Source organism: Xenopus tropicalis, chromosome 3 (assembly GCF_000004195.4).
Source record: "Xenopus tropicalis strain Nigerian chromosome 3, UCB_Xtro_10.0, whole genome shotgun sequence".
NCBI lineage: Eukaryota > Metazoa > Chordata > Amphibia > Anura > Pipidae > Xenopus > Xenopus tropicalis.
This window is the reverse complement of record NC_030679.2, coordinates 7,846,229-7,907,176: the sequence shown is the minus strand read 5'-3', so window position 1 is coordinate 7,907,176 and position 60,948 is coordinate 7,846,229. Positions and strand designations below refer to the sequence as shown.

At 45.9% G+C, this 60,948-nt stretch overlaps 4 protein-coding genes across 4 annotated transcripts in view; 3 read left to right on the top strand and 1 right to left on the bottom strand.

Moving 5' to 3' along the window:
- The first annotated feature begins 292 nt into the window (after positions 1–292).
- On the top strand, positions 293–21,298 carry LOC116409448 (cell wall protein RBR3-like). Its single transcript, XM_031898106.1, has 2 exons — positions 293–634; positions 18,948–21,298. Exons 1-2 carry the CDS (start codon positions 547–549, stop codon positions 21,296–21,298), a joined length of 2,439 nt encoding a protein of 812 aa, XP_031753966.1. The 5' UTR covers positions 293–546.
- Positions 21,299–30,722: 9,424 nt separating this feature from the next.
- Positions 30,723–45,968, top strand: LOC116409447 (UPF0606 protein KIAA1549-like). The gene is given in 13 exon segments (XM_031898105.1): positions 30,723–30,849; positions 32,524–32,582; positions 34,612–34,790; positions 36,310–36,444; positions 37,028–37,261; positions 39,336–39,450; positions 39,452–39,639; positions 40,268–40,357; positions 41,715–41,754; positions 42,386–42,427; positions 44,211–44,385; positions 44,493–44,665; positions 44,765–45,968. Coding segments are annotated over 13 exon segments (1,782 nt in total). The 3' UTR covers positions 44,990–45,968.
- A 4,209-nt stretch (positions 45,969–50,177) lies between these two features.
- Positions 50,178–52,902, bottom strand: tmem213 (transmembrane protein 213). The gene is made up of 3 exons (XM_002940323.4): positions 52,796–52,902; positions 51,670–51,717; positions 50,178–50,485 (listed from the first exon to the last, which is right to left on the bottom strand). The coding sequence occupies exons 1-3, from the start codon at positions 52,854–52,856 to the stop codon at positions 50,316–50,318; spliced, it is 279 nt and encodes a 92-aa protein (XP_002940369.2). The 5' UTR covers positions 52,857–52,902; the 3' UTR covers positions 50,178–50,315.
- A 1,933-nt stretch (positions 52,903–54,835) lies between these two features.
- atp6v0a4 (ATPase H+ transporting V0 subunit a4) overlaps positions 54,836–60,948 on the top strand; it is a gene marked incomplete in the record, with an annotated part of 21,578 nt that continues 15,465 nt past the window's right edge. Inside the window, 6 exon segments of the mRNA NM_001113690.1 lie at positions 54,836–54,917; positions 56,225–56,387; positions 56,513–56,591; positions 57,595–57,692; positions 57,973–58,098; positions 59,590–59,687. Coding sequence (NP_001107162.1) covers positions 56,271–56,387; positions 56,513–56,591; positions 57,595–57,692; positions 57,973–58,098; positions 59,590–59,687 — 518 coding nt within the window.

The window sequence follows — 60,948 nt, the reverse complement described above, 5'->3', positions numbered from 1 at the left end:
AGGTACAAGGGAGGCAATAGAAGGACTTTAGAGGTACAAGGGAGGCAATAGAAGGACTTTAGAGGTACAGGGGGGAAATAGAAGGACTTTAGAGGTACAGGGGGGCAATAGAAGGACTTTAGAGGTACAGGGGAGGCGGAGGGAGACGTGGATCCTGGAGAGAAATATTATTACCAGACCGTAAAAACACTAATCCATTTAACCCGTTCAGTGCCAGAGCGACTGTGTGACAAGCTGCACAGGGATATAAATGGCAGAATCCCGGGCTGAGTTGCTACAGCGCAGCCCCCATTGCTGGGTTTGGCCCATGTGTCAGGGCCAGAATACCAATTCAGCCGTCTCACCCCCTTTCCCCCTCACACTCCGCTTTGTCTCCCTGCGCCTCCCTCTCCGCCGCGCTTCTCCCGCACTTCGCTAGGTGTCGCTGTCTCCCCCCCCCCAGGGACCGGCTGTAGCGGATAGAGGCGAAGAAGCTGCTGCAGCGGCGGCTCGGTGTGTAGGGCCGGCCCGGGGATGCCGCCCTCTCCTTCCCGCTAACCGGGGGCCATGGAGCCGGGGCCGTGCGGGGCCCCAGTCGCCTGGATCCTCCTCATTGTGGGGATCGGACTGCAGATCGGCAGAGCGGCGGGGGAAGGTAGGTGCAGAGCCGGGTAAATGCGGGGGGGGGGGGGGGTAACTAAATACTGGGCACAGGGGAGGGGGGGCAAAAACGCATCCAGGGTAAAACCTGAAGATCAAATATGAATTGCCCCTGGGGTATCTGCAGAGAGAATTGGGTGCTGGGTGTCACCAACCCTAAGGTGCCCATCTAGCTGGTCATGGGGGGGGGGGGGGGCAGGGATACCCCAGGGTGCCCCCTCTGGGGACAGGTGCATTGCTATACATACCCCTGGGGATAAAGGAACAACTATATATGAACCCCCCCTCCCTCCCTTCTTGGGGTAAATTGAGTTCCCTTTGCCCCTGCTTATTGCACCCCCTGATGAATTAATAAGGGTTCCAATCCCTGGCATCTACAGCTTCTCTGTTGCCCCCTAGTGGGGGGGGGGCAGTATTTACAATGCACCCCTATAAGCCCTCCCTACAATGCATGGAGGCTGTTTCCACCACCTTCATCTTATATAGGAGAGATGCTGGGACTTGTAGTTCATGCACAGTAGAAAGGCTCTGCTTTATAGATACCCAGTTGCCCCTAGCATTAACCCTTTAGACCTGTGTGCATTTAAAGAATACCCCCCCAGCAGGGCCAGAACTAGGGGTAATCAGAAGAGGCACCTGCCTAGGGCGCAATGATGGGGGGGGCACCAGGCCTGTCACCTACCACTGGTTCTGGACCCTTTCCCCTGACTTTGCAGGGGGGGGCTGGGGTGTTGGCAGTGGGCGGGCCAAGCCGACCCGGTTGCCTAGGGCACCTAGCCTGGCACTGCCCCCAAGGACTCTACCCCCAGACTGGCCAAGCCAACCCGGTTGCCTAGGGCTCCTGGCCTGGCACTGCCCCCAAGGAGTCTACCCCCAGACTGACCAAGCCAACCCGGTTGCCTAGGGCACCTAGCCTGGCACTGCCCCCAAGGATTCTACCCCCAGACTGACCAAGCCGACCCGGTTGCCTAGGGCACCTAGCCTGGCACTGCCCCCAAGGACTCTACCCCCAGACTGGCCAAGCCAACCCGGTTGCCTAGGGCTCCTGGCCTGGCACTGCCCCCAAGGAGTCTACCCCCAGACTGACCAAGCCAACCCGGTTGCCTAGGGCACCTAGCCTGGCACTGCCCCCAAGGACTCTACCCCCAGACTGGCCAAGCCAACCCGGTTGCCTAGGGCTCCTGGCCTGGCACTGCCCCCAAGGAGTCTACCCCCAGACTGACCAAGCCGACCCGGTTGCCTAGGGCACCTAGCCTGGCACTGCCCCCAAGGAGTCTACCCCCAGACTGGCCAAGCCGACCCGGTTGCCTAGGGCTCCTGGCCTGGCACTGCCCCCAAGGAGTGTACCCCCAGACTGGCCAAGCCGACCCGGTTGCCTAGGGCACCTAGCCTGGCACTGCCCCCAAGGAGTCTACCCCCAGACTGGCCAAGCAGACCCGGTTGCCTAGGGCACCTAGCCTGGCACTGCCCCCAAGGAGTCTACCCCCAGACTGACCAAGCCGACCCGGTTGCCTAGGGCACCTAGCCTGGCACTGCCCCCAAGGAGTCTACCCCCAGACTGACCAAGCCGACCCGGTTGCCTAGGGCACCTAGCCTGGCACTGCCCCCAAGGAGTGTACCCCCAGACTGGCCAAGCCGACCCGGTTGCCTAGGGCACCTAGCCTGGCACTGCCCCCAAGGAGTGTACCCCCAGACTGACCAAGCCGACCCGGTTGCCTAGGGCACCTAGCCTGGCACTGCCCCCAAGGAGTCTACCCCCAGACTGGCCACTTTGAAAGTAGCAAAGACTGCGGATATCGTCTTGTCGATCGGGCGATTTAAAAGGTTTTGATTGGGCGCCGGGAGGTTCTGGCTATACTGTCCAATTGCATGCTGGGTATTGTAGTTTTATGTTAATCCTAGCTGTAGGCTAATTGTTAGATACAAACTACATTACCCAGCATGCATTGGGACAGGCATCCTAAGGGGGGAAAAAAACTGTGGCTAGTTTCCAAACTACAAACCCGCCAAGGCTCCAAAAAATAGCCCAAAACTGTACCTTGGGGGGGTTTGTACTTTGGAAACCCACCTGGGCTTTAAATTAGTAGCCCAATTTGGTGGGAAAACAGCCAACCTGGCAACCCTGGGGTACTGGGGGCAGGGCACATGATGGCAGTGGGGCGCTTCAGAACACTCTCCCCAAGGAGAAAAACATCAACCAGGAGTATAAGGTTATAGTGATTTACTGGGGAGTGTCTACCTGTTGATTTGAGGTTTAGGTTCCCCTTTAAATTAAAAGCAGTCAGTGTGGCCCTTGTAGCCAGATATATATCTGCAATTTGTGCCATGTTCTGGTAACATTAGCCCAAGGGCCTTGGCGCCGAGAGCACTTTCCCTTTAGAAAGAGTGCAGGCTCCTGATTGGCAGGCCCTGCTTGCATTGCTAATTAGAGGGAGGACTTAAGGAACTATGTTCTAGATCACTGTTCTAGAGCAGATTGGATATACCAGGGATGCATAATCACAACTGGAATTAGGGCTAGAAGAAGTACATACCTAGGGCACAACGATGGGGGCGGGGCTCTAGGCACTTACCTCTTCTGTCTGCCTACTTTCTTCGGGGCCCTTCAGCGGCCGGGGTTCTGCCTCGGGCCCCCTTGCTGCACATAAATGACATTATAAATTCATCTATATTTTGATCTGTTCTTTTATTGAAAACCTACAGTGTAGCAGAAGTGATCTGGCTTAATAATAATAAGATATAAGACTATAATTGTTGCACTTTTGCACCCCCTAGTGGTCAGTGATACTCATTGCATCCTTAGATCTCCATTATTCTCAGGCTGGCTGGCCTCAGCATTTCTGTTATAGGGATGTGGGGGGGCTTATGTGTTCCCACCAATACTCTTACTGATACCCTCATTCTGTGCTGTGTGTAAGGGGCAATAAATGAGAGATACCCCCCCCCATGCATTCGAATGGGATGATGGGCTCTTGGGCCTGAGCACAGTTTGGGTTCTTGGGCTCTGTTTGAGCTAAATTTAAAGCACAGAGGGTCATTTTCCTAGTGAAAAAAAGTTGCTAATTTGTATTTATACATATGGGTAGGGGGTGCCATAGTGTTTCCCTTAGACAGTACAGTATGGGGGTACAGCTTATTGTGTGCCCAGAACATTCCTTCTCTGTATATTTGTATTTATACATATGGGTAGGAGGTGCCATAGTGTTTCCCTTAGACAGTACAGTATGGGGGTACAGCTTATTGTGTGCCCAGAACATTCCTTCTCTGTATATTTGTATTTATACATATGGGTAGGAGGTGCCATAGTGTTTCCCTTAGACAGTACAGTATGGGGGTACAGCTTATTGTGTGCCCAGAACATTCCTTCTCTGTATATTTGTATTTATACATATGGGTAGGAGGTGCCATAGTGTTTCCCTTAGACAGTACAGTATGGGGGTAACAGCTTATTGTGTGCCCAGAACATTCCTTCTCTGTATATTTGTATTTATACATATGGGTAGGGGGTGCCATAGTGTTTCCCTTAGACAGTACAGTATGGGGGTACAGCTATTGTGTGCCCAGAACATTCCTTCTCTGTATATTTGTATTATACATATGGGTAGGGGGGTGCCATATGTGTTTCCTTAGACAGTACAGTATTGGGGGTACAGCTTATTGTGTGCCCAGAACATTCCTTCTCTGTATATTTTGTAATTTATACATATGGGTAGGAGGTGCCATAGTGTTTCCCTTAGACAGTACAGTATGGGGGTACAGCTTATTGTGTGCCCAGAACATTCCTTCTCTGTATATTTGTATTTATACATATGGTAGGGGGTGCCATAGTGTTTCCTTAGACAGTACAGTATGGGGAACAGCTTATTGTGTGCCCAGAACATTCCTTCTCTGTATATATGTATTTATTACATATGGTAGGAGGTGCCATAGTGTTTCCCTTAGACAGTACAGTATGGGGGTACAGCTTATTGTGTGCCCAGAACATTCCTTCTCTGTATATTTGTATTTATACATATGGGTAGGAGGTGCCATAGTGTTTCCCTTAGACAGTGCAGTACAGTAGCAGAATGAAAATATGAAGTGTGTCCTTTTTCTGGTAAACCATTGGTGTAGGTGGAGCTTATATATAGGGGTGGGGCTGAAAAAAATCAGCAGGAACTTGGTGAAGGAGGGAACTTGTTTGTTTGGGCAAAGACCTGTCTGTATTGTGTTGGCTCCAGAAAAATTTCAAGCTGTAGAACTGCCTTGTCTGAGTTTTCCAATATGTTTTTGATTTACCAGAAATGTGTGTTTTCGAATGACTGATGTTTAAAGGGGAACTATCATTTACCACTTAAATTATATCCTTATAGTGCCTGGCAAATTGTATCTGTTATATAAAGCCTTTAGCTATTCCCTTTTGTTATATTGGTGCATATCTGTAACCTTGTTATGGGCTAAGGGGGCCCAGCCTGAAGGCCAGTTAGGGGGGGATTTGGGGTGAGTGCTTATTTGTGCCCTGGGTACCCCGGGAACTATAGCGGGGTGACTGTTACCCCAATGTTTCTATATATCTGTAACCTTGTTATGGGCTAAGGGGGCCCAGCCTGAAGGCCAGTTAGGGGGGGATTTGGGGTGAGTGCTTATTTGTGCCCTGGGTACCCCTGGAACTATAGCAGGGTGACTGTTACCCCAATGTTTCTATATATCTGTAACCTTGTTATGGGCTAAGGGGGCCCAGCCTGAAGGCCAGTTAGGGGGGGATTTGGGGTGAGTGCTTATTTGTGCCCTGGGTACCCCTGGAACTATAGCGGGGTGACTGTTACCCCAATGTTTCTATATATCTGTAACCTTGTTATGGGCTAAGGGGGCCCAGCCTGAAGGCCAGTTAGGGGGGGATTTGGGGTGAGTGCTTATTTGTGCCCTGGGTACCCCTGGAACTATAGCAGGGTGACTGTTACCCCAATGTTTCTATATATCTGTAACCTTGTTATGGGCTAAGGGGGCCCAGCCTGAAGGCCAGTTAGGGGGGGATTTGGGGTAAGTGCTTATTTGTGCCCTGGGTACCCCTGGAACTATAGCGGGGTGACTGTTACCCCAATGTTTCTATATATCTGTAACTCAGCTCAGAGAGGGAAGAGAAGCCCAATCCCCGGGGTGCCAGCTCATTACTGAGTATTTACCAACTCACAGTCACTAATTAGTATTCTCTCGCCAGTCACCAGGGATCACGTTCCCAGCATGCCACAGAGGGTGATGTCATGGAGGGTAACTAGGTAACTGCCAAAATAAACTCCCCGCGCCCCTGATAACCAGAGCAAATCTGACCAGACGAGACCAATTTTTTTAACCTGCGGTTGTGATGTTGTTGCTGCTGAGATTCCAGGAAGGGAGACCACCCAGCTCCGTGCAGATAACGGCTCCGTGTAAACGGGAATAAATCATCTGCATTCTGCTCATTAGGCTCATTAGCGCCCCCTGCTGGATCTGGCAGCCTCTTTGGAGATCTCCCAAAGTGTATTAAGAGAATGGAGGTCTTCTGGTGGCATATTTGAGACCCACGCAGGTCTCCCTATGCTGTAGAGCTTTGCACTCTTCTACATTAGGGAGACCTGCGTGACATTACCCTGCCATAACGGTACCCAGGGAAATATTGCATTGTTGGTAAAAACTTTGCACAGAAATGTGACGCTAAAGGGTAACTAAACGCAGAGTGATCACAGAGAGAGTTAAAAATCCCTCTCATTGGTTGAAAGGAATGGCACAAATGGCAGATATCCTAGGGGCTCCTCTCCCAAGTGCATGCTGGGATTGCTGGCCGTGCCTGTTGTTTCAGGAGATGGTTCGAATTAGACAGCGGGGTGACCTTACTTCCTGCGCTCATTCATGAAAGATTAAGAAATGCCGGGACTCCAGCCAGCGGCTGCTCCATAAGCACAGACGTAATACGCTCGGCCGACATCAGAAACAACAGAATTAAAAGCTTGCCTCCCCCCCCCCCCCCGGGCCAAAAAAAGAAAAAGACTCTCCAGACATCATCATTTCACCCTAAATTACTCACTGATGCATCTTACTTTTAGTAGCACGGTCTCTTGCAGTACCTTGTCTCACCTGTTTTGCTAAGTTCCAATGCTTTTACCATAGATTGCAGTAGAACAGCGCCCCCCACCAGACCCAGGTTTTGGCAGCTGGAATTTAATAATTACCTGACTTGCAATGGAAACAGTAGAAATTCAATGGGGGAGTTGCCATCACCCATTTAATTTGATTAAATTGATTGTTCAAATGGTGGTCCCATTTTTTTTTTACTATAATCAGCCTAGTGTGTAATTTATCAGCTGTGAATGGGGGCGACGACACAGTCCCCTCAATGAGCCTCTGGATAAATCCATGTCTGTTTTTTTTTTTTATAAGAAATTACGCTGCTAAGGACTCTTACACAGGGGTGTTTGTTAGTGCATTCCTGCGCAAAGGAGTCTTAAAGCTGACCCCCCCCAGTCTATAGGGACTGTATCTGTAGGAGCAAATGTAAAAACTCCCATAGACTCCATTCTAATCAAATAATTCACATTTTTAAAAATGGTTTCCTTTTTCTCTGTAATAATAAAACAGTACCTGTAATTGATCCCAACTAAGATATAATTACCCCTTATTGGGGCAGAACAGCCCTATTGGGTTTATTTAATGGTTAAATGATTCCCTTTTCTCTGTAATAATAAAACAGTACCTGTACTTGATCCCAACTAAGATATAATTACCCCTTATTGGGGCAGAACAGCCCTATTGGGTTTATTTCATGGTTAAATGATTCCCTTTTCTCTGTAATAATAAAACAGTACCTGTACTTGATCCCAACTAAGATATAATTACCCCTTATTGGGGCAGAACAGCCCTATTGGGTTTATTTAATGGTTAAATGATTCCCTTTTCTCTGTAATAATAAAACAGTACCTGTACTTGATCCCAACTAAGATATAATTACCCCTTATTGGGGGCAGAACAGCCCTATTGGGTTTATTTAATGGTTAAATGATTCCCTTTTCTCTGTAATAATAAAACAGTACCTGTACTTGATCCCAACTAAGATATAATTACCCCTTATTGGGGGCAGAACAGCCCTATTGGGTTTATTTCATGGTTAAATGATTCCCTTTTCTCTGTAATAATAAAACAGTACCTGTACTTGATCCCAACTAAGATATAATTACCCCTTATTGGGGGCAGAACAGCCCTATTGGGTTTATTTCATGGTTAAATGATTCCCTTTTCTCTGTAATAATAAAACAGTACCTGTACTTGATCCCAACTAAGATATAATTACCCCTTATTGGGGGCAGAACAGCCCTATTGGGTTTATTTAATGGTTAAATGATTCCCTTTTCTCTGTAATAATAAAACAGTACCTGTACTTGATCCCAACTAAGATATAATTACCCCTTATTGGGGCAGAACAGCCCTATTGGGTTTATTTAATGGTTAAATGATTCCCTTTTCTCTGTAATAATAAAACAGTACCTGTACTTGATCCCAACTAAGATATAATTACCCCTTATTGGGGCAGAACAGCCCTATTGGGTTTATTTAATGTACCTGTACATTAATTGGAGTGGGTAACTAGCCAGTAATACCATTGTGACATCAACAGCCTCCAAACACAGGTTGAATACAACCATAAGCTGTACATAATGCCTTTAATGAATGAAACCGCTGGAACCTTTCCATCTCCCACCGAAAAACGGGTGAAGGATCTGCAACAAAGAAAGCAGCTGTGCCTTTGCAGGGACATTTGGGCCCGATGGGACACCGTAGCTTAATCCGTCTGGAGGTTGAGGCTGTGCCGGGGAGCCTCGGCCACATTTGTCGCTCTAAAATAACAAATTTTCTAACAGCTGCGCAAAAATGAAACCCACTCGCATTTATTTCCGTCCCTGTCTGAGAATGTTGTATGCTCTGTGGAATCCATTGGGGGCATTCTTGATGGGGAGTTTTGACCCCCCAAAACATGAGACTAATTCCAGCGGGGTGCAAATATATATATATAGCTGCACATGTTACTGCCTGCTTCAGTATTGTGTCTGACAGTTGTGGACCCTATAATAATAACTTTTAGATTGTAAGCTCTGTTGAGCAAGACCTTCTCTACCCCTTTTATCAGTCAATATTTGTATGTAATCTCGGCTCTGGGCTCCTCTCAAGCCGTGGGCACTCAGAGGAATTCTGTAGCAAATGTAACCTCCACCAAGTACCCCTTGTCATTAGTTTCCTTCTTCTCTTTTTTTAACGGGGTTAATTTTATCTCCTGGGGGAAAGAGTACTTAAGAGGTTAAATTTTGCAACCTATAGAACAAAATTAATTCAGTGCCTGTCCGCATTCTCCACCAAGTACCCCTTGTCATTAATTTCCTCCTTCTCTTCTTTTAACGGGGTTAATTTTATCTCCTGGGGGAAAGAGTAACAACTAAACATGGGCCCAGGTGCCAGATTTGCGGCACTTAAGGGGTTAATTATTGCAACCTATAGAACAAAATTAATTCAATGCTAGCCTAAAGCAGTGTATTGTTCAGGGGGTTAAGGCTGATCTTGCCCATTTCTAATATAGCAGCTATATGGGGCCTCCTTTCGCAGAGCCACCCTTCCTCTTGTCTTTACTGAGTATTTTTGTTTGATATGGATACTGAATATACCAACCGGGGCCCTGTCCGCATTCTCCACCAAGTACCCCTTGTCATTAATTTCCTCCTTCTCTTCTTTTAACGGGGTTAATTTTATCTCCTGGGGGAAAGAGTAACAACTAAACATGGGCCCAGCTGCCAGATTTGCGACACTTAAGGGGTTAATTAATGCAACCTATAGAACAAAATGAATTCAGCGCTAGCCTAAAGGAATGTATTGTTCAGGGGGTTAAGACTGATCTTGCCCATTTCTAATATAGTTTTGGAGCCCCCTTCGCAGAGCCACCCTTCCTCTTGTCTTTACAGAATGTTTGTTTGATATGGATACTGAATATACCAACCAGGGACATGTCCGCATTCTCCACCAAGTACCGCTTGTCATTAGTTTCCTTCTCTTCTTGTGACTGCCGGGGTTAATTTTATCTCCTGGGGGAAAGAGTAACAACTAAACATGGTCCCAGGTGCCAGATTTGCGGCACTTAAGAGGTTAAATATTGCAACCTATAGAACAAAATGAATTCAGCTCTAGCCTAAAGCAGTGTATTGTTCAGGGGGTTAAGACTGATCTTGCTGCCCATTTCTAATATAGTTTTGGAGCCCCCTTCACAGAGCCACCCTTCCTCTTGTCTTTACAGAATGTGTTTGTTTGATATGGATACTGAATATACCAACCAGGGTTCTGTCCGCATTCTCCACCAAGTACCGCTTGGCATTAGTTTCCTTCTCTTCTTGTGACTGCCGGGGTTAATTTTATCTCCTGGGGGAAAGAGTAACAACTAAACATGGGCCCAGCTGCCAGATTTGCGGCACTTAAGGGGTTAAATATTGCAACCTATAGAACAAAATGAATTCAATGCTAGCCTAAAGCAGTGTATTGTTCAGGGGGTTAAGGCTGATCTTGCCCATTTCTAATATAGCAGCTATATGGGGCCTCCTTTCGCAGAGCCACCCTTTCTCTTGTCTTTACAGAGTATTTTTGTTTGATATGGATACTGAATATACCAACCAGGGCTCTGTCCGCATTCTCCACCAAGTACCGCTTGTCATTAGTTTCCTTCTTCTCTTCTTTTAACTGGGTTAATTTTATCTCCTGGGGGAAAGAGTAACAACTAAACATGGGCCCAGCTGCCAGATTTGCGGCATTTAAGGGGTTAATTATTGCAACCTATAGGGCAAAATGAATTCAGCGCTAGCCTAAAGCAGTGTATTGTTCAGGGGGTTAAGACTGATCTTGCTGCCCATTTCTAATATAGTTTTGGAACCCCCTTCGCAGAGCCACCCTTCCTCTTGTCTTTACAGAATGTGTTTGTTTGATATGGATACTGAATATACCAACCAGGGTTCTGTCCGCATTCTCCACCAAGTACCGCTTGTCATTAGTTTCCCTCTTCTCTTCTTTTATCGGGGTTAATTTTAACTCCTGGGGGAAAGAGTAACAACTAAACATGGGCCCAGGTGCCAGATTTGCGGCACTTAAGGGGTTAATTATTGCAACCTATAGGACAAAATGAATTCAGCGCTAGCCTAAAGGAATGTATTGTTCAGGGGGTTAAGACTGATCTTGCTGCCCATTTCTAATATAGTTTTGGAACCCCCTTCACAGAGCCACCCTTCCTCTTGTCTTTACAGAATGTGTTTGTTTGATATGGATACTGAATATACCAACCAGGGTTCTGTCCGCATTCTCCACCAAGTACCGCTTGGCATTAGTTTCCTTCTCTTCTTGTGACTGCCAGGGTTAATTTTATCTCCTGGGGGAAAGAGTAACAACTAAACATGGGCCCAGGTGCCAGATTTGCGGCATTTAAGGGGTTAATTATTGCAACCTATAGAACAAAATGAATTCAGCGCTAGCCTAAAGGAATGTATTGTTCAGGGGGTTAAGGCTGATCTTGCCCATTTCTAATATAGCAGCTATATGGGGCCTCCTTTCGCAGAGCCACCCTTTCTCTTGTCTTTACAGAGTATTTTTGTTTGATATGGATACTGAATATACCAACCAGGGCTCTGTCCGCATTCTCCACCAAGTACCGCTTGTCATTAGTTTCCCTCTTCTCTTCTTGTGACTGCCGGGGTTAATTTTATCTCCTGGGGGAAAGAGTAACAACTAAACATGGTCCCAGGTGCCAGATTTGCGGCACTTAAGGGGTTAAATATTGCAACCTATAGAACAAAATGAATTCAATGCTAGCCTAAAGCAGTGTATTGTTCAGGGGGTTAAGGCTGATCTTGCCCATTTCTAATATAGCAGCTATATGGGGCCTCCTTTCGCAGAGCCACCCTTCCTCTTGTCTTTACAGAATGTGTTTGTTTGATATGGATACTGAATATACCAACCGGGGCCCTGTCCGCATTCTCCACCAACTAACACTTGTCATTAGTTTCCTTCTTCTTTTAACTGCCAGGATTAATTTTATCTCCTGGGGGGAAAACTAAACATGGGCCCAGGAGCCAGATTTGCAACTTGGCCCCCCCACTCTGCTATGCACCATCCATTAACCCCTTAATGCAGCTGGGTTGCTAGAATATCCTCATAAGTAACAACTCACAATATCCATATATAGCTCAACCTTCTGACATGACGTGAGGGTCCCAGTTCTGTCTTTTTCTCTGCTCTGTGGCTTTTCAGATAAACCTGAACTGACTTGGAGGTGCATTTTCTTATGAATAGCTTCCATGCCACGCGTGACTGGGCCGATCTTTTTTTCCTCTATGCTGCCTGCCTAGAAGGCATCTCAAGACTCGGCTCTTCAGAGTAATCAGCCCAGACTCCATTACAAGTGCACAAAAATCCCTTGAGAACCATACCTATAGATTTCTGGGCAGTTCTGGCTGCTGATATTACCCTGTAATCAAACATCAGACGGAAGGTTATGGCATTGTTTATATGTTTAAAGGGGAACTAAACCCTGCTGCACTGTGCGGCTCAACCAAACTTTATTTAGTTGTTGCTGGACTACAAATCCCAGAATAATGTAACATATAATGAAGGGAGCTGTAGTCCAGCAACATCAGGGTTGTATTCTTAAAGCAATATTGCCCAATAAAACTGTCCCCCATTAAAATGCAAGAAACCCCCCAATGAGAATCCCAGCTGATGTGAGTAAATCCGGCTCCCTGTTCTCTGTTCCTGCAATTGGAGTTGGGAGCAATAAGCACAGTTTCCCAGCACTGAACAAGTCTGTCCCTTTATCCCCATGTCTGATTCCTGTGCCATATAATGACGGGAAAAATGCCATCATTATCTCTATATGTAAGGTACCAGCAAGATGGCCGACACAGTGCTGGGAATCAGCATTCTCATTGGTCACTTCTCTTGCATTTATAATGAGATTTTTAGTCAGTAGAATTCTCATTGGTGAATTTTATGGCATCTATACATTTTTTGGTAACATCTATGGATAACTCGGGGGGCTCAGTTGGACAGTATTGCAGTTGGGCTTACTTTCCCTTTAAAATAAGTAGCCCAAATCAATTACAAATGCATAAAAATGCTCCAATGAGAGTCGTGCCTACAGGCACCAATCATGTTGCTCTTTTTTTTAGCATAGGGCTATTTCTGGGCAGTTCTGGCTGCTGCAATTACCCTGTGATCAGACATCAGAAGGGAGGATATAGCACTGTTTATATGTTTAAAGGGGAACTAAATGCCATAAAGCTGTCCCACTCTTCATTGTAGATAGAGAGAGAATTCGTAAAAAAGAAAAAAAAAACGTAGAATCTCTGGCCTTTTTGTCAGAGATTCCGTCAGAGCGAATCAATTCACAAAGCCAGGCAGAATGCAGCGTGGGTAATTACTTCTGAGATTCCGTCGGAGGGAATCAACTCGTTAGCCGCTGATGCCCATACGTTCACCTGCTTTAGGGGAAAGAACAGGGTTACGTAGTTGTTACCATGAAGATTGTATATGGGAATCAGACTGAATAAAACATAGCAAGTCAGTGTTAGCAAAGATGGCCACCATATTCCCCTTATACATAGGGGTACTCCTGTACATAGGGGTCCTCCTGCTGGGGCTAAATGCTGGCAGCAATGTAGCCCTTCCATCCATCTGTATCCAGCTGTCTGTCTTTGGGGTATTTAGGGTTGTCACGTGGCAAGTGTGTGCGGCTTGTAGTCTAGGATAAACCATAGGGAATCCTGATTGGAGGATCCTTTTGCATATTAAATGAGAAATGAAATGAAAGGAGTACAAAGCAATAAATGCAATTGATAGCAGGATGGAGTTGTAGTAATAAACAGATGTGAGTATTATTGCTCGTTAGGCACATATAGACGTTGCCATGGCGCTATGGTAATTGGGCCGGGGGGGGGGCAGTGATTAAGTGAGGCGCTTCCACCACGCCGAGACCCCCAGTACAATAGAGCTGACAGGTGCAGAAAGATAGGAATTGGTCTCTACGGGCAGAATAGGAATGGAATTACTCAGCTTCTCTCTATCTCTTATCCCCCCCCCCCTCCATTTTGGCCAGTTCTGCTGAAATGTTAACCCAGTGATTCCCAATCAGTAGCTCGGGGGCAACGTGTACACCACCCCATTTTGATGTTTCCCCCAGTGGCCTCAAAGTAGGTGCCCATTTTTACATTTATGGCTCGTTTGGAAGCAGAGAGATACAGTTTTACTCCAAGCAAGGCTAAGGGTGAAGACACACTGAGCTACTAGTAGCAGCTACTTTTTCATGGCTACTAAACATCATAAAAGCCCCTGCCATAGACAGTACTGAGAATTGCCTCTGCTAAAACACACGTAGAGACAATTATCAGTAAATGATCAGCATTGTCTATATTAGAAGCTACTACAAGTAGCTGCTACTAAGTAGCTCCGTGTGTCTTCACCCTAACAGTCCACATGGGGCTTCCAAATAGCCAATCACAGCCTTTCTTTGGCCTCCCCAAAGAACATCTTTTTAAATTTGAGTGTGGCTCACGAGTAAGAAAGGTTGGGGATCCCCGTGTTAACCCTTTCACCACTGTGTCTACTTAAGGGGGTTTTTACTGTAAGAAAATGCCGAGTGTGTCAAGTGGAAAAATTCGAGATGTTCCAGGCGATTCTGCCTGATACCCCAGTGCCCCCTCCGATATGTTTAGGTTTAACCATTGGGCAGGTTTGAAAATGGTGTTGGTCGTTCCAGAACAATACAAAGGTGGGACAGTGTAAAGGCCTTCGTAGGGTATATATACTTTTGGCCCGTGTATGGATACTAGGGGGCATGCATGGGGGGGGGGGAGAGGTAGCCAGCTGGGTTGCCTAGTGTGCCCCAGCTTGTGTGCAATAGCCCTATAACTATGCATTGTCTATATCAGCACTGTCCAACTTATTACATGTAGTGGGCTGATTATTTATAATGTCTATGGAGCTTTTAAGCAGACTGAGGGCCATAAAAATCCTTTTTGGGGGGTGGGGGGCACATCTAGCCTGTGGGTTTCCAGCTGGACACCCTTGATCATATTTAACTGCCCCTGCCATTTTCCGTTCCCCTGAATGGGACTGGTACTGGTGCTTCAGTCCAAAGAAGCTTAGCCCCCCCCCCCCACATTTTCAGCCCCCCTCCCCCCCACATTTTCCCTTTCTTGAGTCAACTCAAACTTGCTGTGTGTCATTCGGTAGTGCATTGCTAACTGCTGACTCATTTTGGAATCAGCCAATGAAAGCAGGGGAAAATCTGTCAAGGACTCACAGCATGGTTGGTTGCAGCTGGAAAAAAAAAAAGTTAGGTTGATGAACTGACAAATAGATTGCTCGCTAGTTTCCCTGCTGACTAGCTTTACGTCTGCCCCATGCATGTATTAAGATAAAGCTTCGCCTTTTGTCCGTGACCCAGAAGTGAATAAGCCGGTAGCCTTCATTTGCTTTCGTCTCCCCGGGTAGAAATATACGCGGCAGCATATTCTATTCTGTCTCCTTAGAGAGAGAGAAATCGGCTTAAGAACAAAATCCTCTCTCTCTCACCTGCCACCTGTCTCTATAAGGGATATTGTTTGTATTGTCCGTGTCCTACACGTGTGGCCCTCCGGCTGCTAATCTGATTAGTGAGTAACGGCTTGTTATTCTGCCTTCTGCTGCATAGCTAAGTAGCCACTTTATGTGAATTGTGTGGCCGCAATATGGCAGCGTTGGCTGTATGTGCAGTATAACAGTATACTGTACTTACAGCCAACTGGGCTGCCATTGCCCTCCTCAGTCATAATGTTACTGGCCAAGCTTAGGGAGATTCAGAACCTCTGGGGAGGACAGACAGGAGGATAGGCTTCTGGCACCTGATTTCATGGGACACTAATCCCAAACCATAATGCTGTCCCACTGCGCCCCCTAGTTCTCTATAGAAGTTGATGAAAAATGAAATTACACATGCAAAACAATTCACCAATGAGAATTTTACTGACCAAAAACTTAATTAAAGATGCTAGAGAATTGATCAATGAGATTGTTAAGTCTCTCCACCATGTCAGGCATCTTCCTGTTGTCTTATAAATACAGCACCAATTTCATGTATAATGCCCCAGAACCCACAGCAGGATAAATACAGTGCCAATTCCATGTATAATGCCCCAGAACCCACAGCAGGATAAATACAGTGCCAATTCCATGTATAATACCCCAGAACCCACAGCAGGATAAATACAGTGCCAATTCCATGTATAATACCCCAGAACCCACAGCAGGATAAATACAGGGCCAATTCCATGTATAATACCCCAGAACACATGGCAGATAAATACAGTGCCAATTCCATGTATAATACCCCAGAACCCACAGCAGGATAAATACAGGGCCAATTCCATGTATAATACCCCAGAACCCACAGCAGGATAAATACAGTGCCAATTCCATGTATAATACCCCAGAACCCACAGCAGGATAAATACAGCGCCAATTCCATGTATAATACCCCAGAACACATGGCAGATAAATACAGTGCCAATTCCATGTATAATACCCCAGAACACATGGCAGATAAATACAGTGCCAATTCCATGTATAATACCCCAGAACCCACAGAGGATAAATACAGTGCCAATTCCATGTATAATACCCCAGAACACATGGCAGATAAATACAGTGCCAATTCCATGTATAATACCCCAGAACCCACAGCAGGATAAATACAGGGCCAATTCCATGTATAATACCCCAGAACACATGGCAGATAAATACAGTGCCAATTCCATGTATAATACCCCAGAACACATGGCAGATAAATACAGTGCCAATTCCATGTATAATACCCCAGAACCCACAGAGGATAAATACAGTGCCAATTCCATGTATAATACCCCAGAACCCACAGCAGGATAAATACAGGGCCAATTCCATGTATAATACCCCAGAACCCACAGCAGGATAAATACAGTGCCAATTCCATGTATAATACCCCAGAACCCACAGCAGGATAAATACAGTGCCAATTCCATATATAATACCCCAGAACCCACAGCAGGATAAATACAGTGCCAATTCCATGTATAATACCCCAGAACCCACAGCAGGATAAATACAGTGCCAATTCCATGTATAATACCCCAGAACCCACAGCAGGATAAATACAGTGCCAATTCCATGTATAATACCCCAGAACCCACAGCAGGATAAATACAGTGGCAATTCCATGTATAATACCCCAGAACCCACAGCGGGATAAATACAGTGCCAATTCCATGTATAATACCCCAGAACCCACAGCAGGATAAATACAGTGGCAATTCCATGTATAATACCCCAGAACACATGTCAGATAAATACAGTTCCATGTTTAATACCCCAGATCTCTGCTGTGTGTTTGTAGGATATTCATTGGTGTTGGGTGAAGGAAGTTTAAACCTCTCCAACCTTTCATTAAAATGTACGGCATTAAACCAAGATTCCGATTGGATAAAAAAAGGCTTTTTGGCATCATTGGTGCCTCTTTCTGAGACCTGAGAAGTCCCTAAATATTGCTTTTATCCGTGTGTTGCAGTGTTTGCCACAAATGATAAATGTTTGAGACTCGGGCTCCCAGGAGGAATAACGAGTTACTAGGAGACTGAGCGAGCTGAATTTTAATGAAGCCTTCCCTTTTGTGCGCCACTATCACAGACTCATCAATCAAACCCCGTGTCGTTTACTCCACTGTCCTCTTCCCAGACAACAAAATCCTCTTCTCCCTTTCGCCCACCCGTTCCTATTCCTGATCCCAGACACCGCTCTAGAGCGAGTGCTACCCATTAACTTGTGCTGCTTGGTCAACATATGTTCTAAGGCCTCGGAATGCGTGTTTTATTGGTTTATTTAAAGCGGTATTAGCACCATTCCTCCAGATCCACATTCTGCCTTCCCGCGGGCGCCGAGAATTCCTGGGAAATTCCTAATGCTGTAATTATAACCCAAATCTAGTCTTTTAGACAACAGTGCCACTTTTAATAGACACAGGATAAATACAGTGCCAATTCCATGTATAATACCCCAGAACCCACAGCAGGATAAATACAGTGCCAATTCCATGTATAATACCCCAGAACCCACAGCAGGATAAATACAGTGCCAATTCCATGTATAATACCCCAGAACCCACAGCAGGATAAATACAGTGCCAATTCCATGTATAATACCCCAGAACCCACAGCAGGATAAATACAGGGCCAATTCCATGTATAATACCCCAGAACCCACAGCAGGATAAATACAGTGCCAATTCCATGTATAATACCCCAGAACCCACAGCAGGATAAATACAGTGCCAATTCCATGTATAATACCCCAGAACCCACAGCAGGATAAATACAGTGCCAATTCCATGTATAATACCCCAGAACCCACAGCAGGATAAATACAGGGCCAATTCCATGTATAATACCCCAGAACCCACAGCAGGATAAATACAGGGCCAATTCCATGTAAATTACCCCAGAACACACGGCAGGATAAATACAGTGCCAATTCCATGTTTAATACCCCAGAACCCACAGCAGGATAAATACAGGGCCAGTTCCATGTATAATACCCCAGAACCCACAGCAGGATAAATACAGTGCCAATTCCATGTATAATACCCCAGAACACACAGCAGGATAAATACAGTGCCAATTCCATGTATAATACCCCAGAACCCACAGCAGGATAAATACAGTGCCAATTCCATGTATAATACCCCAGAACCCACAGCAGGATAAATACAGTGCCAATTCCATGTATATTACCCCAGATCACACGGCAGGATATTACTAAAGTAATATCTTGCCACTTAATACTCTTGCTCCTGGTCATGTTTAGGTCTTAAGTACTGTTGAAATGTGTTGGCACTTGCTCAGTTGATCAGTTTCTAGGTATTTGATCTTTTTAGGAATTGTGATCCAGTCAATCACGTTACCCTATTGATTTCCAGTTGCTCGTATATTTAATCACCCGGTGTAAGGGGCAGTGCACTTAGACAGAAGAGAACCCTGTGCTTAATACTTCCTTTGGCCTTGTGTTTAGTATAGGGCTTCCTTTATACCATGACCAGGCACAGTTGAAGGCCCTTATCATAATGTCCTACCTTCCCTTCCCAAGTTGCCCACATTTGCCCCCAGTACAGTATCCGGGGCAGACTTGGTCTATTGAAGTTAATGAGCAGAGTTGTGCAAAATGTAGGTAAATGTTGTTCTTGACTACTTACATTTCCCCCTTTTTTTTTGATACAGACACCAAGTCTTGGGGCCCTTTGCGATTGAATGGAAGCAGCATGTTAGAAGAAACCCAAAACCCATTGAAGACCATAACACCTGATGAACCGTTTCCATTCCCCCCATCATTGGAACCAGTCTCCAGTAGAATCATCATCACCCAGTCTCCGGATCTTTTACAAAACGGGAATTATGCAAACTCCAACACTGATGTTTTGGTGGACCAAGTTTTACAAGACTCAACCTCTAATTTCCAGTTAACCACATCTATGGCCTCCTCTCCTGTATCGTATAATTCAATGGCTGCAGATGAAGCACCTCCGTTGAGTTCTACCATCCTTTATTCTTCAGTCGCCAGGGAAACAGGAGACCTCCCCATAACTCTAGATTCTAGTCTGAACGATCCAGCTTTAGTTTCTCCAGAACACATTGTGGCTACCTCTGCTGGGATTGCCCAAGAAACGTCATCATATGGAGAACATTTATCAGCATCGCCAAGTCTAGAAGAGTGTAGCTCAATTTTTTGGACAGATACCTTGTCTCAGTCTGACATTATTGAAGATACACTTGGGGCCTCTAGTGCAAGGCCACCTACTTCTCTTGATGCCCCAGTTAGCAAACCAACTCAAACCAGCTCAGAGGGTTCCAACTCCCTTACAAATAGGAATGCTTTACAAACTCTATTTTCAGCATCACCAAGTTTAGAAGAGTGTAGCTCAATTTTTTGTAGCTCAATTTTTTGGACAGATACCTTGTCTCAGTCTTCAATTATTGAAGATACACTTGGGGCTTCTAGTGCACGGCCACCTACTTCTCTTGATGCCCCAGTTAGCCAACCAACTCAAACCAGCTCAGAGGATTCCAACTCCCTTACAAGTAGAAATGCTTTACAAACTCTATTTTCAAGAATATGGCTATCAACTGCTCAGACGTCTTTGCCGTCCAATCCCATTAAATCAGGTTTTACGGCCAGTTTTATAGATTTTTCTAGAAGTCCTCTGGAGACAAGTGGAGATGAGAGCTTCACGGTAAGTTCTACTCCCACTTTTACTTTTGCACATGAGACACTGGATCTTATTTTAGATGTTGCTTCATCCAAGCTTGACTCGGAATCAAGGGAACTTTTAGAAACCATATTGATTAAACCATCAGCATTGACTGGAAAAGGCTTTCTGACCAGCATGGTACGAGAAACGGAGGTTTTGGAAGGGTCCAACCATGAAACCTTTGTCAGCGTCTTCCCTTCATGGCCGGTTGTTTCATTATCTTCTTGGCAAGTAGCTTCATTAGATTTCTCAAGTCTTTTAGATACCAGCATCATGGAGACGCCATTGTCCACCCTTCTGCCGTCACTTAGTATGGAACTGGAACCACGTGATTTTTCTGAGCTTGGGAACACAGTGGCCAAGTCAACTTTTATGGACTCAACATTTTATTCCACTGACTTTTTAGAACTGGAATCACCTTCTGCCTCTACATCTAATACCCACGGGACTCTTGCTTCCCTCGACCAATCTGTTTTTGAAACTGTGAACGCAATAAAAGACACGGCATCCACCAATGCTGAATCTGTAATGCATCTTAGTGAAACGCTGTTTCCTCTGGAAGAACCTGAGACTGTTTCTTCTGTGTTTTCTTCTCACTGGACTGTGGTTTCTCTTCTGGAACCAAGCAGCACGTTGCCTTTATTCTCTGAAGAAATTTCTACATCTCTGTTTTCTTTGGAATTTAATGAACGTTCATCGATCTTTTCTCAGGGCTTGTCTGCTGTGATTTCAACACCAGAATTTTCTCTCAGTAGCTCCTTACTGGAATCCAGTTTACTATCGACAGTGGATACTATAGATTTTACACCTTGGCAAACCTCAACTCCTTACTTAGTTGCCTCGCTCACTCCATTTCCCAGCAGTGACTGGGGACAGAACAGTTCCAATGTCTTCTCGGAGTCTTCTGAGCTTTGGGAGGCAACGTCCTCCCTACAGTTGGAGTCTGAGTTTCTGTTTACCTCAAGTTCTACTGGTGCTAACTCCACATTGCTGCCTTCGTCCCCATTTTCTGATGCAGATACTGTGGTGCCGTCAATCTACACTTCCACCGTTGATTATTATGCCAGCAGTGACCTGGCTACAGAAGCTCCTCAGACTTTATTACTTACAACTTCCTTGTTGAGTTCATGGCTGCCCGAGTCTATATTTGTGGAAAATACAGTTGTTACTCCAGAGAGCACTTTGCAGACGCAAGAAATGAGTGTAGCCCCAACAATAAGCTTATGGTCCACCTTAAGTGAACTTTCCAGTCTGTCAGAGAGCTTGTCCACCTTAAGTGAACTTTCCTTAGGTTTCTGTTCTCACAGAGCTTGTCCCACCTAAGTGAATATAAGGCTCTCCACAGCAGTCTTTTTGTGTCAGTGTACCAATGAGCGGTTCAGTCCACCCATTATAGTGGCTGTAACTTTCCAAGCCCTCCACTGTCAGAGAGCTTTGGTGATATGTCCACCTTGAGCCATCCTCATACCACCCCTTACCATAACAACTTGTTGACGCTCTATCAGAGAGCCTAAAACCCCTAGAAAGATGGCCACTAAGATATATGAGTACCCAACCACCACAGCCTGCTAGCAACTATTTAGTGATAAAATTTCCAAGCACTCCGTATGAGCATCATTGCGCAACCACGGAATTCATATCTATGGCGACGACCATCTTGTCTAGATTATCTATTGCCAACCTAATGTTATGCCCCTCAACTCAACAATCAGGTGTAACGATCCATCTCGTCCTTCATCTCTAAGCATTCCCACACTGAGATGATGCTCCATACATACTGAGACTGTACAGTAAACTACCATAAGTGCGAGGTCTACAGTTCACCTTTACTGTATAAGCACACCACTGCGAGAATAAGGCACAAGTCCAGTCTAAAGCAATACGCTGAGTGAGAAACATCCAGTGATAACATTAAACATCCCGCCTACTAAAAATTTGCTTCAATCTGCTTAGCATTCCTAGCAATGCTTAAATTGCCGCCTTCTCCTCACTCTCTAAAATCAGTGATTTATATCAACTATCCAGCACGTTCCTAATGCGATGGTCACCCAACTTTAGATATAGAAACCAGCCATATCTCTCAAGGTATGCCAGCCACCTCTCAATATGGTTTAACCACCTTAAATGTGCTCACCACCTATTATCCTTGATGCCGATGCTCCCTCTACCTTAAAGCATGTCATCCATGGTCCTCCATAAACCCAATCATCCAATAAGCCAGAAAGCTACATTCTGTAAAAGAAATTTGTGACCTCCCAATTCAGTACCTTGCTCGCTTCCATTTCAAGATATATAATGCCCACCCTTAGAGGCACTTTTCTTATTCTGTCCGTGTTGAATCCAAGCACCTAGTTGCCCCTTAAACCCCCCCCATATTGCTCCTCATGCTTCAAGTATCGTTCTTTCCCCAACCCATAGCATGTCTCCTACTTGCACCCACTAGCTTGTATTGCTCCTCTATACTTCATATACCACTTGGTCACTAACACAACTTCCCTAAGAAGAATGCAACCGTCCTCCTGGGCAACAGTCACTGACAGAAGCAACCAAGTACTCAAGCCAATCTACCCTTGGACCTACAAAAATGCTTAATTCAACATTTATAAAACTGGCTAACAGAGCGCCCTTCACATCTCCAGCCTCTTCCTCATCACTATCAGTTCATCTGACCACGGCCAGGCCACCGCTTGTGTGCGATGTCTCTAATCCTGGGTTAACCGTTATCAGGGATCTGCCGAATTAAAGACAGGGTCACCTGAAGTGCAGAGTCAAACTATTATGAGTCTGATCTTAAAATTTAATAGGCAGGGTCAATCCACTGAGAAATGTAATCAGCTGTGTGGAAGAAACCACAATTAAGGTAAACTAGCATGAGGCCATAGAGCTTAAAGTAGAAAGTGGATGGGTCAGAAGGGTCTTGGAACGTGCCAGGATTATGAACTATTTCTAAGATCACACCAATTATTTGTATCATTAGTTTACATGCTCTCTAATGCCCAGATCAATGAAGTTCGCAAAGAGCATAGACAATGTTATCGAATCCATTAAGGAGCTGCTATCCCCAAAAGCAACATAATTAAACCTATCAGTTGAGAGTTTGGAGTTGTGTCCAGTATAGATGATTGGGAGAATCATTCCTTTCTCTCAGGCATCCAATCTAGACTAGAGATATAATATGAGGTTCACTTTGGTTTACACCAGTTAATTGGCGTTGCATAATCTCAAGCAGAATGGCAAAATAGATATGCAGCGCACAAACAACCAGGTCAGTGATGAAAGTGACTTGGGTGGTAAATGCAGGGGCAACATTAGGTTGAGTAGACCCTGTTTGGACCTTTGAACCAAATCTATGATGTCTTAGCACATTGAGACTCCCAAGGGTTGCTTCTCTTTCATTCTGTGAATGCAACCTGAGCGAACACCATGTCTAGAAGCACAGGTCCTAATAGCAGTTGAAACCATCCTCGAGCTAAACAAGCAGCACTACCTCGAGCAGGTTCTCCCGTCCATCCGTCTCCGGTAGATTAAGACCGGCAACTATGGGGCTGGGTTCAACAGAGGTTCAATCTCAGACTGCGGTAAGAGCTTTTGTTCATCCATGGCATTATGGACGCCTGCGTAAGAAAATCAACGTGTTGTAGACTTATCTTTATATGCCGCGTAATGTGGTGTCAACTTTTTTCTCACAACCTACCAGTGAATCTCTTCAGAGTTAGTGTTTTACTGCCGCAGAAGTGCGTTGACATTACGACTTTTGCTCACCTTTAATAGGTTATACAGATACAGAAGGGATCTGATATCTAGCGATGTGATATGCAAGTTTGAGAATGGAGATTGGCTCTCTTCGAGGTGAGTCAGTTAGAATAACTCAGAAGGTATAATACCGTTCAGGTACCTCAAGTTCTCCAATTTGCTGTTAAAAATTTGGTTAAGTTAAGCGTGCGGCTGTGTATCATGATCTAGTAGCAAACGTAATAATAATTCATAATGTTCCCTATTAATTGTTTTACCTGCAGCCCGGACTAGTCTCTTCTTGGCCTCTAGAGAAGCCATATTATCCCCCCACTGCTACTATAAGTCCACACATATTCTCTCTGCGCGGTACTATCCACTCTGCAATATTTCCTCACAGTCTCTACCGAGTGCCCCTTCCAGCATGGCATCTATCCCCCCCACTGCTACTATTAGGCACATTCTCTATCCTACCTTTAAATTACCCTGCTTATATCCACATGCCCCCTTGAAATGAGGTCCTGCATTAAAAATCAGTGCCTCAGAGGCTATTATCACCCCACTACCTTGCCCTAATTATACGCGACACTCGACGCCCTCTCCCTTACATTATACCTGCTTTGATCAAAACGCATGCAGTGCCCCATACCTAAGGTCCGCTATGATGATAAGTATTATCCCCCCACTTGCCTACCTATAGCACCATCTCTCTCCAACCTACTTATACCTGCTATCCACAAGCAATCACCAGTCCCTTCCCAGAGTGTGCCTATTATCTCTCATTGGCTTAAACTACTACCACCCATCTACTGCCTTACCCAATGATCCTGGACTCTGGATAACCTGCAACAGAATAATACGCACAGGCCCAAGCCAGTCCTTCTCCCAACAAGGGAGACGAATTACTCACTCCCCCACTTCTAGTCCTACTAGTGAGGTCACCAGTCTTCTCCAGTCAAATCCCTACTTGTTTGCTTATACCTTGCTAACTTCTCTCTATCAGTGAGACCCCAGTGCTCTTCAGTGGCTCAGTATTCCCTCTCCCAACTTGTCGCCTACTATAGGCAACCATCCCTCTCCCTACTATAGGCGTGCGGATGCGCGCAGCGAGCCTCACGTTTCCCTTTTCCGCATAGGCTATTAATCCCCCACTGCTACATAGGCACCATCTCTCTTTAGACCATACGCTCCATATCAAATCCTGAACATATCTCCACCCAAGCCCCAGAATCCCTCTCCTATAGACACTATTAATGACCCTCGCACTGCCTATTCTTATATAAATTCCACATACTTCTCCCTAAACTTCTATACCTGCTATCCCACAGCCCAGTCTCCTTACCCAGGGCTTATTTATACCCCCCACGGCATTACCTACTAGGCACCATTCCTTCTCTCCTAGCCATACATGCTTTTCTCTTGACATATGGTAATAACCTGCTACTCTATGGTCCACGAAAAGCCGCCTACATGTCCTTCCCAGATGGCTATAAAATATCCCCCACTGCTACTATAGGCACCATCTCTCCCTACTATACTAAACATTTAGGCTGTGATCCAAACCACAGCCCGAGTGCCCTTCCCACGAGGCGATTTTCCCCCACTGCTACTATAGGCAGCCGAGTCGTGCACTCGTCCTACTAGGAAGCCTCCAGTATACCTCATTTAAGTACCCCACCAGCCCCAGTCCCCTCCCAGAGGCTATTATTCCCCACTGCTACTATAGGCACCATCTCTCCCTACTATACCTGCTTATCCCATACTGCCCCCAGTCCACTCTGCCACCAGAGGCCTTGAAAATGTCCCCCCCACTGCTACTATATCATTGGGCACGCCATTCTCCCTATTCTGGTCATCATGTATACCTCTTCCCTATCCAGCAGCCCTAAAGTCCCAACATTTCCTTAAGGAAGGCCTATCCTTATCCCTAACCCCACTGTTACTATAGGCACCATCTCTTTCCGCTACGCTAACCATTACCTGCCCTATCCTCACAAGCCCTCTAATAGTTCCCTTTCACTAGTATTGGCTTAATAAGTATCCACGACCTAACTAAGCCTAGCAATATAGGGTGGCACCATCTCTAGCACACCTACTATACCTTGTGCTTACTCCCACAGCCCCGTCCCTTCTCCAGAATTTGTGCGGTGGATTATCTCCCCCACTTGCAACTACATATAGGAACACCACCCATCTCTCCACTATATATCTCCATAATCTTGTCTCAAAATACCACTGACCAGCCCCAAAAAGTTCCCTTCCCAGAGGCATATTATCTACTCCGACTGCAACATATACATAGGTAGGCACCATCTCTCATTACGCTACATGGTCCTTGATTCAGAATATAAATGCCTGTCCACAGTGTACCTGCTAAAATCCTCTCACAGCCCCAGTCCAAAGAAGAACTTCCAGAAGGCAAATATACGCCGACCGCAAACTGCAACTTTACATATAGGCTATCCAAGTCTGTCTCCCTACTATACCTGCTATCCCACAGCCTCATGTCCAACTTCCCAGAGGCTATTATTATCCCCCCCACAAATGCGTATATGGCTGATAGGCCGACGCATAACTAACTCCTTCGTAGACTATACCTGCTATCCCACAGCCCCAGTCCCTTCCCAGAGGCTATTATCCCCCCACTGCTACTATACGGCACCATACTTCTCCTACTATTCCATTATGAAACCTGTCCATATCCCAACAGTCCCAGTCCCTTTCCCTATGAGGCTCTATTCACTCCCCCATCTGCTAACTATATCCGCACCATCTCTCGTGCCTACTAATTGACACTCGAGCTTCCCAATTAATCCACAGCCCCATTCCCTTTCCTCGAGAGGCTATTATCACTCCAAAATTTTGTGAAGACTCCAGCGTGCTTTTCTATAGGACACATCGCTCCCTACCTATCACTTATAAAGTCCTCTCCCAGACGGCTATTATTACACATCCCCACTAATGAACTAGAAATTATAGGCAGCTCTAAATCAAATTCGTCGCCTACTAAATTATCCTGGCGATCTCCAGCTATAGGCCCTGCCAGTCCACCCTTCCCATTGATGGGTCAAACCTCAATCCCCACCCACACATGAACGCTACTTTATAGGCACCATGCTCTCCCTGCACAACCCATCTACCTTGCTATCCCACTTAAGCCCCTCAGTCCCTCTCCAGACGGCTATAATTATCCCCACTCCGCTACTATAGGCACCCATCTCTCCCTTATCGTTTGAGATACCTGCCTATCTTCACAGCCCCAGCTTCCCTTCCCCAGAGGCTATTATCCCCCCACCTACGGCTACTCATACGGCAGCCCATCTCTCCCTACTATACCTGCTATCCCCACACCCCAGTCCCTTCCCACGAGGCTTATTATCCCCCCACTGCTACTATAGGCACCATCTCTCCTACGTTATACCTGCTGTATCCCACAGCCCAGGTCCTTCCCAGAGGCTATTATCCCCCCACTGCTACTATAGGCACCATCTCTCCCTACGTATACGCTGCGTATGTTCCCACCCCCCCCCTCCCCTCCCCCCCCCCCCCCCGCCCCCCCCCCTCCCCACCCCGGCCCCCTCAACGCCCCAGATCCCTGGTCTCCAGAGAGCTAATATCCAACGCGCGCACTGGACATAAGTTACTAGACACCATCTCTCATTTACCTCCCTACTTATTATGACTGCTATCCAACAGCCCAGTCCCTTCCCAGAGGCTATTATCCCCCCACTGCTATTATAGACCACCATTCTCTCCCTACTATACCTGCTATCCCACAGGGCCCCAGTCCCCCTTCCCAGAGGCTATTTATCCCCCCACTGCTATTATAGGCACCATCTCTCCGCTTATCAGTGTCTATTAACCTGCTACCCACGCCCCAGTCCCTTCCAGAGGCTACTATCCCCCCCACTGCTACTATAGCACCATCTCTCGCTCTACCTATAGCCTTGCTGTTGACCCTCCACAGCCCATGTGCTCGCCTTCCCAGAGGGGCTATTATCATCCCCATGGCCTAACTTTAGGTGGCACCATCTCTCTCCAACTAATTTTTTAGTTATATTACTTCTCTTTTTATTCCCAGCCCCAGTGCCCTTTACCCATATTAGGCTATTATCCCCCAAGACTGCTACTATTATGTCACATCGTCTCTTACTATATCTGCTATATTCCAACAGCCCCTAAGAGTCAACCTTCCCAAGTGACTGGATTATCCCCCACTGCTACTTATAGGCACACCATCATCTTCTAACTCACGCGGCTATAGCCCTGGTCTGCCCTTATCCCACAGCCCCAGTACCTTGAACCATGGATGTGTTGGCTAAATTTATCCATCACCTCCCCACTGCTACAATTTATTAGCACCATCTCTCCCTACTATAGCCTTGCATTATCCCACAGCCATATGAATACACGGAGAATCTATCCATCGAGGAAATGCTCATTTATCCTTCTTTGCCATGCTGCACTAAATACGCATCCATGCCTACCCTCTCCTACTATTACCTTGCTATCCCAACTTAAGAACCCCAACAAAGTAGGCCGCTTCCCAAGTCTATTTATCCCCCCCTGAACTGATGAAACGTGGCATACGCTATAAGCACCATCTCTAGCGCGCGTACGGGTTACCTGCTATACCCACAGCCCCGTGCCAGGTCCTCTATCTCAGAGAGTGGCCTATTATCCCCCAACTAATAGTACGCATATAATTGGACCCATCTTCTCCACTACTTACGTGCCTTAATAATTCTGCTACCAAATATCCCACAGGCTGACCCCCTAGATGCGCCTTCCAACTATGCAGGCCTCGTATGAAATATCCCCTGCCCCACTTTGCTGACTATAAGACGACCAAATCCCTCTAACGCCACCAAAAGAATTATTAACCTTGCTATCCCAAGCCCCAGTCCTAACTTGAACTTTCCCACGAGGCTATTATCCCCCACTGTTACTATACGGATTAACGCATCTCTCTCAAATTCTAAAACTTATACAAACCTGGCTATCCCACAGCCCTGCCAAGATCACACAATTCAAGCCAGGATTGTCTATTTAACAACCTACCTGAGTGCTCTATACGCCACCATTCTCTCCTCCCTACTTATACCTCCCTGTCTTTATCCCACAGATCCCCAGTCACAACATAATGCCCAGAGCGCTGTTCTATTATCCCCCCACTGCTACTATAGGCCCTTATCTCTCCCTTACTATAATAACAAGCCTTGCTATTGCCCAACTGTAAGAGCCCCGAGTCCTTTCCCTATGAAGCTGAGTTGATGTGCCTGCACTGAAAGCACATTATAACACGACACCATTCTCCTACCCTTAAATATTACAACTGGCGCCTCTAGTATCCACAGCTCACCAGTCCCCTATGCGCCAGAGGCTATATCCCCCCACTGCCTACTATAGGCAAGCCACCTCCTTCTCCCTACAACTTTATTACCTTGCTAATTACTATCCCACAGCCCCAGTCCCTTCCCCAGAGGCTATTATCCCACTGCTACTATAGGCCACCATCTCTCCCCCTACTTATACCTGCAGGCTGATATGTGTGGTATATACAAATCATTGCCATCTCCTCAATCTCTGCAGATCCATGATGACATAAATAGCTTCGAGAGCCTCAATGCCGTCTGGAGGAGAGCGGATTAGAAGAATATGGCGCCTGTGACTCTCTTACGCAGTCCGGGGTACAGTATTAGCGGTCTTTGCACTATAAATAGAAGAGTCTTCTCTGACTGTGAAATGATGCGAGCAGTTGATGGATATAACGCAATGAAGCTCTGGCTGAATTCAGTCTTAACTTCTTAGGTTGTTCCCCGTATTGAAAAAAGTATTGAACTTGAGCGCTCTAATATGAAAATGAGTCCCACTAAATTTCATTTATTTCTACAAAATGGAGGTCGTTCCGCGGGTAGTGATAGAAGGGGTACGGTGACTGCTGTTTCTAATGCAGGACATGAAGTAATTAATAATGGCTGCATTACACACCTGGTGCTCACAGTTTGATATTAATATGTCGGTATTCTTCTCTGTTTCTTGTTCCAACCTGGGCCTGTAAGGCTAGGTCATTTTTACCCTCCAGCTTCGCCATCCGATGTAACACACAACCTCTGCTCAACCTTACTCCTCGGCCAACTGCGCACATAGGTGCAGCTGTTAGAAAAAAGCTCAAAAGCATACCATATAATATACTGAATTTAAATGGTACATGTTTTTTGCGAATATACCTCATCCACCTTAGTAAATATTGCCCTTTTACATTCTTTCCCTTGAGCCGCCATTTTGTGTGGGGCTGTGTAGCTCCCTCAGAAATTCAGTACATTGACATGAAAAGTGATGCAGCCTCTAAACTGTAACACTGCGGAATGTTAGTCTTAGTGTGGAAGCAGGACATAGTTTATAATATTTAATGAAGCAATTTATTTTTTGTTTTTGGATAAGTAAATTATAAAAAGGGGGCTTAATAAAGAATCTGGCGTCAGAAGCGGTGGGCTCAACTATCAGACTATATCATATAATATTGCCCTTTTACATCGCCTTCCTTGAGCCGACCATTTTGTAGTGGGCTGTTATATAGTGATCCAGCTTGTACAGGAAGTTATGGCATGCTCTAACTTAACAGGAAGTAGTGTGGGAGCAAAAGCCAAGAACTTCTGCCATCATTGGTTGTGATGGGGCCTAGCATGTATGTGTGCTTTGACTTTAGATATTTGTGTTTGCAACAAATGGATAAATGTACCTCAAGTATAATCTCTTCTATGATCCCATGGGGCGGCCCTTAATTCTAACGAATAAAAATAATGGCCCATTGTTTTCCTACCTTAACCACAATAGGCCACATGAGCAACTAAAAGCGAATTTCTAACGGGGGATTTGAAAGGTTTAATAATAATTATCTCCGTACCATTCCATTTCGCGCTACATTGTTTATCCTTATAAGTTCTCCCCCTAGATTACGTGCCCCTATTTAGCAGTTCCTTCCTGCTGGGGGGATGGAGCCGCACACTTCGGGATGAATACGTATTCAAGGCCGAATTCACTGGAACAGTCGAAACTGGCCGCATTCCTGTATCAGCGAAGCACTCCCCAGAAGGCGCCGGTGGAAGAGAGCCAGCTTGGCGGGGAGCAGAACCGTGCAGGTAAGAAACTGTCATGATAGTGCCGATCGGCTTTAACAAATCTTAAAGGGAACACTCCAAGACAGTACTATTTTGCCCTCAAAGGTCCGGCAGACAGTAACCTGTGCCCCGTCATTTGAATTTTTAGCAGAAGCATTGTATTGGTTTAAGGCCAGTACGCAGCAATGATTAAGAATGATGAAACTAAAGGGTTCAAGAATCTCCCATAAGGTGCATTAAGAACTGCTTTCTTTATTGTGATGTTCTCTATGTATGTGTGAGTACAATAGAAACTGACTATAGATTCTCCAGTAAATTAACTGGGTGTCACATCCTGGTAAATAACAGAGTACCATATCCCAAAGTAGAATACACACTAGTTAATGGGCCAATCGCTGAAGGAGTCTGAAGCCGCTGTATTCTAAGGACATGGCAGACTTTCCCTTTTATTTTTCTCCCTTAATCAGGTTGCATAACTGCTTCTATCCATATTGAGCTCCACAAAGCTATCTCTGCGGTCTGAACTATGGAAGCTCATCTCTGTTTCGTAATTTCCTCAATAATAAATAAAAACAGCAGGTGTACTCAATCCAGAGTATTATACTATCCACGTAGTTAATGGGTTTAATGTCCTAGATCCCTGACTAATCACAGATCTCGTACCCAAGCTTAATGTTACTCAATAAGAACGACAGACCAATTTATACAATATGTTATTTTTCATAATGTAATCTTGGTTGCACATAGCTGCTTCTATTCCATTATTATGTGCCTAATGAAGGGCTGAAATGTTTCTTGCGCGATTGTAACTTGGGCCACTGGAATAACAAAAATTACCCAAGATGAAGTTCGCCGGAGTACTACACAATAAACTATAAATGTAAACCAATTGGGTGCCCATACTCAAGACGTGCAAGGTGGAGTCTGAAGCCGCCCTAGAAAATATCTCAGCTGAACTTTCTTGTGTATTCTTCTCCCTTAATCAGGTTGTGAATGTGTCCCGATCTCGCACACGGTTGCGTGGTAGAGGACAGCCTGGGTTGAAAACCTGCATATAGCTTACGAAGTTGATAGTAGTGTGAACAAGAGGATCAGTTTGTGAAGCGTACCCTATACCCAGTACAGGGCAGAACGGAGATATTCCAGCTTCCCTCTGTGTATTAAAATGGTATGATACAGACGTTCCAGCGTGTGGCGGAAGGCTGCGGTTCGCATTGATTCTGGGAGCTACCCACCCGCGTGTCAGAGTAATATAACCAAGAGTGATCGAGTGGGGTGATACCATTCAGCCGGTTGAGAGAATATAAATCCTTGACACAACATTAGCGTTTCTAGCGCTCTAATTCATCGGACTGTGAGTCGAGGATCTCGAGGGAGCCTCGGTTATGTTTCTTTTTCTGTTAAGACTAGCGCGCTCATAGTCACTGGTTGGAACCTTCCAAAGCCCAATGCGACCGAGGCCGACCGCCAACCTTACCTCCCACCAAACCTGTGGCCGATCAATCCCTGTTGCTGAGCAAGATGCTTCAAACCCTAGAGGGTGGCGCGTTGAGATGAAAAAAAAAATCCGGTCCTCTTGGTTATTTGCCCGGCAAAAGGGTAAACAAATCATTACATCCCATAATTCTCCAATTGCAACTGTCTGACCTGGAAGTTGAATTCGCAGACTACCAATTATGCTCTAGAAACTTCCAGCCGCCTACATCCCCCCACAAAAATACGACACTGATGAGAACCTGCAGCTAGAGACCTATGTAGAGGGTTCTCAGAAATGCGGATTGGGTACTGCTTGTTATTTGTGTCTCCGAGGCTAAACTATATATGTAACTAGTATATATTTTATTTATACAATGGGTAGGCGGTCCATAGTGTTTCCCTAGGACGAGTAACAGCTATGGTACAGCTTATTGTGTGCCCAGAACATTCCTTCTCTGTATATTTGTATTTATATAGTATACATATGGTGCCCATGAGCGTTTAAGGCAAACTTCGAGTGCACAATAAGTGTAGCCTTCGTTGCGTACTAGACAGTACCAGCTGCATGGGTAAAAGCAACTAGAGCCGGGGTGGAGGGGTACAAAACTCTATTATGAGAATATGTGCCACAGATAACACCATTCCTCTAATACGTGTATATCCTTAAGATCCTTATTTTATAACATCTACTGTTTTGGTAGTGATAACATGAGTAAGGCATCTATAAGAATTTTTCGCCGTGTCGTACAAGTATCAGTCATGGTAAGAAGGATTACATGTGACTTCAAATGTGCGTTGCTCTCATAAGAACATTCCTTAGCGTCTGTATAAATACTGTGTGTCATTAAAGATGTTGATCAACGATATCGGAAGACAGAGTTGGTGCCATAGGTTTCCCTTAGACTAGTACAAAGAATTAGTGGGTACAGCTTGGATTTAGTGTGCCCTAGAACGTATTCCTTCTCTGTAATATTTTAGTTTGTATTGGTTTTATTACTATTAATAGTTCGGATTTGTTAGGGGTGCCATTAGTGTTTCCTTAGACAGTACAAGTTATGGGCGGTTACAGCTTACCTTGTATAGGTGCCCATCCAACGAATACTATTTTCCTGCTTTCGTATATTCTGTATTTACCTACATATGGGTAGCGGGTGCCATAGTTGAGTTTCCCTTAGACAGTAAATCTAGTGTTCCAATGAGAAAGGAACGTACGCTATATGTGTGCCCAGAACATCCTTCCCTCTGCCCTTATATCTTGCTTGTATTTATACATAGGGTTAGGAAGTGCCATAGTGTTTCCCTTAACATACAGTATTGGCTAAGAAATACAGTCAACCCTTATTGTCTGCCCAGAACAATTCAACTTCTCCTCCTATAAATATGTTCTAGTAGTTATATACATAAATGCGTTTCGCTAAGGTCGTAAGAAGTTGCACATAACGTGAGTTTTCCCTTAATTCTTAGTTTTTTTATCTATGTATGGAGAGGGGGTACAGGCTTATTGTAAAGTCCTCAAAATCATTTCCTCTTCGACAATGGTGAATGGCCTGAGTATAATTTTGCTATACTTTTTTTATACATTGTTCTTAAAAGTGAGGTAGGATCCCGTTGTCCATTATAAAGGTGTAGTGTGCAACCCTAGTGGGTCCGCTCTTCATATGTAAAACCAAATGGTCTATACTATAATTGTCTCTCCCTCCAGTAAGCACAATCACAAAGTGTACAGAGTAAATGGGATTCTGTAACAGGCTACAAATTCTGCTAAGAGCCGCATCGCTCCAGCACCCGCATTCTCCACCTCTGTCCATGAAGAGCTTAACCCTTTTTTTGCCAGTGTACAGGGATGATAGTCACTATCATTTTATCTTCATTAAGAGCAGATTTTATTAGCTTGTGAGTTATTATGACTTTAGGGCAGACTATACCAGTCAGGGAAGGGGTCCCAGTTATTAACCCAGCTGATACCCAGTATAAACCCAGTTCAAAATAACCACTGGAGGCTTCGTGTACTAGGATTACGTGAATTTAGAAAGATGCGGAAATTGCTTATAATGTCTACCGTGGATATTTAGAATAAAACACCAACTTAGTTGTTCCAAAGGTTGGATAGTATAGTAGTTGCAATGTACTAAACCCCTGTCAATGCTTTAGACCGTAATTATAATCTACGAAGCCATGTGTGAAGACGCATCCACAGAAGGAATTCTCAGTGGCTCTATTATGTTCCAACGAATGTGCTTGGCCTTAGCTTTGATGTAACAGACCTCTTCCCCCCCAATTACTTGTGACTGTCGCGGCCCCATACAGCTACAACGCGCCCCCAGCAGAGGGTGCTTTGACTTTGCCAAACAGCACCTGGGGCAGCACAGCAAAGAGGACGTCCTTGTGGTCCACGAGCCCCCGCCTCCCATGCTACACGGGCCCCTCAAGGATTCTACCCCCTCAGAGAATGGGGACGTCCCCACCCCTTATATAATAACAAAAGGGCTTACATCTTGTTCTTAATGACACCTCTTTCCTCCCAAAGTGGGGCGCATCGGGGGTGAGGTCACAGTATGAGAAGAGCAATTCCGTATTGTCTGTTGCCTAATTGTGCATTTAATTTTACACTTTGTCTGTCTGTCTGCTCCCCTGTCTGCCCAACTGTCTGTCTGTCTGTCTGTCTGCCCAGCTGTCTGTCTGTCTGTCTTACCGCGAACATGTAACAAGTGCTACAGGTGGTCTGTCTGCTTCCAACTGTCTGTGTCTGAACATAACCAACTTGTAACTGAACACCAGCTGTCTTAGACGATACATGTCAATGCATCCACCCCATCTATTTTTGGCCTCTATCTCTTCCAACTGCCCCTCTCTTGTTTCTCCAACCCTCTTTGTCCTTCCCTCTCTGCCTCCATCCATTTAACCCTCTCTCCTACCATCCATCCCTCTCTGCCTCCATCCATTTTAACCTCTCTTTACTTCTTACCAACTCCATTCCGTACTTCTCTGGCCTCGCATCCATTTAGACCCCTCTGGTTCAACACTAGAGCGCAAATCCATCCCTCTTCTGCTCTTCTCCATCTCAATTCTAACCCTCTTCTCCTTTCCACCTCCATCCTTACTCTCGTGACATCCATCGTCAGCCTCTAACCCTCTCATGCTCAACCTCCAATCCCTACTACTGCCTTCCATTGCCATTTTAACCCCTCTCTTCCCTACGCATCCATCCAATTTGCACCACTCTCTGCCTCCATCCATTTAACCCTCTCTCCTACCCATCTATCCATCCCTCTCTGGCCTCCATCCTCCATTATAAATTCTCTTCTTCTCCTACCATAATCGTGTAGGTCGCGATCCCTCTCTGCCTCCATCCATTTAACCCTCTCTCCTACCATCCATCCCTCTCTGCCTCCATCCATTTAATACCCCTTCGTAACAGCCTAAAGCCATACCATCTCGATTCCATTCATCCCTATGGTCTTCCGGACTCTCGGTTTCATCTCCTCTGCAATTCTCCACCAATTCCTCTCGGCTCCAATCCATTGTCCCTTCTTGGTTCTTCTGCCCCTCCCTTCCCTCCTCCCTCTGCTCACCTAACTAGCCACATCAGCTAGATAATTTGATGGATGCCAGCCTAATCCAGCACTAAATGAACATAGCAGTAAGTAATCATGTGCATTTCTCTAATGGCGACTATGGCTAAGAAAATGATACTCGGTATTTGGCACGGGGCAGTTTAGCAATAGCGATAATTCAAAGAACCACTGGAATAACCCCATAGGTCTCTATAGGCTGTAGACGCAACAAAGACAGTCCATACGCCTGTACCTCACTTACACGTCTCTGTAAATGTGGTCTTGTTAAAAATGTGACCAGTCCAACTCCATTATTTTATTTAAAGCTCATTAGTTAGACTAAAAGAAAAGAATTTTTAGACGGCCTTAAAGTTTATTTTTTCTAGTATTACTGCGTGGCCCCTGAATTGTGTGTCTGTCCAAAGCTATTAACAAGTTACAATCCCCTCAGGATGCAGGCTCGGTTGCTCACCAGCAATAGTGTAATCCTAGTGCGTAAGGAAATCTGCAGAGGAAACATCGCCCAGACCTTCTGCGCCACCAAGAGAACAAATTCGCACACAATGCGTCAGCGGGCAAATCTGCAGTAAGTAAATGGATGCATGGCGCCCGTGCCAATTCTTGTAGCAGGCCCTCTGCCTATGCCGGATGATTAGTGAGTTTCAGGGACAATTCTGGGATTTGTAGTTAAGCAACTTGCGGTGTTGTTGCAGAGCTGCCCATGTTCAGCAGCGGCACGGAGCAGCACTCCTCGGCCTCCAGTGCTCCAATTGAAGCCAATCGCATATCTATCCCATAAGCTGGACACGAAGATTTCTAGACGACTCCCTTCGTGACGAGTACTCCACGTCGCCGCCTCACTATAGTCAAAAGCATTCCCATAGCTACACCTCCGCCCATTGTAGCCGCAATAGCCAACGGCGCCTCCAAATCAACCGTCCCTTGGATCTAGTAGCTATCCATCAATTTCTGCTTGAAATAACCAGGACTGACCAGGTGATCTGAGAAGAAGCCTGAGCGTCAACCCGAAGGGTAGTAACAACGTAGAACTGATGGTATGATGTAACCCTGCTTTTTCGGATTTGGGGGTTGGAGGTTCGGCCGGTTGGTTCGGCTGACAGTACCTTAGTCTGGTACATGGTTCGCTTTTCTCGATTGTTTGGGAGCAGATTCAGAAACTCACTTCTGAGGCCAATCGACACGGTCGTGGCCGAAGATTCTGAAGTCAGCCACCGCAAGTCACCACATCCGGGCTCCGTGCCAAACGCAAACCGCGCCAACTATGAGTTACCCACATTGACCAGAAATGTGTGGCGCATCACGGGACACCATAAACAGCCATGGAAGAACAAGCGCAATCTAAGCCATGCGCTTGTTAAACTCTGCAAAGCCGCAGACTGGCAGTTCCGGCACTAAAATGGCTTCTGGTCCACATTAAACTGGTCAGACGGAAAAATGTATTGCCCGCCATACTTAGTCTGGCTCAAAGCAATAGACTAACAGACCACGGGAAGTAGTGATAAGAGGGGTAAATCAATATCCGTGGTACTCCGAACAATAAGCTAATAGTCCCTTCCCATTGACATGATTGTCCGCTATTCCATGGTTATCTTGTGTAGCCAAATGGAACCTGGAGCAACGTTGAGCCTGGTCGTACACGCTTTATAGTCACACAAATGATGTGTATGGACACAAGTATGACTGGCTGTACAAATACCAAGTCAAAGCTACAGTTAGTCATAATGATATGAGTCTAGTACAGCTCACTAGATGCGAACACGCATTAAGTGCCAGAATCGAAGCTTAGTGGTTGTACCTTTAGTTCGTATCCGGATAAGGGTATAACAAATTTCCATAGTCAACTTTAGCCAATCTCCATACCTTAAGTTCTACTAAAAATAATCTTGAAATAAATGACCAAATATATTTAAAACCCACGGAATACGCGGTGTTCTGCCCCTCGTAACTCAAGGTCTACGTAATTGTACTAAATTATCTCTAGGTAATATGGATCAAGTACAGGTACTGTTTATTATTACATGCCCCAAATGCTGCCCAATTAGTTGATTGAACCCTATTGATCTTTCCACAGTCTAGTCCTATATAGTGGCACAAGAAGAATGGACAATAACTTTCCAGAGTATATTAATACTTTTCTTATAAACATCTGAGTTTATTTTTATTTAAATAAGCCCATTACCTTGTGGAGAATAAGGGAGATTCAAATATTTAACCATTAAATAAACCACAATGAGGGTCTGTTCTGCCCCATTAATTATATGAGTTGATTGGGTGTTAGAAATGTATCCATATGATCATTCTTCAAGGTTGGATCCCAAAATGTTACATGTGATAGACTGCTTTTAATAGTATGTACAGAGACATAGGGAATAATTTAACCATTAAATAAACCCCATAGGGCTGTACATCATAAGTCCCCAAAGTTAAGAGAGTTTAACAGGATATGGTTTATTAATAATTCCCTTTTGTTCAAATTGTTTTGGTCAAGTACAGGTACTGTTTTATATTACAGGAGAAAAGGGAATTCATATTTTTAACCTTAAAAAAATAGGTGTTTTCACCCAATAAGGAGTATAAAATTAATAGTCTTATGTTCGTGATCAGAGTACAGGTTACTGTTTATTTATCACTCTGAATGACCAGAGAAAAGGATAGATCATCTTAACTAATTAAATAAAACCGCGGAATTAGAGCAAGTGTTCGGTGCCCCATAAGGGTTAATTATACTTAGTTGGATCAAGTACAGGTACTGTTTTATTATTATTCATAGGAAAAAGGAAATCAGCGTTTTAACACATTCCTGAATTTTATAATGATTTGATTAAAATGCGGGGCATGTCTTCCTGCATGTGGATTGACGGCCTTTCCATTGTAAATTCCGAGCTTCCTGGATAATGGTTTCTGGATTAAGTGGCCATCCATTAACCTGTACTGCTAGAATGTGGAAAGCACATGCGTGATTGCATTAAATAAATGGCTCCTCTTGCCGAGTAGAATATACCTGGTTAGGGGTTTTGCCTTTTTCACTATCTCAAAAAAATCAACCAATGACTCCAATGCTTTAACACCCCCAGTATGGATCACCTCCTGCACGATATATAGGGTAATTGTGTCGTGCTGTGTGATCTACAGGTTGACTAATTAAATAGCGGCCTATCGCTACCTAATACAGCTTCTATACAATCTCCTTAGTTGGGATCATAAAGTCCCGGCGCTCCCCCAAACAGAGGCGCAGACCAGCAAGCGGTTCTGACGATGACTCTCCCAGTATGCCGATAAGAGACGTTCTTACATAAGAAAGGTTAGCTTGTTATTTTAACTAATTTCTCTGAAGAAATGCAGAGTGTATGATGGATCTTACTAGGAGACCCCCAGGGGTCAGGTCCAACTTTCGGCCTATGATTGGGAAGTAAGGTGACCCTTCTGTATTCTCCTATTAAAGGGGAAATAATCCCTTGCAAGGAAAGCTCAACTTTGTCTCATTTCTCTGCAGTCGGACCCAGACCTCCCTTCCGATGACCCCACTCCTGTCTCTGACCTGGCAAAGTACCCCGGCCCCCCATCGCGTCCCACCTCCCTCACAGTATGTTCCACCCCAGCCTTCCATTGAAGAAGTCCGGCAAACTATGCAGTCCCTGCTGGACGATGCTTTTGCACTGGTGGCCCCAAGCAACTCACAGTTACTGCCCCAAAGAGGACTGGAGCAACTAGAGATCCATCGAGGCAGCAGCCAGCAAACCATACCCCAGCACCACACGGGGCGAGAAAGACCATGAAAATCCCGATGGACAAAGTACCTTCTCCTCTGGCTCCGAGAATCTGGAACCCCGCGTCATTTGGCCGGGTAGGTTAAAGTCGGAGGCTGCTGCCTGGCACATTGTGCGAAATTCTGCTACTGGTACATTTGTACATTTATATATTACACAAGTGTGCAATAACACCAGCTATGCTTATTATTCTACAGTAGGGGAGTGATACTCAGATTTAACCAAACTGAATATAAACTAGCTCTAGCAAGCCTGTGTGTCCTTTGTCCATTATTGGAGCAGCTAGAAACCCCTGCTTCATTGACTGCTAGCATTATCCATGGTAGAAATAGAGTCTATTATCACATAAAGGGGGAATTTACGCAGGTTATCCCTATAATTACATGAGTGAGTTACTCAGATTCCCGGTAACCTATTTTAACTACTTAACCGCTGAAGCCTTGTTGCCTTTTATAATGGGCACAGAACCCCTCAAGTTGATAGTTCGTGAGAGTGAGTGCGCGTGTGGAGTGCGGAGTGGTTGACACCGCAGTACTGGCTGGGGTACGAGTGGTGATCCCGTGGTGAGTGAGAGTGACGGCGGGTTATGTATTTATACTTCTTTATTGTGTGCCGCGGTAGTGAGAGCGCCAGGGCGGTGGGCAACGCCGTGGTGCGCTGTGTGATAGTGGGCGCGAGCGAAGACGCCGCGCGAGTGGAGCTGCGTGAGCAGTAGGTGTGCGGGCGTTGACGTTCGATCTTAATACACTAGAATTATGGGCTAAACAGTCGTATCCCTTATAATACAGAGTGATGACTCAGAGTTCCTTGTTAATGATGTAAGTAGAGCTCGCGCCAATGCAGTCCTTGTTGACCGTTTTTGCTAAAATATTGGGGCACAGAACCCCTCAGTGACTGCTTTAATAATCCTTATCATTTTTACAGTAGGGGTACATATAGCCCTACGTATAATACATGAGTGATACTCAGAGTTTCCCTGGTAAATAACTCATGCCCTGCGTGCAAGGCCTTGTGCCGTTTATATTGAGCAAGAGCGAACGAGGAGCAAACAAAACCCATGCCACTGCTAAATATCCTTTCAACCTTTACATACCGGGCTGTGACATAATGTATCCCTTATCAAAATACAGAGTGACTGCATAAAACTGCGGAGGAGTTCCCTGTATAAATCTACGCCGCAGCTTGTGCCTCCCTTATATGGGCACAGAACCCCTCAGGACTGCCTAAATCCTTATATTTAATAGGTAATTACTCCTCATGGTTCAGATCGAGTGGAATGCAATACTCAGTAGCGTCCTCCTGTATAACTCAGCCTGCAGCCTTTGTGCCATGCTTTGAGTAGGGCTGCCCGCTCTATATATATCTCTCTCTATCTTGGAACATAATGTGATACTTCCTCCATATCACATATGTGACATCAACTGGGGTACTATTACTCCCTTTTAGGTTAGAATAATCGGAAATACGACTTATTATAGTTCCCGACCTAAACTATAAAACTGCTGGAAAGGATACAGAAGGAAGTCATTTCAGCTATTCCCATGGCTTCTGGTCCCACTTGTACAAAAAGACTGCTAATGCCTTGAATATAATTATGAATTGTACTCCAGTGTTGGCTAAATAAAACAAGCAGGCGTGGCAGAGTAGTTCGGATAACTTGGCTGGTACCAAGGGGTGGCAAGGGCAGATGGTGGGTAACACCGCTGGCCAATAAAGGCTGTACATCAGGTTCCTCTGTGGATTAGCAGGGCTGTGCAATGCGTAATGAGAATACAGAGAGACACAGTGACTTTCTCGCAATGGCGGTGGCGATGTTATCTGCCACTAGAAGTGCGCTCGTATGACTAAAGCACATTGAGAATAAGTGGAGTCGCTGGGCTTGCTACCCCCACAGCATTGTTTTCCTTCACGAAGCTTTTAATCCTTATTTATTGTGTGTTGCCTTGCAGAAAGCGTCATAATTGGCCAGTTTCACTGTATAAAAACATTTCTTATTTCTTCCAGTAAACCTGCAATTCCTCTAGAATTATCTATGATTGTAACGGTTTAAATCTTTGCCTACCCGAAGAACCAACTTCCACCTCCTTACTCGGCCATCCCGTAACCAGGTAATGCCACTTTTGTACCCCCCGGGAAATGTGATGTCTTTGGAGCATTATTAGTCAACCTTGTTCGCCTACCGGTCCTACTAACAACCGCGGGCAACTCGATATCCACGATTCAATTTTAATGGCATCCGTTTTTAATTTAATATTTTTGGCCGTGGCTAGTAAATGCTGCCTGCTGATTGGTTGCTGTGGATAATAGAACTTCCCCGGGTATTTCTGAGTTTAAATTAATATCTGGCTGCTGATTGGACAATGTCCACTTATGAAAAAGAGACCTGACAAGTGATACTAAGGCAAACAGGAATGATCTGGCCAAAGAAATATAGGTGGGGCACAAGATATTTGTGCCATAAAGCAACAAGTACTAGGTGACAACCGCATAGTCATGTGATGTTCGATTCTCAACTCGGGCAAAATGAAGGGGGGATGAAGGAGGGAAAGGTGGAATTTTCCAGGCAAATCACATAATTAACAAAATGCTATATTAAAACCAGTGGCAGCTCATCCGTCACAGGCCATTAATAATTGTGAGCAACGTGATAAAAATTTGGAAAAGTTCCGCACCCTGGATCAAAGTCCTGAACTAGCTTGATATGTCCTGTTGTTGTACATTTCCACTCTCCCCCCTCAGGTCGAGTATGATTGTCCGTTTGAATATTCTGAGTGTCATAAAGTAAAGTTTCCAATCCAGGACATAAACATAGTCCTGCCCAATCCCTTGGGATACCAATATATACTACCTAGCCAAACATAGAGATCCCCTTGTACTAAGCATCATCAAAATGTCAAGAGCTAGTCCCGAATACCAAGCCCCCTTAATAGTTTGCTCCATAAGCCTGTACAAGAGAGATACCATAAAATATTGGCAGCACAGGATTCCACACTGTACTAAAGTCATCTAATTTTCAGGAACAAGCCCTTTTCCTATAGTTTGCCTCAAATCAAGGAGCCTGTACATCCACACCGATACCATTAAACATACTATAGCAGCACAGGGTAAATTATTGCGGGCCCGTGTTACTAAGGACCTACCCCAATCAGCAGAAACAGCCCCCAAAGTTTGCTCAAAAATAGAGCCTGTACCCATAGAAGACAATTAAATATTGATAAAATATACCATAAAACTAATGTTATTGGCACATAGGGGATTCCCCTGTACTAAGCAAAACGCCAATTCAGCAGGAAACAGTGCGTCCCCTAAGTTTGCTCATAAGGCATGATGACAGAGCAGATACCATTAACAGAGACTAGCAAAACATAGAGGATTCCCCTTGACTAAGCACAATTCAGCAGGAACAGCCCACCTTAAGTTTAGCCCAAATAATTAGGTCTCTCCGCTTACTAGTAAAGAATGAATTTGAACTCATAATTCAACTAATGGTTTTGGTTAAGAACATAGGGAAGTCTCCCCAATAAGTTAGCTAAAAAGCAACAATTCATGCCAGGTGCTAACAGCCCCACTAAGAATTTACCCATAGCCTGTATGCACCTAAAGATTATGATGTCAACCTAAAACTAGCAAACCACCCTAGAGATTTCCCCTGTGTACTAAGCACATACGCTCTCAGCAGGAACAGTCCCATCTAGATGGTTTTTGCCATAGCGCTGATACACAGAGAAGAATTTGTGTCGGAATTATTACCATAAAACTATGGCACATAGGGATTCCCCTGTTTAAAACTAAGCACAAGTTAGCAGCAGATGAGAACAGCGAAGCCCGATCCTAAGTTTGCTCATAGCCCTGTACATAGATCATAACTCAAAAAAAACACACACTGAGTGCCCAAAAGGCGCACGCATTAGGGATACCCCTACATTTTAGTACTTAAAGCACATATATCGAGCTGCCATGGTAAGGCAAATAACCTACGGTAACGACTTGCTCATAGCCTGTACATCGAGAGGAAGGGTGATTAGCCATTATAAAACTATTAAAATTATGGCAGCATAGCGCAACTCTCCCTTGTAACTGATAGCAGCAAGAGCCTTGCTAAAAGCAGGAACAGCTCCCAACACACTAACCGTGCTAATGCCTACATAAATTAGAAACCTGTTAAGCCCAGAGATGATAGAATGCCTCCCATAAGTGCAGACTATGGCACATAGGGATTCCCCTGTCACTAAGCCTAAAAATTGCAGATTTCAGCAGGAACAGCCCCCTAAGATTTGTTCCATACCTGCATAGCCATAAAATCGCAAATCTCATCGTGGCTAATAATTTAGAGCACGAATGGCTATCCTCCATCTTTGCCCTTTCTTTAGATATGCCTGGTTTGTTCTGGGCTTTTGTTTTCTTCATTATTTTTTATCTCGTCCCCTCCGTGGCGCCCCGGGGGGTAAATTGGCTACCGTACTGGGCTTACCATAACTGAATCTCAGCAGTGATAAGAAACTTCATATCCGGCCAGATGAATCCGGGGTTCAATTACCACAGGAGACATTTTCTCTTCCTGTAGCAAGACCCCGCCCACTGGGGAGCACTGCGCAGCGTACGCTGGTTGGGCTTCCTTCCCCCGCCGGAGATGGCACCAACTGAATCTCAGCAGGCTGAAACCTCATATCCGGCCAGAGGGGGGTTCCCAGAGGACATTCCTTCTGTAGCAAGACCCCGCCCACTGGGGAGCACTGCAGGTACGCTGGGGATTGGGCCGTTGCTATTTATCTATGGTCTTAGATGTTGATAGAACCATCCTTTGAGTCATGGAACCCTACTGCCTATTCCTTTCTTCTCATTAAAGGTTCCTCCCAGATTCATCAGCTGGCCCAAGTCGGCATCGCTAGCAGAATGGGCGTTCAGTCCACCGACCTACCCTCCAACAGGGGTGGGCAACAGCCAGCATTGACTCCGAGCTGGTCATCCTATTATCTGCAGGAGGAGGAGGCTCCATGGAATGTCCATCAGCGGGACCATGTATGATGCTTGATCCTACTAGATACCCCCTACTTGTTTCTTAGGTTTTAGTTGTCCTTTATGTGTGATATCGCTAATTGCTCCATAATTGAATTTCAGAGCCACTCACATGGACTGCAGGAATATGGAGTGTTCCCGGGCAACAGAGGTCCTGGCCGTCAGCCCGCGGCCACCTCCCATCTCCAGCCCTCCATCTGTTACCCCTCTGGCTCGGCAGAAGAGCTTCACCCCGGCCACTCCTCGGCATCCCTTATCAAGGCCATCCGGGAGGAACTCCTGCGCCTCTCCCAAAAACAAGTGGCGATGCCCAGTTACCACAGCTGATAAGGGCTGGGCAGGACAGAGAGGTAGCTGCTTCCTATGGAAGCCAAGAGGGCAAGTTGTTGAAGGAAGAGTCAACACCGTAAGAACAAAGGAACAGCGAGATGGCTCGTCAACATGGAGGACTGGCTAAAGGTTACACTGATCTGGAACCCAAGTTAACACTGTTGCATGCACCTACCTGGGGTAGGTCATGGATTCTACCCTTGGAGAGGGCAGTTAGGACCCAGGCACTGGAGAACATTGGTGTGTAGATGACCCTAGGCTTGTGAAGTCCATGGTAGACTTTGTGTCTGGGATATACTTGCTGCACCTTAATTCCACAGTTAGGAGATACCTTTCCCTCAGTAACACCAGCGTCCCTGATCCTGGTTGGGCATCTTGGCACCCAAGAGCTTGCAATTGGTGCCATAGCAAGTCACACACTACCAGCAGTAACAATCAAAACTGATCAGTAGGGTGCAGTTTCATGACCTCAAGGATGAGGGGCCAAGTCCAGGGAAATGTAGGAAACATAATGATTGGTTAAGGTGGCATTAATTCATTAATTCTGCTACTGGGGGGGGGGGGAAACAACTAGCCAAACCTTTGCCCAACCTGCACCCAAGGTTCTCCTCAATCTGGTTTCAGAAGTTTGGTTCATGTTCATCACCAAAGGGAATGGGCCCTGCTTTACGTTTGACCACTGTTCTAGACTCATTCCAAGGTTCTGGGCCAAACCCACCCTACCTGTGGGTTTCTGCCCATCGCTAAATTGTTGTTTTGCACGAGGAACCTGGTTATTATACTTTTTAGGGGCATCTTGACTGGGGCAAGGGTCGACTGTTAAGGGTTGACACTGGTTCAGTGTCTAGTGGCTTCACCAAAGTGCTTGAAGCTTCAATGTACTTTTGTAGACCACTGTCTAGAGCAGCGGTTCTCAACCTGTTGGTCTGGACCCTTTTGGGGGTCGAACAAGAGCATTGGAAAACACATATTTCCAGATGGTCTTAGGAATAATTTTATGGCTGGGGGTCACCACAACATGAGGAACTGTACTAAAGGGTCGCAGCATTAGGAAGGTTGAGAACCACTGGTCTAGAGTAACTAACCTTGGTGCATGAATGGTGGTACATTCTCTGGTACCTCAAGGGTATAGGGTTCTAAAATCAACATGGATAACTGTTCATAAACTCAACAGAGTGAGTGTGGGGGGGTATCTAGGGTACGTTCATCAAGGTTCAGGATAGTTATGTTCTGTGATTCTTCAGTAGACCTAGGTGCAAGATACTCATGGTCATGAGTAGTATCACCGATGTACACAAATGTTGGTATATGGTACTGAACGTTGAGGTTCCGGTTGTCCCCAAGTCACAAGAAGCAGAAACCAATTGGCCTCATTGTGTCTTTAATGGGAAGAGAATCTCTTCTTTCCTTGTCTGCCACGGTGGCCTGGGGCCTTATTGTCCATCAGAAACTGTACAAACCACCATGGACTTTACCGAGAAGGCCAAAGTAACCCAAGAAATGTGATGCCCTCGGTTATAATCGGCGCTTGCTGATGCCACTTTGATGTTTAAAAAAATACTGTGCCCCTATACGATAACTCCCATAATGTTAAAGGGCAAGTTTACCTTTATATTAATAACGGTATGATATAGATGGACCTGTTCTACACTTACTCTTTATTTGGTCTTCATTATTTATTTTGTATGGATTTGTAAATAATGAGGGTTCCCATTCTGCCAGTTTCCACTAATTGTGGGAAATAGTATCTTGTTGAGGGTCACTGACCCAGCAACCATACAGATTTGGCTCTAGAAGTTCATTATAATTTTTTTAAGTGTTGGTTCTTTTTTGGCCCTACCATTTTGATCTTCCATTCTGACTAATTACTGGGTAATTAAATAGTTGTAGGTCAATTACTCTTAAGCCCAGTGCTGGGGCCACCATGCTGGATGGATGTTCCAAAGTCAGTGGTTCCTGAGGCAGCTATAAGTAGGTCCAGCTTGTGGTTGGACTTGACTAACCTTTCCAGATACTGATATTGCTCTATGGACTGCCCCCTAATTTTGTGAAGAGGCTTCTCATCTCCTATTATCTCCTATAAGTCATGCAAACCAAGAAGGTGCCACCAGTCTTCTAGGATGACTCCTTAGCTCTCACTGCTTCCTCAACCCCCTTATTGAGTCCTTACCACTTGGCAAATCTACATTTCCTGGGAACCCCATTGATGTCTAGAGCGATGGGCTCTTCGGTTCATTCCCTGGCCCCGTGGAACCCTTAGATTTGTGAGCGATGACATCAAGAACATCAAACACACGGTCATTAGGTGAGAGGGAAACACCATCCATCTGGGGCCACAATGTCATTTATAATAGTTCAGGTTATCTCTTGGTCACCTTCAGACACCCACAGAGCGTTCTAGAGGCCTACATACCTTCCCACAACCATGCTGTTGAGTTTATGAACAACATGTTGATTTTAGAATACAGTTATGATGGGATCTTGCACACTATAATGGCCCCTGTTCACCCTGGTAATGCCCCTATAGCTGTTTTGCCCCCAGATTAGATATACAGGTTGGGGTGAGAGACAATACAATGGCAGATTGGAATAATGGGAGAAGCTTTGAGATGGGGAATAATGAAAACAGGGTTGGGGATACGAGAAAAAGGAGAGGGTACGAGATAGAGAGAATAAATAAGGGGAAGAGTAGGTTAGAGAGACAACAGGAGAGAACATTAGACATAGAGAGAAGAAGCAGGAGAAGGAGAGTAAGGACAAGTTGGGGAGAATATAGAAGGACAAATAAGACAAAAGAGGGAGATGAAGTGAAATGGAGGACAGGAAAGAAGGGAAGAGAGTAGTGAAATGCTGAACAAATACATGAGATATGGCACTTATCCACATAGAACTTTCCATGGAACTTCCTGAAGCTCTTAGGATGGGGGAGATGCCTAAATGCTGATTCAATGTCAATTGAAATGAAGGGGGGAATGCGTGGTATGTGTAGAGAATTATCTTTAAACCAAAAGTCTTACCCAAAGGGTAGCTAAGGGGGCCTTGACCAAAGGTTGAACCTTGAAGTGTGGCTTGACCTGGGCTTCACTAGTAGAGTTCTGGGTATGAAGGTGCTACTTGGGCTTGTGTCCTGGTTGGTTCAACACCCAGAAAACCAGATCTGTAACCGACTGCAGTGGTATTAGAGCCACCTACCTATTGCCTTCTCCTTGCTGAGCCTAGAGGGTCCATTCAGGTTCTCAGCGTAGGCATTGGCCCAGCCAATTATCTAATTGCTAAGTGCTGTTGGGGTTCCACCTATTCTTTAGTGTTATGGCTGCTTTTTTCTTTCAATGCCCATTGGCCGGTTCCCCTCTTCAACTGTTCGTCCGTCCCCCTTTCCAACCCGCCCCCACTCTGACCCAACCTATCAAAAGGCAATGTCAACACTGACTAATTCAAACACATACACATATCAATAAGTCACGTTTAGTTATTGGTACACGGTGGCCCAACATCCAGGTACTATGTTCTTATTGGACATTTTTTTGTTCTCGATGTTTACTGTGAGGGTTGCTCGTCTCTTTCTGTCAGTAAAGAGTTAACTGTGGACCCCGCCCCCAAAGAATTCTATGGTGTTTGCGGGGTTAAATTCCAGATCACAATGACTTCTGGGTGAGAGAAAGAGATCCTGCCGACCTCGCCATTATTGGTGTCTGTGTGCAGCTTTGTTGGCCCCACCGGCCTGTATTTCCGTGTAGCAGACCTGTTTGTATATAAACAACTTTAAATATGTTATTGGGACGGGTTGGGGGGGTGGGAGGGCAAACTGGCAGGTCCAGTTCAAGGGGTGGGGGGCCCGGGATTTGCTGTGATCTGAGTTTTGCAGAGCGTGATTTTATTTTTAATGTATAGATGTTTTTTAATGTGCACGTTCGGTTGGGGGGGGGTGGCAGTAGGGGGGTCTCGGCCGGGTATCAGTGATACTAGCACTCGGGGTCTGGCGCATGTGATAAATGATTCAAAGTAATAAAAATGTCTGAGATCAAATGGAAATAACTTTGTATTGTGTGTATTTCTTTATTGGATCCATTTAAAGGGGAACTTAAACAGATTGAAACAAAATAAAAGATTGCAAGAAAATAAAAAGATTATAGTAAAAAATCATTTATTTTCAAAATAGTGTCTACATCACATGATAGGTTATGGGGGTAACCGGAAGCACAAATAGGGTACAAGGACTTGCCCTGGGTACCCCTGGAACTATAGCGGGGTGACTGTTACCCCAATGTTTCTATATATCTGTAACCTTGTTATGGGCTAAGGGGGCCCAGCCTGAAGGCCAGTTAGGGGGGGATTTGGGGTGAGTGCTTATTTGTGCCCTGGGTACCCCTGGAACTATAGCGGGGTGACTGTTACCCCAATGTTTCTATATATCTGTAACCTTGTTATGGGCTAAGGGGGCCCAGCCTGAAGGCCAGTTAGGGGGGATTTGGGGTGAGTGCTTATTTGTGCCCTGGGTACCCCTGGAACTATAGCAGGGTGACTGTTACCCCAATGTTTCTATATATCTGTAACCTTGTTATGGGCTAAGGGGGCCCAGCCTGAAGGCCAGTTAGGGGGGATTTGGGGTGAGTGCTTATTTGTGCCCTGGGTACCCCTGGAACTATAGCGGGGTGACTGTTACCCCAATGTTTCTATATATCTGTAATCTTGTTATGGGCTAAGGGGGCCCAGCCTGTAGGCCCGTTAGGGGGGGATTTGGGGTGAGTGCTTATTTGTGCCCTGGGTACCCCTGGAACTATAGCGGGGTGACTGTTACCCCAATGTTTCTATATATCTGTAACCTTGTTATAGGCTAAGGGGGCCCAGCCTGAAGGCCAGTTAGGGGGGGATTTGGGGTGAGTGCTTATTTGTGCCCTGGGTACCCCTGGAACTATAGGGGGGTGACTGTTACCCCAATGTTTCTATATATCTGTAACCTTGTTATGGGCTAAGGGGGCCCAGCCTGAAGGCCAGTTAGGGGGGGATTTGGGGTGAGTGCTTATTTGTGCCCTGGGTACCCCTGGAACTATAGCAGGGTGACAGTTACCCCAATGTTTCTATATATCTGTAACCTTGTTATGGGCTAAGGGGGCCCAGCCTGAAGGCCAGTTAGGGGGGGATTTGGGGTGACCATCTCTGCCCTGGGTTAGTGAAAGTCTTGTTGCTGTGGAATTTCGATTTCTTCAGTTTTCCATCCTGCCCAGTACTGACCATGGAGAACATAATCTAACAGTTTGGGGGGAGGAGTCTATTTACACCGCTCAGGAGACTGGGTCCTTGCGTCACAGGATCGGATCACGCGTTACGCCGGCTGATACTTTGGCTCATTTGAGCGAAGACTCATAATTTTGCCGACGCAGTAGAGAATGAGCGTAAGGAACCACAAGCTCCACCCCACGGCGGCAGCGATCCAGCCATAACTGTCGACTCCGGGGATGCAGCACATACTCGCCACGCTGCAGATATCCTGATCTGGGGGGTAAAGGAAGGGAAAGCATGAAGGACAGAAGCTCCTCCCCTATTGGGCATACAAACGTGTGATTGGTTTAGCTTATGTGCATGCTTAATAAGATATAGTCAATGATGAAAGGGAAAATAAACCCACACTGTGCATAAGAGCACCCTCTCTTTTCCACCATTTCCTGACTGGGTGTGGCCCGATAGAGAAATGTGATTGGTCTAGAGATATAACTCCTTATTACACCAAATAAGCCCTATAAAGACATAACTTGCTACTTATTAAGGCTTTGCTTACAGTACACAGACCCCCCTACGATATTATTATTATTAACATTTATTTATAAAGCGCCAACATATCCCGCAGCGCTGTACAATAAGTGGGTTACATACATTGGGCATACAGAGTAACATATAAAGCAATCAATAACCGATACAGGAGGGGAAGGGAGCCCTGCCCAAAAGAGCTTACACTCTACAAGGAGTAACATATAAAGCAATCAGTAACCGATACAGGAGGGGAAGGGAGCCCTGCCCAAAAGAGCTTACACTCTACAAGGAGTAACATATAAAGCAATCAGTAACCGATACAGGAGGGGAAGAGAGCCCTGCCCAAAAGAGCTTACACTCTACAAGGAGTAACATATAAAGCAACCAATAACCGATACAGGAGGGAAGGGAGCCCTGCCCAAAAGAGCTTACACTCTACAAGGAGTAACATATAAAGCAATCAGTAACCGATACAGGAGGGGAAGAGAGCCCTGCCCAAAAGAGCTTACACTCTACAAGGAGTAACATATAAAGCAATCAGTAACCGATACAGGAGGGGAAGAGAGACCTGCCCAAAAGAGCTTACACTCTACAAGGAGTAACATATAAAGCAATCAGTAACCGATACAGGAGGGGAAGGGAGCCCTGCCCAAAAGAGCTTACACTCTACAAGGAGTAACATATAAAGCAATCAGTAACCGATACAGGAGGGGAAGAGAGCCCTGCCCAAAAGAGCTTACACTCTACAAGGAGTAACATATAAAGCAATCAATAACCGATACAGGAGGGGAAGGGAGCCCTGCCCAAAAGAGCTTACACTCTACAAGGAGTAACATATAAAGCAATCAATAACCGATACAAGAGGGGAAGAGAGCCCTGCCCAAAAGAGCTTACACTCTACAAGTATAAAACAGTAAGTAGCTCCTTACCAGGACATTGCAGGAGGCTGTTTATAGACCCCGGGGTTGTCCCAGATCCTGTAGAAGAAGAAAAAAGTGAGTGTGAGTGTGAGTGGGCTTTGGACTGCCCATATTTCCTTTCCACCTTCCTGATAGGGACTTTTGGTTTGGAAAGGGCAATTAAAGGTTGATGTGATAATGTTTTCTATTTTGGAAAGCTAGGGGGCGCAGTCGAGGTGAGCTGTTTCTCTGTCTGTCTGTCCCTTTCCCTTCTCTGCACTGCTGGTTCTGACTCCTGATACAACTCCCCAATATCCATTCATTCCTCATTCTCACTGGGTTTATAGTTATGTGTAACTGTCACTGTGTCTGTCCCTTTCCCTTCCCTGCACTGCTGGTTCTGACTCCTGATACAACTCCCCAATATCCATTCATTCCTCATTCTCACTGGGTTTATAGTTATGTGTAACTGTCACTGTGTCTGTCCCTTTCCCTTCCCTGCACTGCTGGTTCTGACTCCTGATACAACTCCCCAATATCCATTCATTCCTCATTCTCACTGGGTTTATAGTTATGTGTAACTGTCACTGTGTCTGTCCCTTTCCCTTCTCTGCACTGCTGGTTCTGACTCCTGATACAACTCCCCAATATCCATTCATTCCTCATTCTCACTGGGTTTATAGTTATGTGTAACTGTCACTGTGTCTGTCCCTTTCCCTTCCCTGCACTGCTGGTTCTGACTCCTGATACAACTCCCCAATACCCATTCATCCCTCATTCTCACTGGGTTTATAGTTATGTGTAACTGTCACTGTGTCTGTCCCTTTCCCTTCCCTGCACTGCTGGTTCTGACTCCTGATACAACTCCCCAATACCCATTCATCCCTCATTCTCACTGGGTTTATAGTTATGTGTAACTGTCACTGTGTCTGTCCCTTTCCCTTCCCTGCACTGCTGGTTCTGACTCCTGATACAGCTCCCCAATACCCATTCATTCCTCATTCTCACTGGGTTTATAGTTATGTGTAACTGTCACTGTGTCTGTCCCTTTCCCTTCTCTGCACTGCTGGTTCTGACTCCTGATACAACTCCCCAATATCCATTCATTCCTCATTCTCACTGGGTTTATAGTTATGTGTAACTGAAATTCACTTACCTGATACCACCCCGCAGGCACCCAGGAGCCCCAGCAACACAAGTGCAGTTATAGACGACATGTTCGGTCGGTTCCCGGTATCTGCAATGAGATATCACTTTCGCTGGGGCACCAACCTGCTTAATCAAGATCAGGGGAGTGGGAGGAGTCACCTGATGGGGGTGGAGACTAAGCTCCTTCCACTACATTCACCTTGTTCACTTTTATTTGTGGTAAACAAAGATTTTACATTGTTGCTCATTGATTTAGATCAAGGGGGTCAGAGCTGGCCATACCAACCAAGGGGGGGTTTCAGACATTATAGTGGGGGGTATGGGCAGTGGGCAGTGGGCAGGACCAAGGCCAAGTAGCATTGCCCCATGTTGTCTGTTTATATTTTATATTTTCTGCACTGCTTTTTACGACTCCTAAAACAATAAAACGGGAGTCATCCGATTATTAACCCACTTGAAAGTGAAATTAGACTAGAAAAAAGAACAGACTCCCCCCTGTGACTCTGCAATGAGTGGGGAACAACTAGTTACTGTATTAGCTGTCAGAGGAGGATGCTGGGAATTGTAGTTCAACAGCTGCTGGAGAGTTACAGGTCGCAGACCCCTCCCACTATTAGTGCAGCAATGATAAAGGCGGAGCTTGTTTTGTTACCTGTAAACAAAACCTGGAACCAAACTGTACGACACTCAGAACCCCCCCCCCTGTCAGAGCTGAGTGGGACAAACCGGTTTCCTGTTTGATGTAATAACAATGTGGGGATGAAGCTGCACTGTACCAAGGTGACCTGCTGCGGGGGGGGGGGGGGGGGGTGAAATTGGGCATCATTCCCCTTATCCAGACCCCACTATTCCATACAGGGCCCCTCACAACAAAATGTTCTGGGCACGGTTTGACCCAGACAGCCAGAAACCTATCTAAAACCGGGCTGTCAGCGTCAAAACCAGACAGATGGCAACCATATCACTGGGTCAGCACTGAGCAGGACTGGAGCCCCCCAGAAGGGCTGGGCCCCCTTAGCCCATAACAAGGTTACAGATATATAGAAACATTGGGGTAACAGTCACCCTGCTATAGTTCCAGGGGTACCCAGGGCACAAATAAGCACTCACCCCAAATCCCCCCCTAACTGGCCTTCAGGCTGGGCCCCCTTAGCCCATAACAAGGTTACAGATATATAGAAACATTGGGGTAACAGTCACCCCGCTATAGTTCCAGGGGTACCCAGGGCACAAATAAGCACTCACCCCAAATCCCCCCCTAACTGGCCTTCAGGCTGGGCCCCCTTAGCCCATAACAAGGTTACAGATATATAGAAACATTGGGGTAACAGTCACCCCGCTATAGTTCCAGGGGTACCCAGGGCACAAATAAGCACTCACCCCAAATCCCCCCCTAACTGGCCTTCAGGCTGGGCCCCCTTAGCCCATAACAAGGTTACAGATATATAGAAACATTGGGGTAACAGTCACCCTGCTATAGTTCCAGGGGTACCCAGGGCACAAATAAGCACTCACCCCAAATCCCCCCCTAACTGGCCTTCAGGCTGGGCCCCCTTAGCCCATAACAAGGTTACAGATATATAGAAACATTGGGGTAACAGTCACCCTGCTATAGTTCCAGGGGTACTATGGGTTGCTATGGGTTACAGCCCAGGGGCAAATTTGCCCAGTGTTCATAAACGACCCCATTGTTTCTAGTGCCCGACCCCTACAATATATCTGATTGTATTCCTCCGATGTCTTTTCACTTTTTATAACCACATTACCCCCCCCGGCTCCTTCCCACCCTGCTGTGGCCCCAGGGAGCCCATAAATGAACGGACAGGCAGAATCCTGTGTCGCACACTCCCGGTGCCGGGGGCTGGTTTGTTATTACCCACAACACTCGCTCTGCTGGCACAACACAGCCAATGTACTGGGCACTAACAGCATTGCTATCGGGGCGGGACGGAACCGGCCCAGTGCTGCTCTGCCCTGCACCCAAGCACGGGGGCCGGTACTAGTAGGTGGGTGGGGGCCCTTTACTGGAGCTGCTTCTTTAACTGGTCACAAAGTCTTTCCAGTAGGTCACTGAATGGATCTGCTTGATTGAGAGACACAGAGACTGCTGGGATCCCAGGGGCAACAAGATGTAAGTTTCCTTTTATCTAACAACCAATTGGAGTCTCATTTATTAGCATTAATACATTTTTTTGTATATAACTTTAAATCTATCTGTGGTTGCTAGGGTCACAGATCCTAACAACCAGCTATCAGCTAGATAGGAGAGGGCTTATATAGAATGGCAAAACATACAACATTTTAATTTTCTATATATCTGTAGCCTTGTTATGGGCTAAGGGGGCCCAGCCTGAAGGCCAGTTAGGGGGGGATTTGGGGTGAGTGCTTATTTGTGCCCTGGGTACCCCTGGAACTATAGCGGGGTGACTGTTACCCCAATGTTTCTATATATCTGTAACCTTGTTATGGGCTAAGGGGGCCCAGCCTGAAGGCCAGTTAGGGGGGGATTTGGGGTGAGTGCTTATTTGTGCCCTGGGTACCCCTGAAACTATAGCGGGGTGACTGTTACCCCAATGTTTCTATATATCTGTAACCTTGTTATGGGCTAAGGGGGCCCAGCCTGAAGGCCAGTTAGGGGGGATTTGGGGTGAGTGCTTATTTGTGCCCTGGGTACCCCTGGAACTATAGCGGGGTGACTGTTACCCCAATGTTTCTATATATCTGTAACCTTGTTATGGGCTAAGGGGGCCCAGCCTGAAGGCCAGTTAGGGGGGGATTTGGGGTGAGTGCTTATTTGTGCCCTGGGTACCCCTGGAACTATAGCGGGGTGACTGTTACCCCAATGTTTCTATATATCTGTAACCTTGTTATGGGCTAAGGGGGCCCAGCCTGAAGGCCAGTTAGGGGGGGATTTGGGGTGAGTGCTTATTTGTGCCCTGGGTACCCCTGGAACTATAGCGGGGTGACTGTTACCCCAATGTTTCTATATATCTGTAACCTTGTTATGGGCTAAGGGGGCCCAGCCTGAAGGCCAGTTAGGGGGGGATTTGGGGTGAGTGCTTATTTGTGCCCTGGGTACCCCTGAAACTATAGCGGGGTGACTGTTACCCCAATGTTTCTATATATCTGTAACCTTGTTATGGGCTAAGGGGGCCCAGCCTGAAGGCCAGTTAGGGGGGATTTGGGGTGAGTGCTTATTTGTGCCCTGGGTACCCCTGGAACTATAGCGGGGTGACTGTTACCCCAATGTTTCTATATATCTGTAACCTTGTTATGGGCTAAGGGGGCCCAGCCTGAAGGCCAGTTAGGGGGGGATTTGGGGTGAGTGCTTATTTGTGCCCTGGGTACCCCTGGAACTATAGCAGGGTGACTGTTACCCCAATGTTTCTATATATCCCTAGCAGGGTTACTAACCAGCTTGCTCTGTTTCTCATACAGTGATATAACTCGTGGGGGTTCAGACTCTGCCTGCTGCGCTCACTATGGCCTCCCTATTCCGGAGTGAAGAGATGAGCCTGACCCAGTTGATTCTGCAGGTCGAGGCCGGGTACTGCTGTATCGCGGAGTTAGGAGAGCTGGGATTGGTGCAGTTCCGGGATGTGAGTAACAGGGAATCACATTGGATGGGGCAGCGCACACAATGGGAGATGGAAGAGGGGGGCAAATTGAGGCTTTTTAGGGACTGAAAAGCTCCAGCTATAAAGTTTGTTTCCCTCCCCACCAGCTAAATGCCAGTGTCAACAGTTTCCAGCGCCGTTTCGTGAATGAAGTGCGTCGGTGTGAAAATATGGAGAGGATCCTGCGTGAGTACCCATAATGCCCCTGGGCAATAGCTTTGATAGAATCATTGGCACAACAGGTACAGGGGGTATTAATGCTTGTGAACCAAGCGCCTGTGCTGGGCACCTCCAGACTCGGGCTCTATTACCCAACATAACCATATGTACAGGTATGGGACCTATTATCCAGAATGCTCGGGACCTAGGGTTTTCCAGATAAGGGATCTTTCCGTAATTTGGATCTCCATAACTTAAGTCTGCTAAAATACATTTAAATATTGAATAAACCCAATAGGGCTGTTCTGCCCCCAATAAGGGGTAATTATATCTTAGTTGGGATCAAGTACAGGTACTGTTTTATTATTACAGAGAAAAGGGAATCATTTAACCATGAAATAAACCCAATAGGGCTGTTCTGCCCCAATAAGGGGTAATTATATCTTAGTTGGGATCAAGTACAGGTACTGTTTTATTATTACAGAGAAAAGGGAATCATTTAACCATTAAATAAACCCAATAGGGCTGTTCTGCCCCCAATAAGGGGTAATTATATCTTAGTTGGGATCAAGTACAGGTACTGTTTTATTATTACAGAGAAAAGGGAATCATTTAACCATGAAATAAACCCAATAGGGCTGTTCTGCCCCCAATAAGGGGTAATTATATCTTAGTTGGGATCAAGTACAGGTAATGTTTTATTATTACAGAGAAAAGGGAGTCATTTAACCATGAAATAAAGCCAATGCCATACTGGGGCAGGGGTTCCTTCATGCTGATTGCAGGAAGGGGGGGCATTAGATGACTAATAACTGAGATTTAGGCATATGTTTACTAAGGTTGGAGATAAATATCACCGGTGATGTTGCCTGTAGCAACCAATTAGGTCTTTGCTTTGATTTCTAACTTGTAGGTGACTGTTCAAATCTTATTGCTGATTGGTTGCTATTGGCAACATCACCGGAGATATTTATCTCCAATCTTAGTAAACACGCCCCTAAGTCTTATTTTATATTCATGATGTCAATAGGCTTCCTGGAGAGTGAAATGGTTAACGACAAGATCAAAATCCGGACGCCGGAGAAACTGCCGCAGACTCCGTTACCCAGAGAAATGATCGACCTGGAGGTGAGTCAGCGAACAGACCCAAACAGAGACAATGGGGGCACAATCTATATAAAAGTTCCTTCTCCCCCCCCCCCCCCTGCTCATTGGGTATTTTCCAATTAAGCATGCAGAAAGGCCTGACCAATTTTCCAGTTTGGTATTTCAGCATCTTTCTGGTTGCTAGGGTGCAATTTGCCCTAGCAACCAGGCAGTGGTTTGAACAAGAGTTGGGAATATGAATAGAAGAAGCAGTAAAAGAAACTTAATAAAAAGTAGCTATTTTTTATTCACCGTTCATCAGACTGTGCTGGAGAAACTGGAAGGGGAGCTGCAGGAGGTGAACCGGAACCAGCAGGCCCTCAAGCAGAACTTCCTGGAGCTGACGGAACTCAAGCATCTGCTGAAAAAGACTCAGGACTTTTTCGAGGTATTTATAGGGATTCTGTCAGGGGAAAACATGTTTACATTTTATATTTAATTTTGAAATATCTTAGTTTCCTTGGTGCCCTCAGTCATGTGACCTGTGCTCTGATAAACTTCACTTACACTTTACTGCAAGTTGGAGTGATATCCCCCCCCCCACACCCCCAGCAGCCGATCAGCAGAACAATGGGAAGGGAGCAAGATAGCAGCTCCCAGTAGGTATCAGAATAGCACTCAATAGTAAGAAATCCAAGTCCGGCTTGGGACTCCTCCAGTTACATGGGAGTAGGAGAAACAATAGGTTAGCTGAAAGCAGTTCTAATGTGTAGTGCTGGCTGAAAGCTCAGACTCAGGCACACTTTACTGCTGCGCTGCAAGTTGGAGTGATATCCCCCCCCCCTCACCCCAGCAGCCGATCAGCAGAACCATGGGAAGGGAGCAAGATAGCAGCTCCCAGTAGGTATCAGAATAGCACTCAATAGTAAGAAATCCAAGTCCGGCTTGGGACTCCTCCAGTTACATGGGAGTAGGAGAAACAATAGGTTAGCTGAAAGCAGTTCTAATGTGTAGTGCTGGCTGAAAGCTCAGACTCAGGCACACTTTACTGCTGCGCTGCAAGTTGGAGTGATATCCCCCCCCCCCTCACCCCCAGCAGCCGATCAGCAGAACCATGGGAAGGGAGCAAGATAGCAGCTCCCAGTAGGTATCAGAATAGCACTCAATAGTAAGAAATCCAAGTCCGGCTTGGGACTCCTCCAGTTACATGGGAGTAGGAGAAACAATAGGTTAGCTGAAAGCAGTTCTAATGAGTAGCGCTGGCTGAAAGCTCAGACTCAGGCACACTTTACTGCTGCGCTGCAAGTTGGAGTGATATCCCCCCCCCCTCACCCCCAGCAGCCGATCAGCAGAACCATGGGAAGGGAGCAAGATAGCAGCTCCCAGTAGGTATCAGAATAGCACTCAATAGTAAGAAATCCAAGTCCGGCTTGGGACTCCTCCAGTTACATGGGAGTAGGAGAAACAATAGGTTAGCTGAAAGCAGTTCTAATGAGTAGCGCTGGCTGAAAGCTCAGACTCAGGCACACTTTACTGCTGCGCTGCAAGTTGGAGTGATATCTCCCCCCCCCTCACCCCCAGCAGCCGATCAGCAGAACCATGGGAAGGGAGCAAGATAGCAGCTCCCAGTAGGTATCAGAATAGCACTCAATAGTAAGAAATCCAAGTCCGGCTTGGGACTCCTCCAGTTACATGGGAGTAGGAGAAACAATAGGTTAGCTGAAAGCAGTTCTAATGAGTAGCGCTGGCTAAGGAGTGTATGTTCCCTCCGGGTACTCCAGTTTCTTCCCACACTCCAGGTATATCTAGGCAGGTTAATAAACTCCTGATAACATTGCCCATATCCTGCTAAGGATCACCCAGCTTTGTACTGCACAATGGAACAGGGCGGTGTAATTTTTTTTACTCAATACTGTATATGGGGCCATGTGTTTTGCAGGCGGAGGCTAACTTGCCGGATGACTTTTTTAGCGAGGACACCAGTAGCCTGCTGGAGCTTCGAACAATCCCCAGTGCTGCGGCTGCTGGGAAACTGGGGTAGGTACTGGGCCAATTGAATGCTGAAAATCGCTTCCTATTCTGAAAAGCCTTTATGATGGTGTATTACTGATTCTATTGGTTAGAATATTGTGTGCCTTACCCTTCCCACTCCTGTCTCCCCTCATTGGATTATCGACCAGCTCCTCCCACCCCATGGGTATCATTTAGGGTTGCCACCTTTTTTTCTTGTAATACCAGCCTTTGGGTCAGGGGAGTAGGTGGGGGGGTATAAAATGGGCGGGGAAATGATGTCACAGGGAGGGAAATGGGTGGAACAGGGAGGGAAATGGGTGGAACAGGAGGGAAAATGTGTGGAACAGGATGGAAATGGGTGGAACAGGAGGGAAAATGGGTGGAACAGGAGGGAAATGGGTGGAACAGGAGGGAAAATGGGTGGAACAGGGAGGTCAATGGGTGGAACAGGGAGGTCAATGGGTGGAACAGGAGGGAAATGAGTGGAACAGGAGGGAAAATGGCTGGAACATGATGGAAAATGGGTGGAACAGGGAGGTCAATGGGTGGAACAGGAGGGAAAATGGGTGGAACAGGAGGGAAATGGGTGGAACAGGAGGGAAAATGGGTGGAACAGGAGGGAAATGGGTGGAACATGAAGGTAAATGGGTGGAACAGGGAGGTCAATGGGTGGAACAGGGAGGTCAATGGGTGGAACAGGAAGGGAAATGGGTGGAACAGGGAGGGAAATGGGTGGAACAGGGAGGGAAATGGGTGGAACAGGAAGGGAAATGGGTGGAACAGGGAGGGAAATGGGTGGAACAGGAAGGGAAATGGGTGGAACAGGAGGGAATATGGGTGGAACAGGAGGGAAAATGGGTGGAACATGATGGAAAATGGGTGGAACAGGGAGGTCAATGGGTGGAACAGGAGGGAAAATGGGTGGAACAGGGAGGTCAATGGGTGGAACAGGAGGGAAAATGGGTGGAACAGGGAGGGAAATGGGTGGAACAGGAGGGAAAATGGGTGGAACAGGGAGGGAAATGGGTGGAACAGGAAGGGAAATGGGTGGAACAGGAGGGAAAATGGGTGGAACAGGGAGGGAAATGGGTGGAACAGGAAGGGAAATGGGTGGAACAGGAGGGAAATGGGTGGAACAGGGAGGGAAATGGGTGGAACAGGGAGGGAAATGGGTGGAACAGGAAGGGAAATGGGTGGAACAGGAAGGAAATGGGTGGAACAGGGAGGGAAATGGGTGGAACAGGGAGGGAAAATGGGTGGAGTAGTCAGGAAAATGGGTGGAACA

Coding starts and splice junctions, on each gene's coding strand:
- LOC116409448 (XM_031898106.1), top strand. CDS start 547: ATGGAGCCGGGGCCGTGCGGGGCCCCAGTCGCCTGGATCCTCCTCATT. Junction 635..18,947: donor CGGCAGAGCGGCGGGGGAAG/GTAGGTGCAGAG, acceptor TTTTTGATACAG/ACACCAAGTCTTGGGGCCCT.
- tmem213 (XM_002940323.4), bottom strand. CDS start 52,856: ATGTCGTCTATAACTGCACTTGTGTTGCTGGGGCTCCTGGGTGCCTGC. Junction 51,718..52,795: donor TGCCTGCGGGGTGGTATCAG/GTAAGTGAATTT, acceptor CTTCTTCTACAG/GATCTGGGACAACCCCGGGG. Junction 50,486..51,669: donor CAGCCTCCTGCAATGTCCTG/GTAAGGAGCTAC, acceptor TTTACCCCCCAG/ATCAGGATATCTGCAGCGTG.